At 44.8% G+C, this 65,476-nt stretch overlaps 1 protein-coding gene and 2 long non-coding RNA genes across 5 annotated transcripts; 1 reads left to right on the forward strand and 2 right to left on the reverse strand.

Annotated features, from left to right (window-relative positions):
• Positions 1–32,397: 32,397 nt before the first annotated feature.
• Positions 32,398–36,716, reverse strand: LOC136505621 (cellulose synthase-like protein D4). The gene is made up of 3 exons (XM_066500787.1): positions 35,422–36,716; positions 34,500–35,325; positions 32,398–34,410 (listed from the first exon to the last, which is right to left on the reverse strand). The coding sequence occupies exons 1-3, from the start codon at positions 36,444–36,446 to the stop codon at positions 32,599–32,601; spliced, it is 3,663 nt and encodes a 1,220-aa protein (XP_066356884.1). The 5' UTR covers positions 36,447–36,716; the 3' UTR covers positions 32,398–32,598.
• A 7,721-nt stretch (positions 36,717–44,437) lies between these two features.
• Positions 44,438–46,985, reverse strand: LOC136505303 (uncharacterized). Its single transcript, XR_010771166.1, has 3 exons — positions 46,467–46,985; positions 46,200–46,262; positions 44,438–46,089 (listed from the first exon to the last, which is right to left on the reverse strand). It is a non-coding gene; the product is annotated as an uncharacterized lncRNA (long non-coding RNA).
• Positions 46,986–50,827: 3,842 nt separating this feature from the next.
• Positions 50,828–52,879, forward strand: LOC136502599 (uncharacterized). Of its 3 annotated transcripts, none has more exons than XR_010770638.1 (4): positions 50,828–51,755; positions 52,356–52,481; positions 52,567–52,638; positions 52,720–52,879. It is a non-coding gene; the product is annotated as an uncharacterized lncRNA (long non-coding RNA). The 3 variants fall into 3 exon arrangements; XR_010770639.1 differs by having other exon boundaries at positions 50,828–51,513; positions 51,934–52,481; XR_010770637.1 differs by having other exon boundaries at positions 50,828–51,513.
• Positions 52,880–65,476: the final 12,597 nt, after the last annotated feature.

The following is a 65,476-nucleotide window of genomic DNA, read 5'->3' on the forward strand; positions in this document are numbered from 1 at the left end:
CCGATCAGGCTCAGATTTCATGACCTTGCGCATCCGATTCAAACTCAAGCTCCGCTTCCAAGACGGAGTCTTATCCGAGTTCTTTCGGAAAACCAAGTTCTTTTCTGACAAGGCTCCGAGGCACGATGTCAACCTATCGAGGATACAACTCGGAGTACACTCAGAGTACTTTAAAGAAGTCGGGTCCTCTTCCGTTTGGACTCCACAACATGGCAACATCTTATCAGACATGGCCCAAAGGATCCACCAATCTAGTGCTTAGAATGCCACTGAAAGGAGCTCAGGAAGGTCTCGTGCTAACTATAACATCTCAAGACTGCATTGTCCACTGGCTAGGTTCTGTTCCTGAGGATAGCAGTACTCGACTGGTCGGCATGACGACAATAGCAATTCTACCCTACCAAGAAGGACACTCAATCTGTGACCTTGAAGCCTCTACTAAAGTCATCAGCAACTCTAACAATGTGGAAACCAACGCCAATAACAGAACAGTTCACGCACAAGAAGTACTCATGGTTCACCATCCTCGATCGCCATTGATCCCTCCAGAAGCACCCGATGTCAGGTCATCGGATGAGTCTGAGTCCAACATATCACCCTTTGCCCAAGGCTACGATGGTGAGACTGAGAATCAGAGACAAGCCAGAGAAAGAAGAAACAAATTGAAACAAGGACGCCAGCGATGTGCTAAGCAACGCAAGGAAGCTTGGATCAAATATGAGTCAGATCTGGCTGAGTACAATAGAAGAAAATCAGAACAAGAAGTCGAAGAAAGGCGTGCGGCGAACACACCCTATAACAGGATCCGAGAAGCACTTGAAGAACTCGAAACGACCTCGCATCCCAGTGAGCAACAGGAATAGCTCCGGGAACTTCTCTGGACAGCAGCCCTAAAGACACACGATGGAAGAACCCGTTCAAAACTACCCGCCAGGTCAACATCTCATAGGAAGGAAGATCAAAATCAAAGGAAGTCCGCATTCGAGAGACTTGGGCCAAGTAGAAGTCACAACAGAGAAAGTAGAAGGGACCACAGTCAAAACTACCGAGCCAAACAACCAAGGCAGATCAGAAGCGAAACACCCATTCGGATAGCCCCACAGAACTACTCTCACCAAAATGACAGTTGGCTGGAAGGAGGTGCCGAATCAGAATACAGAGAAGCTAGGACGCATGATAGATTCCCTTGTTTTGCAAGCAGACTTGCTTCAATACGACTACCTCACAAGTTCAAGCCGTCCAACCACTCTAAATACGATGGCAAGACTGAACCAAGGCAGTGGCTCAGAATCTACTCATAATCAATTGAACTAGCTGGAGGAGACAGTGATATCAAGACCTTGTTCTTTCCCATGGCCCTAGAAACCATGCCCCTCCAATGGTTCGATAAATTAAATCCAGGGTCAATCAGAAATTGGGAGGACTTGCAAAGGGCTTTCTGTGAAAATTTCACGAGTATCATTACGCACCTAATCACCCACGTAGAACTAAAGGGACTCAAGCAGAAAGGAGGTGAAAGTTTTAGAGATTACTATCGATGATTTGGCGAATTACGTGCCCAAGTACATGACATCACTAAACGAGAGGTAATCAAAGCTTTCTCTCATGGAATCATGGCTAGGTGGCAATTTCAGGACTTCTGCAAAGAAAACCCGAGAAATAATGAAGAATTTAGATGAATAGTAGAAAATATGATTACTGCAGAAGAGAAGACATGAGAAAGGTTCCCGGATAAAAACAACCGAGACAACCCGGACAAGCAAAATCATCGAAACAACAGACATCAGGAAAGAAAACGTGGACCAGACATCACAGTAGCGATGGCTAACAAATCAAAGAAGTTTTCAAAACCCAGAAGGTATGATGGCATTGAGAACATGCGTTGCATCTTGCACCCTAATGGAAAGCACACCATCGGAAATTGCTACACCTTCAACGAACGATATACAAGGAAAGATAGTAAGGGGAACAATAAAGAAGACGGTCAGAAAAAAGAAGAAGACAACCATGAAGACAAGGGATTCCAAAAATCCAGGGGGACGGTAGCAGTGATCTTCGCCGGGGCCCCAGATTCTAGAAGCAAGCATTAAGAAAAGTTAGCTCTATGAACCATCATGGCAGCGGAGCCGGCCACTCCAAGATATCTCAATTGGTCACAGTATCCGATCTAGTTTTCAAGAGAGGACCAATGGACTAGCGTAGAAAATGCAGGCCATTACCCACTGGTTCTAGATCCAACCATTGTCGGTATGACTATCACCAAAGTACTAATTGATGGGGGAGCTGGACTCAACATCATCTTTTCAGAAACACTAAGGAAGATGGGACTACAACTCGCTGGGATGATTACACCAACAAGTACACCTTTTTATGGCATAGTACCCGGCAAGGCAGCCATGCCACTTGGACAAATTACTCTGCGAGTTACTTTTGGGACTCCCTCGAACTACCGTACAGAGTTCATCAAGTTTGAAGTTGCAGACTTTGATTCATCATACCACGCAATCCTCGGGCGCCCAGCACTAGCAAAATTCATGGCAATACCGCATTATCTGTACCTATTGCTTAAGATGCTAGGACCTAATGGTATCCTTTCCCTTCGAAGTGATTTGAAGCGCGCTTTCGACTACGACGTTCAGGCAATCCAAATTGCAGCCAAAGCACAAGCCGACAATGATAGAAAAGAAATAGCCACAATTGCCACAGAAATAAGCCAAGAAGAACTAGAGATACCAGTTAAAAAGCCCAGCATCCTCGCACCACCAAAAGAAGCCGACGTCAAGCAAATCGACCTGGGCACTAGCAATCCCTCCAAAACAGCAACCATCAGCGCCCACCTCTCGGCAAAATAGGAACTCGCGCTCACCAACTTTCTTTGGGACAACAAAGATATCTTCGCTTGGAAGCCGGCCAACATGCCAGGTGTCCCAAGAAAGTTGGCTGAGCACAGAATTGATATCAATTGAGGCTCCAAGCCCGTAAAGCGATGGCTACGACGATTCTCACCCGACAAGAAGGCAACAATTAAAAAAGAAATCACGAAGCTATTGGCAGCCGGGTTCATCAGAGAGATTCTTCATCCAGATTAGCTAGCAAACCCAGTTCTAGTATAGAAAAAGAATACAAACGAGTGGCGCATGTGCGTCGACTACACAGATCTCAACAAACACTGCCCGAAAAATCCATTTGGGCTACCATGCATTGATCAGATAGTTGATTCAACGGCAGGATCCACCCTATTATCCTTTCTTGATTGTTATTCGGGATATCACCGGATCGCATTAAAAGAACAAGACCAGAGCAAGACATCTTTCATCACTCCATTCGGTGCCTACTGCTACAAGACCATGTCATTTGGCCTCAAGAATGCTAGAGCCACCTACCAAAGAGCTATTCAAACATGCCTTGATGATCAGATCAGCAAAAATGTAGAGGCATACATGGATGACGTAGTAGTAAAAACAAAGAATCCGAACACACTGATTGAAGACTTAAAGCAAACCTTCGAAAATTTAAAAAGGTGGAGATGGAAATTGAACCCAAAGAAGTGTGTATTCGGAGTTCCTTTAGGACAACTACTCGGATTCTTGGTCAGTCATCGTGGAATCAAAGCCAGCACCAAGCAGATTCGAGCTATAATAGAGATGGGCCCTCCCTGAAGTATCAAAGATGTGCAGAAGCTAACAGGCTGCATGGCGGCCCTCAATCGTTTCATATCAAGACTCGGCGAAAAAGGGTTACCTTTCTTTAAATTGCTAAAGAAGACAGACAAGTTCGAGTGGACAGAGGAAGCCAACGAAGCTTTTAAAAGACTTAAAGCATACCTCATATCCTCACCTATTCTCACACCTCCAAAAAGATACATAGACATGATGCTATACATTACGACGACTTCTACTGTGATCAGTACAACGATAGTCATGGAAAGAGAAGAAGAAGGGCGCACATATAAAGCACAATGTCCCGTATACTACATCAGTGAAGTCCTATCAGAATAAAAAATCTGGTACCCGCATGTGCAAAAACTACTCTACGCCCTCTTGATCACTTCACGCAAACTTCGCCACTATTTTGAAAGCCACAAGATCATTGTGGTGACAGATTTCCCACTCGAAGACATTCTACACAATAGAGATGCAACAGGGCGCATATCCAAATGGGCGGTTGAACTTGGTGCTCTCAACATCGATTTCACCCCACGAAAAGCAATTAAATCTCAGGCCCTGGCCGATTTTGTGGCCGAGTGGACAGAAATTCAACAGCCCATGTCAAATGCCATCCTTGACCATTGGAAGATGTACTTTGATGGATCGCTCAAGCTAGGCGGAGCCGGGGCAGGCTTTCTCCTCATTTCTCTAGAAGGAAAACAACTAAAGTATGTTCTTTAGATATTATGGCAAGCTACAAACAATGAAGTAGAATACGAAGCCCTCATCCATGGGCTCCGAGTAGCAATTACCCTCGGAATCAAGCGGTTACTCGTATACAGCGATTCGGCGGTAGTCATCAACCAGGTCAACAAAGATTGGGACTGCACAAAAGAAAACATGGGCGCCTACTGTGCTGAAATACGAAAACTCGAAAAACATTTTCAAGGATTGGAAATTCTACATGTCCTGCGCAATTCTAATATTGTAGTAGACGTCCTTGCCAAGCTCGGATCAGATAGGGCGAAGGTTCCACCCGGCATATTCATAGAGGAGTTATCAGCTCCCTCTATCAAACAACCCGGTGAGACAGCCCCTGAGCTCCCAGCTAAGAACAACTAGATTTTGGTAATCAACACCTCATGGACCTAGGTCTTTATTGATTACATCAAAGAGAACAAGTTGCCAGCGGATAAAGAGGAGGCTACCAGAGTTGTTCGCAGAGGCAAGAACTACGTCCTAGTGGGGCACAAACTATACAGAAGAGCCGCATCATCAGGAGTACTCCTAAAATGTGTCTCGTTTGAAGAAGGCAAAGAGATCTTAGATGAAATACACTCAGGTTGCTATGGAAATCATGTCGCTTCAAGAACACTAGTTGGCAAAGCATTTCACACCAGATTCTACTGGCCAACCACCTTGAAAGATGCAGAAGAACTTGTTAGAAAATGCAAAGGTTGTCAAATATTCGCAAGACAAGCTCATGTGCCAGCTCATAATCTCATCTGCATCCCACCTGCTTGGCCTTTCTCTTGCTGGGGGCTGGATCAAGTTGGACCTCTCAAGAAAGCAAAGGGCGGTTTCGAGTATATCTTTGTAGCAATTGACAAGTTCACCAAGTGGATTGAATACAAACCACTCGCAAAATACAGCGTAGCCAAAGCAATCGAGTTCATCCAAGACATTATGCACAGATTCGGCATGCCCAATCGAATAATCATAGATTTGGGCTCTCCCTTCACATCTATAGAATTCAAAAGTTGGGCACAGGACTGTGGCTTCAGCATAGATTACGCATCAGTCGCACATCCAGAAGCCAACAGACAGGTAGAAAGGGCTAATGGACTCATACTAGCTGGACTAAAGCCAAGACTGTATGAAGAACTAGTAGACTATAGATCCAAATGGATTGAAGAACTACCAAAAGTAGTATGGGGGCTACGAACTCAAATAAGGGTAGTACTTTTGGTAGTTCTTCAATCCATGCTTGAGCCCACCGATGAGGGTAGCTAATAAGCTAACACCCGAACAAAAAAGCAAAATGGCTGAAAAGATGCCTGAGCATACCGGCCGAGAGCAAAAGAACTGAAAACATGCTTGAGCCTGCCGATGAGGGTAGCTAATAAGCTAACACCCGAACCAAAAAGCAAAATGGCTGAAAAGACACCTGAGCATACTGGCCGAGAGCAAAAGAGCTAAAAACATGCTTGAGCCCACCGATGAGGGTAGCTAACAAGCTAACACCCGAACCAAAAAGTAAAATGGCTGAAAAGATGCCTGAGCATACCGGCCAAGAGCAAAAGAGCTGAAAACACGCTTGAGCCCACCGATGAGGGTAGCTAACAAGCTAACACCCGAACCAAAAAGCAAAATTGCTGAAAAGACGCCAAAGCATACCAGCCGAGAGCAAAAGAGCTGAAATGATGCTTGAGCCCGCCGATGAGGGTAGCTAATAAGCTAACACCCAAACCAAAAAGCAAAATGACTGAAACTAAGCCTGAACATAAATCAGAGCAATTTCAAGACAAGACCCTCCAGCTCCTTGTTCCAAATAGCAAGAGGCCTGGGGGCAACACTCAGAAGATCCCAAGAAGCGCTACATGGTTTCACTTAGAAAAGCACTTGGACAACGCTTGTACCTGCTCGGCAAGACCTGAAGGAACAAGGCGAGGCTTCCAGAGCTCATCCATGAAATGCTCAGGGGCTACACTAGATGCTGATCACATCTTGAGTTAAGCGAAAAAACTAAGATCGCCAGTCCTAAGTCTTTTTGGTGCTAACAAGAACACAAAGTTTGTCAAGACAACGATCTACATCGAGTTGTTTTACACGGCGCAGACAAAAGCCAGACAAGTACTCGACAAATCAAGAAAATTTGTCAAATGCAACGATCTACATATGCCGAGTGGTTTATACAACACAGATGAAAGTCAGAAAAAATAACTACTCGGAGAAAATTCTGATCACTTGGACAACACATTTAAAGAATAAGCAAGGATTAGCCATCTAGACAAAGAAGACATCAACAAAGATAAAGGATCTTCATTCAAGAAGTATAAGTATTCTGTTACAAAAGCAAGAGTACTGTAACACCTCGAGTGTTAGCCTTGCATAACTTGACTACATAACATGAGCATGATCATCAAGCATTCATAAACAAGCATTTACAACTGAAACATTAGATTGAAACATCTGCAACATTTGCTTGTTATCGCATGTTCTTAAACATATGCAACTTTTCTCGTTATTTCATGTCTCCATGTACCTATGCATATGATCATGAGTGGACACATGTACTTGGTGGATGTGAGTCACACAAACATGTAGCAACACCTAGGTTAGCAAATAGGACTTAGTTCATGATCACATTTCATGAACCAACACTTAAGCTTTCATGTGATTACACTAACTAGCTCTATGAGTGACTAATGCATGAAATGATTGAATGACCTTGCTAATTGCTTAAACATGTTTAGAGTATCATTATGAACAACTTTGATATTCATGGTTAAGGGTAATTAGGTCATTAAGCCATGCTTTGAAGTGTATCATCATTTAAATATGACATGTTTGACCAAATTTGAACTAGGTGTTAGAGACCTTGCATGGAGGAGATCACTAAAGCAAAGTTGTAGTATTTGCTATAAGGAACAACTTTTATTTTTGGGTCATTAACTGATTCAGCTCCTAACATGTGTGAAATTGGATCACAAAAATTAGAAAAAAAATCAACCTTTGCAACACTTAGTAAATTTTTGCTAAGTCATGAACCTTGACTGACTGACAGCCGATATTTGGGATGATTTTACTCCATTCCTGTTGCAAATTAGCATGAGGTCTTTGAATAATAGTTGTAGCTAGTACGTTGAGCTACAACTTTGCTTTAGGCTATGTATGATGATTTGTCACGGTTACGCAGGTATAGCTTCACGAAAACTCGTCGTCAGGCTCGGCTTTGCTTAACTAACGAACTGAATCGTAGTTCTTCAGTGGCCGACACCGGCAGAACCCGCGTGCCGTGTGGTGGCCGTGATGGCCGCGCGTCACCAGCGCCCTACCCACCGCGGCTAGGCCGGCCAGAGCGAGCCTTTAACACCGCCAACGACCGCCCGATCCATCCCGTGCCCTGTTTTTCATTTCCTCAGCTCCTCCTTCGTCCTTGCGCGCAACCGCAGCAGTCGTCGAGCTCCCGCCTCCGCTGTCGCCATAGCCTACGTAGGCTCACGACGAGCCGTCCATTCATCACCACAGCAGCACCACCAGCTCCCCAGCAACCCACTGCCTCCTCCCGTGCCCGCTGATAGCACTTGGTAAGCGACAGCGCCATGCGCAAGCTCGCCAGAGCCCCGCCGCCAACTCTATCGTCGTGGCCATGCCGCCACAGTCCACCTCTCGCTACGCTAGTTGGTGCGCTAGGTTCGCCTGAGTCCGTAGAAGCTTGTTTGCGCCTGTGCTTGCTTCGCCGTGGCCTCCACCGGCATACTACTGTTGTCCCGCCTTGCCAAGCCACCATGGCCGCCACCGTCGTCACTAGCGTTGACGATAGGGCCGGCCAAGTGGTGCGATAGATGCGCTAGGTCGAGTAGGTCACTGGGTGATGATGTCACCGCCGGCAACCTCACCGTCGGTGAGCTTTGGCCATGCCACCGTCTCGCAGCGCCGCTGCTCTGTTTGTGTCTCACTGGCGTGTGGGGTTCTCTGTCAGGCGGGTCCCATCGGTCAGCGACACGAGTAGAATAGGCTAGTTCATTTAAATCCAGATCTGGTGTTGTTTTGTAATTTTTGTATCTCTAGTTTGGTAGCTTTCAAAATTGTGCAATAAATTGTGTAGTGTTCCTTAGGAAGTGTAGTATTTAGGAAAAATATATTATTGACATTTACAGTAGAAATTTTTGGAGATTGAAATAGAGATTTGAAATGTGTTTTTGAATGCATGCAAATTTGTTTATTTTATATCTCGAGTTCCTATGCTCCAAAAATTATGAAATTTTTGTGGTAAGCTATTCTTGTCATGTATGAACTTTGGTAAAAATTTGAGGATCAGTGCATGTGTAAATTTATAGTTGTAAATTTTTCTTTTATAACTAGTTAATCCTTGTATGAATTTTTATAAATTAATTATGAATCCAAAATTCATGAAATTTGTTGGGGGTAATCCTAGTACCATAAATATGCTAAGAAAAATAGGAAATCTATTGCTTGACACTTTTCAATAGGGTTTTCCATTTATGCTATTTCAAGCCTTGCTGCCTTGCCATTTTTGTATAGGATGTTCTACTTGGCAAAATGGCATGAAACTTTTACAGTAGTCCTTTGAGATCATTAGTAAGGCACTGTTAATGTTTGAGAATTTATGAAGTACATCTGTATATGTTTATTATTTAACCTATGTATCCAAATAAAATAATAAAGGCATATAAAGAAATAGTTTGGGCTTCACTATTATATTATCTTAAATGTATTTGGTATTCTTAAACTGTTGGTAGACTTTATGTTGTCAAATTTTGAGTGATTACATGAAGTAGAAGTATCGTTGCTTTAAAATGCAAATTTAAAAGGATTCCAGACAGATTCTGTAGTTTGATAAGTTGCATGATAGGGATGATGGTTGCTATTAAAATGGTTAATAATAAGGTTGTAGATAATTTGATAAGCTTTCCAGAAAGTCTAGGATCACTGCATTTGGATTAGTAGAACTCTAGTTATGAGTAAAACAAGTAGCTACTATTTTGTGGTATAGTCGATGCATTGTGGAAGTACATAATTAAATAATCGAGAAGAGATATGCACCTACTCAATAAATATGATGCACTTGTTAACATATATGCATTCGTCATACTTATGCCATATTCATGCATCTAGGATCGGAGGAAGAGATAACGTTGCTGGAATTCGAAGAAGCAGAGGAAAGGGACCAGCAAGAGAATCCGCAAGCCGCAGCTTCCGAAGGCGCGGAGCAGAATCCTGAAGAGCTTCTAGAGTGTCCTGACCACCGCCCTACTTCCTTTCTACAAGGCAAGCCCCGGAGCATTCTAAGTCTCCCAATATTTTACAAATGTTACTTAAGTACTTATGATTGATGCATTAGGTTATAAGAGTTGAATGGAACCACTTGATGCATATAAATTCCTTGTCCAGATATTACACCTTTAATCGGTATAGATCCAGGATCGAATATATCCTTAGCCATGCTTAGACCGGTAGAAGTCGGGTGATGTCCTATCACCTGCAAGATATAGGTGGATACCAGAGCACGGTTGGCTATATTTGCTCTCGTGGAACAGAACCATGGGGTAAAAGAAAATCGAGACCGGATGGGAAGTCGATAGAGAAGGAACAAGACATGGAGATCTTGGGTATGGATCTATCCCCATCTATGTCGATTAAGGACCGTACCATTGTTGGCGCTTCTGACAAGATTGAACGCATGCCTCTCACTTAGCTGGCCGGATAACTCGTTCCGACCGTGAAGCCAAGTAATTCAACTCAGGCCGGGACCCGTTCTATTGTGCGCTCCTTCTGGGGAACGATCAGACTGAGCCCAAGGGTAGGCTAGGCCTGAACGTCCTGGCATCTGGTGTTCTAGACTGTGCGGCATGGTACGGACCCACGAAATGTGTACCTAAGTTGTACCAAAGGTGACCTAAGGCTATCGTGGCTGGTAGACCTGGGTTTGTGTTAGGAATAAATTCCCAACTGGTTGAAATCGATTCGAATCACCGTCTCTCCCGGATAGTGAGAAACTTGGCTAGTCCTAATATCGTAGTAACTATATTATGAAACATGATGGTTCGGATGAATCTGGAATTACAATACCTGCTATGGTTACTATTGTATGCTTTTAAATTGATATACCACATGTTTGGCACAAGATAGTTGCTAATCTAGAAATGGATAGTTATAATTAACTTGATAAAGGAATCGTAATTGTACAATGAGTCAATTGCCTTTTCGCAAAATGTTATCAAGTTACGTCCACTTATATAGCCTTGCATAATCCTTGGAGTCATTTTATTTCTGGTTCATGACGGGTAAGTCTAGCTGAGTACCTTCTCGTACTCAGGGTTTTATTTCCCATTATTGCAGATTGCACTGTGTATCATGGTTATTGCAAGAGTTGCTTCTATCCCGCCGTGGATGAGGAGTAAGCCTTGGGCAGGCTTCTTTATTAATTTCTATCTTTGCTTTTGTGGACCGTGATCCTACTTGGCACTGTATCAAACTATGTTGGAAACTTTATTTTCAAACTTAATTGCTTTCGCTTTATCTATCAAACTCGGTTTGTAATAACTTTTATTCGTACTCTGATGGAGAAATGTATCTGTGAAATTTATGTACTATGCGGCATGTATGTTGAATCATGTATGATCTTGGTTGTTGTAAATCGTTTATCGAGACCCGTCATGGTACTCAACGGACTACCAGGTTTATATGGGTTCAAGTATGACAGTGCGACCGCTTGCGGGCTACCATTGTACTTGTACTCTTATAAATTGGTCGGTTATGCGACAACAACGTTAATTGTCACATGTGTATTTAAAACAAAAGTTTTTGTTTTCCAAAAACCCTTCTCTAGCAACTAATAGTTATATTAATAGGTATTTGAAATCTAAAGTGTGCCAATGATCACTTTCCTTATGCCCAAATTAAGGACTATTAGGTGGCTATTTAAGTACTAACATGGGGGGTTTTACTTCGTCGTCCATACGGCATGCTATTGTATGGATGCCATTCACTTGAGTGGTAATGTATGGATCAAATGCCTCTACGCCAAGGTAAGATGATGAGTGTATGACCACAAGAGGTGAGCATGCGATCGGGAAGAGTTAGCTTTGGTACGGCTATGTATGCATGCTTGCATGTGTATATAGTACGTATTTAATTGTGGGTTTAAATTATTGTCGGGTAGATTGATACGGAAGTATATGTATGGGTATACATATATAGAAGTATTTACAATTACATTCTGCACATTTCATTATGGGTTTAGGGCTGAAATGGAATTTTATACAGGTACACTGACAACAAAACGTGTAGCTCAACTAGTTACGCTATATATGAGAGAACGTATGTATGCCACCGTGTCTACCATTAGAAACAATTTTTTTCTAAGTTTGTGAGGACGTACGGAACGAGCATACATCATGATAATTACCATTCACATAATTACATTGTTCCTCCCCTTATAAATTTCTTACTCGGATATGTAACTCTTCTCCATTATGGCCTAGTCTCTCACCAAGTGGTACATGTTAATGGTGTAGATGGCACACACAAAGCAGACCGCTCACAAGTCCACCGGAGGTAGAGCTCCCAGCCGTCAGCTTGCTCCACGTACCCGTCAACATCATATGTTTCTTGGAGAGTTTGGGATGCCTACACTCTTGTGGAGAGTGCTCAGCAATGTAGGCTATCCTGATGGAATGGAGCCCTGCTACTTCTGGGCGAATGAGCAGTTAGGAGAAGGTCTCTTGGTTACTGTGGAGGCCATTGTTCGTCCCTAAGGTGACGATTCTGAGTGGACAGGTTGGTGTTATGAGTCAACTAGCAGGACTGCTGAAGAAGCAGCTGGTAGGGCAGCCTTTGGGATCCTGAGGGATATCATGGATCGTTTTCCTTAGGAGCTAGCAACCGCTTTGGTTGGAGTCTTTCTGAGGGGCAACCCCTCCACTGACTCATGGCAGCAGGCAAGAGGAAGATCTTTGGAGATTGGTGCAGCAGAAGGGCAGAACAGTGATAACTCTGCCATGAGCGCCATGTTCGTAGTGATGAAGGTGTTAGATGGAGTAGAAGGTAGCCTCAGACGTGTGTCAGGTGCTCTTGGTCATGCCCGCGAGGACTGACGTCAGCTTCAGAGGGAGCACGATGCCGAGATTGAGAGGCTCAATGTAGAGATGGCTCAGTTAACTCATCAAAGGAATGCAGCCTGGTCCAGAGAAGATGTTCTGAGAGCTCGACAGTTTGAGCTAGAGCAGCAGCTGGCCAATGCGGAAGAATACAATGATAACCTACATGAGGAGGTTCATCTGCTGAATAATCAGCTCCACCCTTATGTTCCGCCTAGAGCCGCAGAGATGGATCTAGAAGAGGACGAGGAAGAAGAAGTGGAGCCTGAAGAAGAAGTGGAGCCTGAAGAAGGGGATGATCCTACGTCTAACCTCGATAGTGATCATGATGAGGATTAGATCGCTTAGTACTTAGTGGAAGGACCAATGTGTCACCTTTATTCATGTAATGGACCTGTAGCTCGAATTTGGTAATAGTAATCCGACTATCATGTAATGTTGTTAATCGCATGACTATCGCACGTTTGGTTGAACATCAATGCAATTCCAGTCCTTTGTTGGTAATCATGATTTAAATTTGCATGCGTTATGAGCACGATAAGTGGTCAAATTGGGGATGTCATGTTGCGAGAATGAATTGTTATGCCTCTGTTTTTATTGTGATTTTGAGAATTTTCTCCAGTAATTTCAGTTTGGCATGAGTACATAATTCATCTGCAATCTCTTGACATCAACCAATAATCGCTTATTGTTGCAACTTCGCAGATGACGCGCACCCGTGCTAGAGCTGGTGGCAGCCAGGATGGCAACCATGATGACTTGCCACCCCCACCGCCGCCGTCCACTCAGAAGTTCTTTACCCAGTTCCTGGGGAGCCAAAGGACAATGGAGGAAGCTTTGCACCTCATCGCGCAAAACACCGCTCGGGGCCACCCACATCAACCAGGGGCCGAGCCAAATCAGCACAGTACATTCAAGGAGTTTCTGGATACGAAGCCTCCAATCTTCAAGGTGGTTGAGGAACCACTGTAGGCTAACGATAGGCTAAATACCATTGAGCAGAAATTTCGTCTGCTGAGGGTCACAGAGCATCTGAAAGCTGAGTATGCTTCTCATCAATTGCAAGGACCAGTAGGGATCTGGTGGACACATTTCCTGTCGTCTTTGCCTGCTAACGCGTGAGTGACCTAGGAATAGTTCAAGCTGGCTTTTAGGGGACACCATATTTCCCTAGGCCAGATGCGCATGAAAGTGGCCGAATTTATGAGGCTCACTCAGGGAACGAAGACACTCACAGAATATATGCACGCATTCAACAACCTGTCCAGATATGCTCTAGGTTTTGTGGATACTGAAGAAAAAAAGATAGAGAGTTTCAAGCGAGGTCTGGGTACCAAACTGATGAAGACCATGGCAAATTCTAGGTGTGCCACATACAATGAGTTTATTAGTGATGCCTTGACCCAAGAAAACCACAACAACATGCATGCCATTGCTAAGGGTTGCAAGAGGGCATATGAGGCTAGTGCCTCCGGATCTTTCCAGTCAAAAGCGCCTATCATAGCTAGGCCACAATTTCGTCCACCTGCACCCAAGTTTAGGCCTCCACCACCTAAAGCTCAGAACAACAAGCCACAGAAACCATTCCGTAAGGCGTTCACTATTGCCTTACCAAAAGGAAATGGCAATCAGGACAGCTCCACAGGATTTAGAAATAATCAACCATGTTTCAACTGCAACCAACTGGGTCATTGGTCCAAGGAATGCCCCCACCCTAAGAGGAATGGCAACCAAAATTAGAACAATCCGAGGCAGGTGAATGCCAGGACATGTCAGGGACACGTGCATTATACCGCTATGGAGGAAGTGCCCGTTGGAGAAGTTGTCACGGCTGGTATGTTTCTCGTCAACAAGCATCCCGCTATTGTTTTATTTGATTCGGGAGCTTCTCATTCATTTATGAGTCAAGCATTTGCATCTAGACATGATCAAGAAATAATTGAAGTAAGTAAAGGGGGTTATAACATAAGTTCAGCAGGGGATATTGTTACTACCAAAAAGATAGTAAAAAATGTACTCATCTTTATACAAGGGAGGGAGTACACAACGGATTTGATAATATTGCCCGGGTTATCGATAAGTGTAATCTTAGGCATGAATTGGATGAAGGATCATGGTGTTCTTATTAACACTAGCACCCACACTATTATGTTGAGGGAACCCATGGTAGGAAATACTTTTCTAGTACCACTCTCCCACAATTTTGAACTCCAACATTTAGCTTGCGCTATCCAAACCACCACACTTTGTGATATCCTAGTGGTTTGTGAGTTTCTGGATGTATTTTTAGAAGAATTACTAGGTCTACCACCGGATAGGGACGTGGAATTTAAGATTGAGTTAGTGCTAGGTATGGCACCCATATCAAGAAGGCCCTATAGAATGCCACCCAATGAGTTAGCGGAACTTAAGGTTCAATTGCAAGATCTATTGGACAAGGGTCTTATCCAACCTAGCTCATCTCCATGGGGATGTCCAACCTTGTTTGTGAAAAAGAAGGACAAGTCACTGAGAATGTGTGTAGATTACAGACCACCCAATGTTGTGACCATCAAGAACAAATATCCGTTGCCCCGCATCGACATTTTGTTCAATCAGCTAGCGAAGGCAAAGGTATTCTCCAAAATTGACTTGAGATCAGGCTACCATCAGATAAAGATTAGATCGGAGGATATACCTAAAACTGCTTTCTCTACTAGGTATGGCTTATACGAGTATTTGGTTATGTCTTTCGGACTAACAAATGCTCCAGCCTACTTCATGTACCTGATGAACTCGGTATTCATGCCCAAACTTGACAAGTTTGTGGTCGTGTTTATTGATGATATATTGATTTATTCAGAAAATGAGTCAGATCATGAAGAGCATCTGAGGATTGTCCTATCCAGACTAAGGGAGCATAAGCTATATGCAAAGTTTAGCAAATGTGAATTTTGGTTGAGCAAAGTACCTTTCTTAGGTCACATCTTATCGAGAGATGGAATCTCTATAGACCCATCAAAAGTACAAGAAGTCATGGATTGGAAAGCCCCAACTTCGGTTCATGAAGTTCGGAGTTTTCTAGGGTTAGCAGGGTACTATCGTCGTTTCATTCCAGATTTCTCAAAGATAGCTAAGCCTATGACCAGACTACTTCAGAAGGATGAGAAGTACAATTGGACACCAGAATGTGAAGCAGCTTTTCACACCCTCAGAACTTTGTTGACTACAGCACCTGTGCTAGCACAATCGGACATTGAAAAGCCTTTTGATGTATTTTGTGATGCATCGGGAATAGGTTTTGGATGTGTGCTTATGCAAGAAGGAAGGGTTATTGCGTATGCTTCTTGGCAATTGAGGAAACATAAAGTCAACTACCCTACACATGATTTAGAACTAGCAGCAGTTGTGCACGCATTAAAGATATGGAGACATTATTTGTTGGGTAATGTATGTCATATATATACTGACCACAAAAGTCTCAAGTATATCTTTACCCAGCCAGAACTGAATATGAGACAACGAAGATGGTTAGAATTGATTAAGGACTACAATTTAGAAGTGCATTACCATCCGGGTAAAGCTAATGTAGTAGCAGATGCACTCAGTCAAAAGTCTCATTGCAACACTACAGGAGCATTATTGGAAGATGGATTCAACTTGTTACATCCTACTGTACTACACAATATCACAATCAGTTATTCACTTGAGAGCAAAATCATAGAGCTACAGTAGACGGATGTAGGAATAAGTCACATCAAGAGAAAAATGCAAGAGCAAGAAACCAAACAATTTAGATTGGACGAAAGAGGTGTATTATAGTTTGAGAACCGACTTGTGGTACCAAAAGACTGTGAGCTAAGGAATCAAATTTTAGATGAAGCTCACTCATCCAAATTGTCCATCCATCCGGGTAGTAGTAAAATGTATCAAGATTTGAAAACCCATTTTTGGTGGACTAAGATAAAGAAAGAAATCGCAGCCTATGTTGCTAAGTGTGATAATTGCAGTAGAGTAAAAGCTGTCCATATGAAATCTGCCGGACTACTTCAGCCATTGCCTATTCCAGGATGGAAATGGGAGGAAATCAGCATGGACTTTATCACAGGCCTTCCAATGACGCCACAAGGTCACGATTTAATATGGGTTATTGTTGATCGTCTCACCAAGTCAGCACACTTTATACCCATGAACACCCGGTATATAGTTGGAAAATACGCTGAGATATATGTCTCCCAGATCATGAGACTACATGGAGTACCCAGGACTATAATCTCAGATCGAGGACCACAGTTCATAACTTGTTTCTAGGAGCACTTACACCAGGCTTTGGGAACCAAGCTAATCAGAAGTTCGGCATACCATCCGCAAACTTCAGGATAGACAGAGCGAGTGAACCAAATCCTAGAAGATTTACTTAGAGCTTGTGTTATATCTTCAAAAGGTTCATGGGAGAAATGGTTACCTTTAACTGAATTCTCCTATAACAACAGTTATCAAGTGAGTATCAAAATGGCTCCGTTTGAAGCCTTGTATGGCAGAAAATGTAGAACTCCATTGAATTGGATTGAGCCCGGTGAAAGGAGATACTTTGGTATTAACTTTGTCAATGAAGCCAAAGAGCAAGTATGTATCATCCAACAACATATGAAGGCAGCTCAATCAAGACAAAAGAGTTATGCCAACAGAAGAAGAAGAAGACCACTGACTTTTGAAGTGGGTGACTATGTATACTTGAGAGTATCACCCATGAAAGGCGTGAAGAGATTTGGGATGAAAAAGAAGCTTTCACCAAGATATGTAGGGCCATACAAAATTTTGGAATGAAAAGGAAATGTTGCGTATAAGTTACAACTTCCACCAGAGATGAGTGCAATATTTGATGTGTTCCATGTTTCTCAGTTGAAGAAATGTCTTCGGGTACCTGAAGAAGCTATTGCACCCACCAACGTGCAGCTTCAATCGGATTTGACCTATGAAGAAAAGCCAATTCGAGTATTAGAGGAGATGGAGAGAGTAATATGGAGTAAGATTATTAAGTTCTATAAGGTGGTGTGGAACAATCATAGTGAACAAGATGCTACATGGGAAAGAGAAGATTATCTACGAGAAGTTTATCCCGCCTTTTTTCAAGAATGGTAGGTCTTGCAAATCTTGGGACGAGATTTTTATAAGGGGGAGGGGCTGTAACACCTCGGGTGTTAGCCTTGCATAACTTGACTGCATAACATGAGCATGATCATCAAGCATTCATAAACAAGCATTTACAACTGAAACATTGGATTGAAACATCTGCAACGTTTGCTTGTTATCGCATGTTTCTTAAACATATGCAACTTTTCTCGTTATTTCATGTCTCCATGTACCTATGCATATGATCATGAGTGGACACATGTACTTGGTGGATGTGAGTCACACAAACATGTAGCAACACCTAGGTTAGCAAATAGGACTTAGTTCATGATCACATTTCATGAACCAACACTTAAGCTTTCATGTGATTACACTAACTAGCTCTATGAGTGACTAATGCATGAAATGATTGAATGACCTTGCTAATTGCTTAAACATGTTTAGAGTATCATTATGAACAACTTTGATATTCATGGCTAAGGGTAATTAGGTCATTAAGCCATGCTTTGAAGTGTATCATCATTTAAATATGACATGTTTGACCAAATTTGAACTAGGTGTTAGAGACCTTGCATGGAGGAGATCACTAAAGCAAAGTTGTAGTATTTGCTATAAGGAACAACTTTTATTTTTGGGTCATTAACTGATTTAGCCCCTAACATGTGTGAAATTGGATCACAAAAATCAGAAAAAAATCAACCTTTGCAACACTTAGCAAATTTTTGCTAAGTCGTGAACCTTGACTGACTGACAGCCGATATTTGGGATGATTTTACTCCGTTCTTGTTGCGAATTAGCACAAGGTCTTTGAACAATAGTTGTAGCTGGTACGTTGAGCTATAACTTTGCTTCAGGCTATGTACGATGATTTGTCACGGTTACGCAGGTATAGCTTCATGAAAACTCATCGTCAGGCTCGGCTTTGCTTAACTAACGAACTGAATCACAGTTCTTCAGTGGCCGACACCGGCAGAACCCGCGCGCCGCGTGGTGGCCACGATGGCCGCGTGTCACCAGCGCCCTGCGCACCGTGGCCAGGCTAGCCAGAGTGAGCCTTTAACACCGCCAGCGACCGCCCGATCCATCTCGCGCCCCATTTTTCATTTCCTCAGCTCCTCCTTCGTCCTTGTGCGCAACCGCAGCAGTCATCGAGCTCCCGCCTCTGCCGTCGCCATAGCCTGCGTAGGCTCATGACGAGCCATCCATTCATCACCACAGCAGCACCACCAGCTCCCCAGCAACCCACTACCTCCTCCCGTGCCCGCTGATAGCACTTGGTAAGCGACAGCGCCATGCGCAAGCTCGCCGGAGCCCCACCGCCAACTCTGTCGTCGTGGCCACGCCGCCACAGTCCACCTCTCGCTATGCTAGTTGGTGCGCTAGGTTTGCCTGAGTCCGTAGAAGCTTGTCTGCGCCTGTGCTTGCTTCGCCGTGGCCTCCACCGGTGTACCACCATTGTCCCACCTCGCCAAGCTACCATGGCCACCGCCGTCGTCACTAGCGTCGACGATAGGGCCGGCCAAGTGGTGCGATAGATGCGCTAGGTCGAGTAGGTCACTGGGTGATGATGTCACAGCCGGCAACCTCGCCGTCGACGAGCTTTGGCCATGCCACCGTCTCGCAGCGCCGCTGCTCTGTTCGTGTCTCACTAGCGTGTGGGGTTCTCTATCAGGCGGGTCCCACCGGTCAGCGACAGGAGTAGAATAGGCTAGTTCATTTAAATCCAGATCTGGTGTTGTTTTGTAATTTTTGCATCTCCAGTTTGGTAGCTTTCAAAATTGTGCAATAAATTGTGTAGTGTTCCTTAGGAAGTGTAGTATTTAGGAAAATTATATTATTGACATTTACAGTAGAAATTTTTGGAGATTGAAATAGAGATTTGAAATGTGTTTTTGAATGCATGTAAATTTGTTTATTTTATATCTAGAGTTCCTATGCTCCAAAAATTATGAAATTTTTGTGGTAAGCTATTCTTGTCATGTATGAACTCTGGTAAAAATTTGAGGATCAGTGCATGTGTAAATTTATAGTTATAGATTTTTCTTTATAAATAGCTAATCTTTGTATGAATTTTTATAAATTAATTATGAATCCAAAATTCATGAAATTTGTTGGGGGTAATCCTAGTACCATAAATATGCTAAAAAATAGGAAATCTATTGCTTGACACTTTTCAATAGGGTTTTCCATTTATGCTATTTCAAGCCTTGCTGCCTTGCCATTTTTGTACAGGATGTTCTACTTGGCAAAATGGCATGAAACTTTTACAGTAGTCCTTTGAGATCATTAGTAAGGCACTGTAAATTTTTGAGAATTTATGAAGTACATCTGTATATGTTTATTATTTAACCTATGTATCCAAATAAAATAATAAAGGCATATAAAGAAATAGTTTGGGCTTCACCATTATATTATCTTAAATGTATTTGGTATGCTTAAACTGTTGGTAGACTTTATGTTGTCAAATTTTGAGTGATTACATGAAGTAGAAGTATCGTTGCTTTAAAATGCAAATTTAAAAGGATTCCGGACAGATTCTGTAGTTTGATAAGTTGCATGATAGGGATGATGTTTACTATAAAAATGGTTAATAACAAGGTTGTAGATAATTTGATAAGCTTTCCAGAAAGTCTAGGATCACTGCATTTGGATTAGTAGAACTCCAGTTATGAGTAAAACAAGTAGCTACTGTTTTATGGTATAGTCGATGCATTGTGGAAGTAGATAATTAAATAATCGAGAAGAGATATGCACCTACTCAATAAACATGATGCACTTGTTAACATATATGCATTCATAATACTTATGCCATATTCATGCATCTAGGATCGGAGGAAGAGATAACGTTGCTGGAATTCGAAGAAGCAGAGGAAAGGGACCAGTAGGAGAATCCGCAAGCCGTAGCTTCCGAAGGCGCGGAGCAGAATCCTGAAGAGCTTCCGGAGTGTCCTGACCACCGCCCTACTTCCTTTCTATGAGGCAAGCCCCGGAGCATTCTAAGTCTCCCAGTATTTTACAAATGTTACTTAAGTACTTATGATTGATGCATTAGGTTATAAGAGTTGAATGGAACCACTTGATGCATATAAATTCCTTGTCCAGATATTACACCTTTAACCAGTATAGGTCCAGGATCGAATATATGCTTTGCCATGCTTAGACCGGTAGAAGTCGGGTGATGTCCTATCACCTGCGAGATATAGGTGGATACCGGAGCATGGTTGGCTATATTTGCTATCGTGGAACAGAACCATGGGGTAAAAGAAAATCGAGACCAGACGGGAAGTCGATAGAGAAGCAACAAGACATGGAGGTCTTGGGTGTGGATCTATCCCCGTCTGTGTTGATTAAGGACCGTACCGTTGTTGGCGCTTTTGACAAGATTGAACGCATGCCTCTCACTTAGCTGGCTAGATAACTCGTTTCGACCGCGAAGCCGAGTAATTCAACTCAGGTCGGGACCCGTTCTGTTGTGCGCTCCTTCTAGGGAACGATTAGACTGAGCCCAAGTGCAGGCTAGGCCTGAACATCCTGGCATTTGGTGTTCCAGACTATGTGGCACAGTACGGATCCGCGAAATGTGTACCTGAGTTGTACCAAAGGTGACCTAAGGCTATCGTGGCTGGTAGACCTGGGTTTGTGTTAGGAATAAATTCCCAGCTGGTTGAAATCGATTCGAATCGCCGTCTCTCCCGGATAGTGAGAAACTTGGCTAGTCCCAACATCGTAGTAACTATGTTATGAAACATGATGGTTTGGATGAATATGGAATTACAATACCTGCTATGGTTACTATTGTATGCTTTTAAATTGATATACCACATGTTTGGCACAGGATAGTTGCTAATCTAGAAATAGATAGTTATAATTAACTTGATAAAGGAATCATAATTGTACAATGAGTCAATTGCCTTTTTCACAAAATATTGTCAAGTTACGTCCACTTATACAGCCTTGCATAATCCTTGGAGTCATTTTATTTCTGGTTCATGACGGGTAAGTCTAGCTGAGTACCTTCTCGTACTCAGGGTTTTATTTCCCATTATTGCAGATGGCACTGTGTATCATGGTTATTGCAAGAGTTGCTTCTATCCCGCCATGGATGAGGAGTAAGCCTTGGGCAGGCTTCTTTATTAATTCCTATCTTTGCTTTTGTGGACCGTGATCCTACTTGGCACTGTATCAAACTATGTTGGAAACTTTATTTTTAAACTTAATTGCTTCCGCTTTATCTATCAAACTCGATTTGTAATAACTTTTATTTGTACTCTGATGGAGAAATGTATCTGTAAACTTTATGTACTATGTGGCATGTATGTTGAATCATGTACGATCTTGGTTGTTGTAAATCATTTATCGAGACCCATCGTGGTACTCGACGGACTACTGGGTTTTTATGGGTTCAAGTATGACAGTGTGACCGCTTGCGGGCTGCCATTGTACTTGTACTCTTATAAATTGGTCGGTTCTGTGACAAGTACAAAAGTTGATTACATTCAAGCATTGTCATCAAGAGTAGAAATATCGATATTAAGGTTATCAACAATCCTACTGGCTAAGTCTTTGACCTCAGGCTCCAACTTCTCAACAGCGTCCAGATACTCTTGACTCTCGGCCTCATTAGCAACCTTGGACAAGGGAAACTCAAGAGAAAGAACCCAGACCTGGGCAAGAACATTCCTAGTACACAGATGGGTGCACCTCTTCATGAACTCCTAGAAACGAGTCAGCACTTGGGGAATAAATTGAGCCCAAGATTGACCATCATCTGCTGGAGTCCGGAGAAGGTCGGCTACTGACCGAAAAGACTTCCACAAAGCATTCTAGTTGTCAGTAGCCATCGCCAACTTACCAGTCAAGTCTTGAACTATTTTTTGGGCCTGCACAAGATCCTTGTCAGCTCCACGCATAATCAACTTAGCAAGCACGAGTTCTTCTTCAGCTCGAGTAATTACCTCCTCAGCCCTATTGTGGTTAGTGCGGACGAGTGTCTTCATCTCCTTGAGACCCTCTGAGAGCTTCTGCTTTTCAACTCAGAGAGCTAGGCCAGGAAACAAAAACAAGTCAGCGAAAAAGAAAAATCAGAGCACAAAAGAAAAACAAGTCAGCAGAAAGGGAAGTCAAAATACAAAAGGAAACAAACAGAACCCGCAATACCTTTGCACTCGTTCTTCATGGACTCCACCGCAGCATCCTTCTGCTTCTCCACCTTTACCACCTAGGCATGAAGAGCCTTCTCCTCCTTTTGGTGCGTTTGGCGCTCAGTCTCCATCTCAGCTCAGCAGAGATCAAGCTCTGCCTTCAAGGCGCTCACCTCAGAAGACAACTTTTTCTCGTTTTTAGACGAGAAAAAGAAGCCAGTATGATCATGAGAGAAAGACTGAGCAAAAAGAGACAAAGAAAAACAAGACATAAGGACAGAAGAAAAATGAACATCAAAAGAAAGAACTACAGAAAAACTTACCTGGAGCCTTTCCCCAAAAGAAGTCGCAAGGGTCGATAAGCTTCCCCAGGCGGCGGTTAGCTCCGATAATCGATGAGTGGCATCAAACTACTGCACCACGTCATCAACCAAAGGCAGACCACCGAAAGCAAGAAGAGGAGAGGGAGAAGCCGACCAAGGCGAAGAAGGCATGACCAGGGCAATCTCCTAGGAAGCCATGGCCAATCCCTCAGATGAACCCGCCGCCATGGCCATGGTCACCTCAGGAGTCGGCAAATCAGCAGTTGCAGCCTCTATCCCCCTCACAGCCACCTCAGCGACCATGCGTTCCGAGTCCCAAGACTTAGTATGCAAGGGCACGCTAGAGGTTTGACAAGAAGTCAACTAGAGGCTCAGGGAAGAAGAAGGCCTGAAAGTTGATAAGGAAACCCATCAAAAAGAATAAGAAAAAAAGGAGAACAGAAGCAGAGAAATAAAACTAGATTTCACTCACTCAGCTATCTTCTTCTTCAGAAGACCAACAGAAGACCTCATAGGGGGAACCATAGCGGCAAAAACATCCCCGCCACCCTGTGACAGAAGCAGCATAGCCGGTACCAGAGCCCCAGAAGAACTCGGTACCGAAGCTACAAAGGAACTCGATACCGGAGCTACAAAAGAACTCGGTGCCGGAGCCCCAGAAGAACTGGTACCCGATGACCGCTTACTACAAAGAAAACAAGACCAAAGTCAAAACAAAAAGAGGAGTTCAACAACAGGAAAACAAGAAAAGAACTCACCGATGAGTAACGAGGGCGGCATCATCATCCTCTTCCTCCTCACTCTTGACCAAGGCCACCATAGATCCAGCTAAAAAAAGGACAAAAGTACTCGGTCAAAGATAAAAACAATCAGCAAAAAGGACAGAGCATATTAATATGCTCACCTAAGAGCATGCTGGCTACAACTGGAGTACCTAGACGAGTTCTTGACTGGCGAGACTTCTTGACAGCAGATGGAGTAGAAGAAGAACTATCCGCTCGCCCCCTCTTTCCAAAAGTACGAGGAGCTCGAGGAACTGGACAAGGAACATACTCTTCATATACATCAGAAAATGCGGAAGAAACACCAGGAAGCATCATGGTAGTCTGAAATTTACTGGTCAAGGACACCCCAGCAAGACTACCCCCAGCCTCCACATTTGAAGGGAGATCATCAAGGGGAATTGGATCAGCGAAATTATGCCCCAATTCCTATAAAAGAGTAAAACAACAAAGACGCGGAAGATTAGGCAAAAGTGGATACAACGAAAGAGAATCAAAAGTACCCGCATAAAGAAAAGAACAACTCACAGCCGGGGGCGGGTTCTTAGCGCTGTACTCAAGGACAGCAAGCGGAACGACGCTTACTCCTTTCAGCATCTTCTAGAGACGCTCGAGCACCTCCTCGTCAGTCAACTCAAGGGCAAGGACCATACAAGAAGGGTCCTCTGCCCCAGAGTACTCAAAACCGTAATGTTCACGCTCCTTCAAAGGTTGAACTTGGCGGCAAAGAAAACTTGAAATAATCCTGAAGCCGGTCAAGCCTTGCTGTTTCAGAGTGCAAATCCTCTCAAGAAAAGGCTTGATCATCTGGAACTCAGCAGTCGTCACAGGGTTCTTTTCCCATTGGTCATTAACCAAGGGACTAGATTCAAAGTGAATGGAAAGAGGAGGAATCAAGTTGGCAGCATAAAACCAGTCAGCACGCCAATCCCTCACAGAATCAACCAGGTCATAGTCAAAGAATTTGCTCTTAAGACCCTGGCGAAACTAGACACCATAGCCACCAAGAACACTGGTGTCATCGTGGCGGGGTTGTGGCTTCAGGCAAAAGAAGTAACGAAAAAGAGAAAGAGAAGGAGGAATTCCAAGGAAGGTTTCGCAAGGATGAACGAAAATGAAAAGATGAAGGACATCATTAGGAGCAAGGTGGTTCAGGCTAATCCCAGAATAGTTAAGAAATTGATGAAGGAAGGCGGAAGCAGGAAGGCAAAGTCCAGCATGGATAAAGGAGACGAAGAGAATAATCTCACCAGGGCCTGGAGCAGGGACCCGATGCTCTCCTAGAGCTCTCCATTTAGCAATGTCCTTGCTCTAGATTAGACCATCGCTAACAAGCTCACAAAGCTAGTCTTCAGTCATTGTCAAAGCCGGCCAAGTCTTCTGGGCAGCCCTCATGGCCACGAACTCTTGGTTCTCGATCACGGAAAGTGATGACTCCTCGTCCACGAAGGCTGCCTGGGACTTGCTCGTGGTTTTCTTCCTACTCATGTACTAGTGGAAGCAAAAAGGCACTAGGGAAAGATGAGGCTAAGATGGAGGCACTCAGATGATGGCGACAATGGCAGCGGTGGATTTTTGAAAACTAGGGTTTCAAGGCAAAGGCAGAGCAGTAAAGAAGAAGAAGATGAAAGGCCTTTAAATAGATTTTACAGCAATAAAAAGCGGCTCACTGGGCCTGTTAAAACACGGTGTGAGAACGCAATGGTCCATTTTCTGACACAACTAAAATGACGGACAGCACAAATCCACACAACGGTACAGTTCAACGGGCATATTTCAGACTTATCCATCCAGCACCACGGCGGAGTTATCATATTGCTATGAAAAGAACTCATCAACCATGAAGCAATGAAGGGTTACCCATAAGGAACATAAAAACCTAGTCCTAACATAAAGAACTTGGGAATCTCATGGACAACCAGGACATCAGCAAAATAAAGAATGACAACTCAAAAGACAAGATTCTCTCTATTACAAATAACTTCAAAAGATACAAGATTACACATCTTACAAGACCCAATGAACTCGAAACTACGACAGGCAAGTAGCAAAAAGGAACCCGGAAACAACTAGGCTCTGGAATGACTACGTGTTCCAAATCGCTACTCGGTAGAACAAACCGCACTCAGCTACACTGTTTTCTTCAAAGGATGGACGCAGTGTATCCAAGGCAGAAATCAGCAGAACGGCGAGACAACATAGAGCAGAGAAGGCCGGCAGGCATCTGTCTACCCAAGTCTGATGTGATGCTGGATATGGTGTTGATCTGCACCGGACAGTCTCAAGACAAGCGGTGAGGATCAACCTAGAACTGCCAGATGAAGGAACGAAGCCCACATCACAAGACTTCCTCCAACTACCGCCACGTACTTCCTGGTACGTTGCTTCTGTGGGATTAGTCTACCTCTAATCCCTATTACAAGACTTCCTCTAGCTACGACAAGATATACAAGAACTACAAAATGCGCCCAGAGACTGCTCTACTTCACAAACTACCATATTCATGACTACAGAGACTTCAGAACAAGCAACAGAATGCTCAATGAATCAAAATAGCACTCCAGGGGGCTATTTATAGACCAAATGAACGGTGCACATGGACCAAGAGTACCAATGGAACAAGCCTAATAAAGGACACAGTGAAAAGACAGAACTCAATAATGAAAGGGAACTCAGGCGTGAAGGAACAGTACTCAACAACAAGCATATTTAGGAGAATATACCAACACTGTACAACCCATGAACAAAAGGCATTTACACTCAACCACCACCATACAACTACACCTGACAATAGTAGACTCTACATCTGAAAGCAGCAGACTCTACATCTAAAAGCAGTAGACTCTATATCTGACAACAGCAGACTACCAGAGAATATGCCAAGATTCTACATCCGAGTTCTTTTTAAAGAACGCTGGGGGCTACAACAGGGGAAGTTTTCAGTCCTTTGAACAACTCAAATTCAAGACCCTCCAACTTTTTGTTCCAAATAGCAAGAGCCTCGGGGGCTACACTCAGTGAGTGCACTTTTTTCTTCAAAAAAAGCACACATCACTCAGAAGACTTCTTCAGAACAAAAATTTTCAAACAGCATAAAGATTCAAGACCCTCCAACTTTTTGTTCCAAATAGCAAGAGGCTCGGGGGCTACACTCAATGAGTGCACTCTTTCTTAAAAGCGCACGTCACAGAAAAGACTTATTCAGGACAGACCACTTCAAGACCTTATGACAAAAAAAACCCGGACCGAGCAATATCCGAGTTCTCCTTGTTCCAAATAGCAAGAGGCTCGGGGGCTACACCCAGATGGATGAACTTTTTTCAAAAAAGCACACACCACTCGAAGATCCAAAGAAGCACTACATGGTTTCACTCAAGAAAGTACTCGGACAACCCTTGTTCCTACTCGACAAGAGGAACAAGACGAGGCTTCCATATTTCAACCATGAAGTGCTCGGGGGCTTGTCAATGCGGGACCCACAGGATACCCCGCAAGGAAGAGAGAAGGTCTAGTCTAACTAGGATTCTTCCCATGTAATCTTAGTAGTAGTATTATTCTGTAATCCTACTAGGAACTCTCATTGTAAACCGACTAGGATTCTGACCTCCCGACTATATAAGGGAGGGCAGGGTTCCTAGAGATGGGACTTTTATGACACAACACTTGATGATCAATCCAACGCAAAGGCTAAGGCCGACTGAACGTAGGGCTATTACTCGATCACAATCGAGGGCCCGAACCAGGATAAATCGACTGTCTCTTGCGTTCACCATCGAGTTCCGCATACGCTGAAGCCCGAACATACTGCCCCGAGGACCCCCGTGGCAGGCTATCGGTGGTCAAACATCGATAGTCTTGCTCTGGTCTTGTTCCTTTAATGCGATCTAGTGGTATCCTGAATAGCAATCAAGAAAGGGTAATAGGGCAGATCCTGCTGTTGAATCAACTATCTGATCAATGCGTGGTAGCCTGAATGGATCTTTCGGGTAGTGTTTGTTGAGATCTGTGTAGTCGACGCACATGCGCCACTCATCCGTATTCTTTTTTTGTACTAGAACTGGGTTTGCTAGCCAATCTAGATGAAGGATTTCTCTGATGAATCCGGCTACCATTAGCTTGGTGATTTCTTTTTTTATCGCTGCCTTCTTGTCGGGTGAGAACCGTCGCAGCCATTGCTTCACAGGTTTGGAGCCTTTATTGATATCGATTCCATGCTTAGCCAACTCTCTTGGGATACCTAGCATGTCGGCCGGCTTCCAAGCGAAGATGTCTTTGTTGTCCCGAAGAAAGTTGGTGAGCGTGAGTTTCTATTTTGCCGAAAGGTGGGCGCTGATGGTTGCCGTTTTGGAGGGATCACCGGTGCCCAGGTCGATTTGCTTGACGTCAGCTTCTTTTGGTGGTGCGAGGATGCTGGGCTTTTTAGTCGGTATCTCTAGTTCTTCTGGGCTCATTTCTGCGGTGATAGTGGCTATTTCTTTTCTACCATCGGTGGCTTGTGCTTTGGCTGCAATTTGAATTGCCTGAACGTCGCAGTCAAAAGTGCGCTTCAAATTACTTCGAAGGAAAAGGACACCATTAGGCCCTGGCATCTTAAGCAATAGGTACGGATAATGGGGAATCGCCATGAATTTTGCTAGTGCCGGGCACCCGAGGATTGCGTGATATGATGAATCGAAGTCTACAACTTCAAACTTGATGAACTCTGTTTGGTAGTTTGAGGGAGTGCCAAAAGTAACCGGTAGAGTGATTTGTCTAAGTGGCATGGCTGCCTTGCCGGGTACTATCCCATAAAAGGGGTGCTCGTTAGTGTAATCATCCCGGCAAGTTGTAGTCCCATCTTCCTTAGCATTTCTAAAAAGATGATGTTGAGTCCGGCTCCTCCATTGATTAGAACTTTTGTGACAGTCATACCGGCGATAGTTGGATCTAGAACCAGTGGGTAATGACCTGTGTTTCCTACGCTAGTCCATTAGTCTTCCCTTGAAAACTGGATTGGATACTATGACCAATTGAGATATCTTGGAGTAGCCGGTTCTGCTGCCATGATGGTTTATAGAGCTAGCTTTTCTTGATGTTTGCTTCTAGAATCTGGAGCCTCGGTGAAGATTACTGCTACTGTCCCCCTGGATTTTTGGAATCCCTTGTCTTTGTGGTTGTCTTCATCTTTTTCTGATTGTCTTCTTTAGTGTTCCCCTTACTATCTTTTCTTGTGTAACGATCTTTGAAGGTGTAGCACTCTCTGATGGTATGATTTGCTTTAGGGTGCCAGATGCAATGCATGTTTTCAATGTCATCATAACTTCTGGGTTTGGAAAACTTCCTTGATTAGTCAGTCACCGCTACGATGTTTTCTGGTCCATGTTTTCTTTCCTAATGTTTGTTGTTTTGATGATTTTGCTTGTCTGGGTTGTCTCGGTTGTTTCTATCCGAGAACCTTTCTCGTGTCTTTTCTTCTACAGTAATCATCCTTTCTACTGTGCGTCTGAATTCTTCATTGTTTCTTGGGTTTTCTTTGCAGAAGTCCTGAAATTGCCACCTAGCCATGATTCCATGAGAGAAAGCTTCGATTACTTCTTGTTCGGTGATGTCATGTACTTGAGCACGTAGTTCGCCAAATCGTCGATAGTAATTTCTAAGACTTTTGCCTCCTTTCTGCTTGAGTCCTTTTAATTCTGCGTGGGTGATGGGGTGCATAATGATACCCATGAAATTTTCATAGAAAACTCTTTGCAAGTCCTCCCAATTTTTGATTGACCCTGGATTTAGTTTGTCAAACCATTGGAGGGGCATGGTTTCTAGGGCCATGGGAAAGAATAGAGTCTTGATATCGTCGTCTCCTCTAGCTAGTTCAATCGATTGCGAGTAAATCCTGAGCCACTGCCTCGGTTCGGGCTTGTCATCATATTTAGAGTGGTTGGACGGCTTGAACTTGTGAGGTAGTTGTATTGAAGCAAGTCTGTTTGCAAAACAGGAGAATCTATCGTGCATTCCGGCTTCTGTGTATTCTGATTCAGCACCCCCTTCTAGCCAACTATTGTTTTGGTGAGAGTAGTTCTTCGTGGCTGTCTGAATAGGTGCTTTGCTTCTGGTCTTTCTTGGTTGTTCAACTCGGTAGTTTTGACTATGGTCCCTTCTACTTTCTCTGTTGTGACTTCCACTTGGTCCAAGTCTCTCAAAAGCGGACTTCCTTTGATTTTGATCTTTCTGCCCATGAGATGTTGACCTGGCAGGTAGTCTTGAGCGGGTCCATCCGTCGTGTGTCCTTAGGGTTGTTGACCGCAGAAAATCCTGTAGATGTTCCTGTTTTTCACTGGGATGTGAGGTCGCTTCGAGTTCTTCTATTTCTTCTCGGATCCTGTTGTAGGGTGTATTCGCCGCGCGTCTTTCTTTGACTTCTTGTTTTGATTTTCTTCTATTGTACTAAGTCAGATCTGATTCATATCTGATCCAAGTTTCCTTGCGCTGCCTAGCACGGCGTTGGCATCCTTGTTTCAACTTGTTTCTTCTTTCTCTGGCTTGCTTCTGATTCTTAGTCTCACCATCACGGCCCTGGATAAAGGGTGATATGTTGGACTCAGACTCATCCGATGACCTGATGTCGGGTGCTTCTAGGGGGACTAATGGTGATCGAGGACGGTGAACCATGAATACTTCTTGCGGGTGAATTGTTCTGTTATCGGCGTCGGTTTCCACGCTGTCATAGTCGTTGATAACTTTAGTAGAGGCTTCAAGGTCGCAGATCGATTCTCCTCCTTGGTAGGGTAGAATTTCTGTTGTCGTCGTGTCGACTAGTCGGGTACCGCTATCTTTAGAAACAGAACCTGGCCAGTGGACGATGCAGTCTTGAGATGTTATAGTTAGTACGAGACCTTCTTGAGCTCCTTTCAGTGACATTCTGAACACCGGATCAAAGGATCCTTTGAGCTGTGCCTGATAAGATGTTGCCATGTTGTGGAGTCCGAACGGAAAAGGATCTGACTTCTTGAAGGAACTCTGAATATTCTCCGAGTTGTATTCCTGATAGGTTGATGCCGCGTTCCGGAGCCCTATCGGAAAAGAACTCGGACTATTCTTGAAAGAACTTGGATAGGACTCCTTCTCGGAAGTGGAGCCTGAGTTTGAGTCGGATGCACAAAGCCACGAAATCTGAGTTGAATTGGACATCACGAGCTGCGCGGATCTTCCAGCGAGCTGATCAGTCGTAGTCGCCGAAATAGAAAGGTCTTCATGGTGATCCAAATCTTCGAGGAGACAGCCTTGAAGCTTGCCGTTGTCGTCCGCCTCGTAGATCCATGAACCGAAGATGAAGGTTGATCCCATCGAGAAGATCATGTTGATGAGGTCCGTCGAGCTCTCGGATGCAAATTCGCCGAAAGCCCCTACCTGGCGCGCCAGCTGTCGATGTTTTACCACCGATAGCCTACCACGGGGGTACCCGAGGCAGTATGTTCGGGCTTCAGCGTATGCAGAACTCGACGGTAAATGCAAGAGACAATCGATTTATCCTGGTTCGGACCCTCGATCTTTGATCGAGTAATAGCCCTACGTCCAGTCGGCGTTAGCCTTTGCGTTGGATTGATTGTCAAGTGTTGTTGTGTTATGTTGTTCTTCACTCCCTTCTAAGGAGCCCTGCCCTCCTTTATATAGTTAGGAGGCTAGAGTCCTAGTCTATTTACAATGAGGGTTCCTAATAGGATTACTGAATAATACTACTATTAAGATTACATAGGAAAAATCCTAGTTAGACTAGATCTTATCTCTTCCTTACGGGGTATCCTATAGGTCCTGTATCGACATGGACCTAGATGACACACCACCACAAGTTAATAGACCTACTGCATTTAACTCAAGAAATATTAAGTCCTTTATTTTATCTAGTGTTTTTTATTCACAACCTAAAATGAAAATTTTGGGGTTTGCTGGAGGGAGTTTCCGACTCAACATACTCAAACATTAGGGGCACAATTTTTGCAAATTTTGACATTGATTTGTTAGCTGAAAAGTATCATAATTCCATATCCAAAGTAATGCTCAAAGTCCGAATCACTCAAAGTTCAATCGATCCTCACATCTAATTTCTGACAAGTTTTGCATTTGTAGCATTCCAGGGGGTCGAAGTTTATGTACTATCAGTAGAGTACATTGAATGTACAGAAATGGCTATAACAGAGTTTCTATTATTGGTATTAACAGCTACTCTAGGGGGAATGCCGTGCTAACGATTTAACAACTATCTTTGTAGCTCCAGTGTTTCAGTCTAGCTATTGGATATACCAGTCGGTTGTCAGCATTGATGGTTTCCTCTTACCTCAACATTCTTTTCTTGACTAGATTAAGCAGCATTCAAAATCATGCTGACTTCTAGAATTAACATGACTAGGTCTTGCAAAACATTTTGTTCAATTCTGACGGCCCCAGAACCAGAATTTTCTCATCGAATTGCTACTAAAAAACATGAACCTGAAATATGACATTAGCAACTGAGTGATAACATTACGAAAATGTGACATTACATCAGTCACAATATACAGTTACAAACAATTTAAACATCTAAAAGCAAGTCTACAATTTTGATACAAAGGCAGTAGCTCGTCAGCTACTGAAGAATCACAGTCCACCACCACAGCTAATTGCTAACAAGTAACAGCACCCCATGAAGCAAGCACACCTTCATGTGGGTTTTCTCCAGATAGTTCAGACATTGAACAAATGCTAACATAACACTACTGCTGGTATCCATCTCCCTACTACGGGAAGCTGAATCCGCCGCCACCGATGAGCTCCCTGGCGCCTGCAGGAGGGCTGATGTAGACCCAGAGCAGCGAGATGGTCATGGAGATGAGCCCGGACCAGACGAACACGATGGTCGGCACACGGCCGCGGCGGCCCAGGAGTCCCTTGGCGAACGGGTAGAGGTGGCACAGCACCCAGAAGCTGAAGAAGGCGCCGCCCAACAGCTTGCTCCACTGCGGGAACTCGCTGTACAGCGTGCGCGCCGACGCCACGGCCACGGCCACCGCGTTCACCATCATGATCGTCACGGGTGGCACCATCAGGAAGCTCCACCGCACCTCGTACAGCTCCGCGAACGCGTCCTCCTCGCCGTCGTCGCCAGCACCGCCAGGCTTCGACGTCAGCGTGAAGGAGATGTCCACGCCGGCGATCACCTTGAGGAGGCCCTGCAGCACGGCCGCCGGGTGTGCGCTGGTCCCGCCGATCACCCAGAACTGCTCGTTGCGCCACCACTCGTTCAGCGTGATCCCGGACCACTTGATCTCTAGCAGCGCCAGCAGGCAGAGCGTGATGGTGATGATGAGCAGCAGCGCCAGGAACGTGGCGTTGAGCGACTGCACGATGAATTTGCCGGAGAAGAGGGAGACGGCCGGGAGCACGCAGTAGACGAGGAGGAAGACGGAGGTGAACGGGTACATGCCGACGTTGAAGTAGGCCACGCGCTGGAGGAACTTCATCCGCGGGGACGCGAACAGGGCGTTGTTGCGGGAGAAGAAGATCTCCACGGACCCCGTCGCCCATCGGAGCACCTGGTGCAGGCGGTCCGTGAGGTTGATGGGCGCCGTGCCGCGGAACGCGTCGCGCCGCGTCACGCAGTACACGGACCGCCACCCGCGGTTGTGCATCCGGTACCCCGTCACCACGTCCTCCGTCACCGACCCGTAGATCCACCCGATGCGCCGCCCCCACTCCGTCTTGTCCTCGTAGAAGCACGAGATGACGCTGATGGCCTCGGCGACGGTGGCCGCGTCGAGCGGCTCGCGGGGCACGGCCAGGGCGCCGGCGGGGCGGCCCTGGTGCGCGCCCGGCGTGTCCTGCAGCAGCCGCCCCTGGTAGTCCGCCACGGGTATGGACGCCACGAACGTTGCCGAGCTGCCGAACCGCCGCGGGAGCAGCGCGGACGACTCGATGTCGTCGAGCTGCTGGAAGGCGTCGTCTTCGATCGGCGGCAGCATCATCTCCCTGTCGCTGTTGTTCTCCCTGTCCGTCTTCTTCCCCATGGTGGGCTTCCTCAGGAACAGCTTGATCTTCTTCCTCCCGAGCCAGCCGTGGTGCTCCGTGGCGCGCGGCGGGCTGAACCCGTACAGCGCGGTGCGGCGGAACACGCAGCCGGTGCCGACGTACATGGGGCCCTGCAGCCCGTCCATGGCGCGCATGGCCACGTCGAAGAAGACAAGGTTGTGGTTGGCGTACCGGTCGTTGGGGTCGATGCCCTCGAACCGCTGTGGGAACTGGACGTAGCAGACGCGGTCGCCGCCGCGGTCCAGCATGAAGCACATCCCTTCCCGGAGCGCCGCCGAGTTGTGCACGTAGTGGTCGCAGTCGAGGTTGAGGATGAAGGGCCCGTTCGACATGATGGCGCTCGTACGCACCAGCGCGTTCATGGCGCCGGCCTTCTTGTTGTGGTCGTACCCCGGGCGCTTCTCGCGGGACACGTACACCAGCATCGGCAGCCGGATGTCCACGCCCGTTGTGTCGATCAGCCCGCCGGACTCCGCCGGCTCCGCGCCCAGCACAGGCTCTGAGGTCGGAGGCGCAAGCATTGCCTTCAATTCAATTTCAGGGATACATCAGCATCTTGAATCAACAACTGAAGAAATTTGTAAATTTTTCTATCAATCGAGCAATCAATCACCTGAATGATGCCGGCGTGGTCACCACGGGAGTGGTCTGGCGCAGAGGTGAGCCAGGTGCCAGGCCACTGCGAGCCGTCGGACATCCATGTCGCCTTCACGGCCGCCGCTGCCTCAGGCAATGCTCCAGGAAGAGTGCCGGCCGCCATGGCCTCCTCCTGCTGCCTTCTCCTGGCGCGCAGCTCCTCGCCGGCGTTGTACGCGTCGGAGCGCCGGCGGATGGCCTCTGGCAGCGAGTTCACCCTCACCTTGAACTCGTCGTACTCCCGCTTCACCTTCCGCCGCTCCCGGACGAAATCGACGCGCACCTTGTTCCTGAGGAAGTCCCTCTTCTGGCCGAAGTAGGCCTCCGGGCTGCGCGGCTCGATGCCGTGTTTGCGGCAGAACGGCACCCAGGTGCTAGCGAAGCTTGCGGTCTCGGCAAGCGCCTCGAAGGTGAGCAGCGCGCCGCCGTCGTCGGAGAGGTAGCAGGCGATCTTCTCGACCGGGTAGTCGGCGGCGAGGATCGAGAGGATGGTGTTGGCGGTGACGAGCGGCGGCTCCTTCTCCGGGTCGGCAGTGGAGACGAAGACGTCGATGCCGGGCAGGTCGGAGTGGCCCTTGGGGTTGCGCGCGGTGGGCAGCTCGAAGCGCTCGGCGAGGACGTCCAGGTCCGCGGCCCGGTGGATGGGGCAGAGCTTGGGGAGGCTGTCAAGAAGCCACGAGAAGGCGAACCAGACCTCGCACGTCACCGAGAGTGCCCACAGCCACACGGCCTCTGGGTTCGGGTGCCGAATGCGCCATGTCAGGAAGAACCCCAACGCCACCAGACGGATTGCGATCAGCAGCCTGCACCGGAGCAGAGCAACGAGCAGAGTAAGGCTACCATAAAAATTAGTGATTTTCAGAGGGAATTTTCTAAATCTCTTGCCACTGATTTGGTACCTGTAAGGACTGAGGATGGCCTGAGAGACGCTGGTCTTCCTGGTGAGCGGCCGGCGGCAGCGGGAGCCGAAGTTCGGCGGCTCCTCGAACCCAGCGAAGCCGCCACCGCCACCGCCGCCGTGCCCGTCCTTGGGCCAGAGCGCGTTGCCGTAGCCGTAGGTGCCCTTGGTCTCGAAGAGCCAGCGCGCGTGGTCGAACTCGGCCGGCTTGCCGCCGCCACCGTTGTTGCTGGGAATCTTCATAGAATGCATGATGGAGAAGCGCTTCGCCATGGACGTGAGCGGCAGCTGGTCCCGCTCCTCGGACGAGGAGACGGCCTCGTCATCCTCGCCATCGTCGTCGGTGTCGCTCCCCGCAGAGTAGGGCTCCTTGCACCCGGGGCAGTTCCCCGCGGCCGCGACGCACTCGGCGTAGCACTCGCGGCAGATCATAAAGCCGCAGTCGCACGGCCCGCCGGCGCCGGCGCCGGAGGCCAGGACGAAGGCCGGCATGTCGCAGCCGCGCATCTTGCACGACATGTTGGCAGAGGCCGCGGCCGCGGCGGCGCTGCTGCTGGCGGCGGAGGTGTTGAGCACGTGGCCACGCGTGGCCTGGTTGAGGCCGCCCGTGAAGATGGTCCCGGAGATGTAGCTCCTCTGCGGCGGCCGCACCTCCGCCGCGCCGCCGTCCTCGTAGGCAGTCGGCGCCGGCGCGTCGATGGACTCAGCGGACGCCGCCACCGTCCGCTCCGGCGTGGGCGGGATGTGCACGGTGTAGTGCACGAACTCGGCGCTGTCACCCAAGGCACCGCCGTCAAGCGACGCGTAGCGGTTCCCCCCGCTCCGGCGCACGGGCGAGAGCTGCAGCGTGGCGACGGTGGACGACGCCGCGCCCCCGAGCGAGTGCCTCGGCGCCGGGCTCGTGAGCCCGATCCCACCGCCGCTCCTCTTGATCACCCCGTCCCCGGGGCTCTCCGCCTTGCCCCTCGTCGGTGACACCGTCACCGTGACCTGCGACCCCGCCGGCAGCGACAGCCGCCGCGACATCGCTCCCAGAAATCAAATCAACTCCCCACTAACCAACGAAGCTACCGATCCAGACCAGATCGACGGATGATCTCTCAAAGCTCAGCTCAGCTCAGATCCGCCCAGAAAAGGCCGGAGCTTGCCCCCACTCCTGGCGCTCCCATGAACCCGTGGGAATCTCGGAGAAGGTTTTCCCCCCCAAGGATCGGGGCGGGAATTATAGCGATGTGGAGGCTGGAGCTCGTGGGGGGGATTGCGTGAGCAATCGATGAGCTCGCGCACCGAGGAGGAGGAAGAGGAGGATCTGGTGGGGCGCAGGGCGTGGCAGCGCCTGTATTTATTCCGTCGGATTCTTCGCCGTCGCTTTTTGAAACGGCGAGCAGAGTTGCCGGCCGCCCCCAACGGTCGGGTCGCGCTGACGTGGCCGCGCAACGGTCAGGGGCGCGGGGCGGATCTGGCCGTCTGTGGGGGATCGGACGGTGCACGTTTGGTTGGGGGCGAGGCTGGTAGCCGTTTGGGGAGAGAGGGGAGGAAGGAAGCTATTGGGGCCCACTCGGGGGAGGGGACAAGAGAGAGAGCGGGGTGGGGGACCGCGCGTTACTGACGAGTGGGCCATATCAAAGGGGCTTGGGTTCGGCGGCAGCCGGCAAGTGTGTTGTGAGGGCGCTCGTGATTGGAATGAAATTGTTTGTCTTGTCTTTACTCCGTGGTGAATGGTGATTAACTGCACAATTATACAGAGAAGAAGTCACCTCGTACTAGTATTCGACTATTCGTACCATTGACTGTGAAAAAAGTTACCGTGGTTAGCCGTGAACTGAGGCCGCCATATAGCCCTTCTAACAGGAGAGCAGGATGGGAAGTAGGCAAGGATTTCCCCCCCCCCCCCCCCCCCCCCCTCCATTATGCCTTAGCACGTTTTTTCATTAATTCTAGTGAAGGATTAATGGGAGAATGATTTTTTAAGCTTCCAACTTGTAGTGATTATCGTGAACGCTCCACCAAAATCCATTTGTGTTTTAGTCATTGATAGAGTTTCACACAATTCGCTTTTAAATATGGAAACAAAACTTTACCAAATAGGGGATCAAGTCTTAGCTAGTTAGCTTCTAAGTTGTTTTGGTCTAGAAGCCAAGCCAAATTCAGACTAATTTAACCAATTTTAGCCATCATTTGATTGGGTGCCTAATTTTGGCTTGACACGCCCCTTTTATCCATCTTAGGCCTTGTTTTAGATGCACGCGTATTCATCTCAATCCATATGTGTCGAAGACTTGAAGTAGATTAGAGTGGAATTAAATTAAGTTCCAATCCACTCAAACACATGTGAATTGAAGTGGATACACATTTATCCAAATAAAGCCTTAGTTCATTCAAATTTGGCCAAATCTATGGCCACTAATTTGGTGACATAAGCCAAATTTTCACATGTGCTACAAACCAAACACTATCATAATGTGTATATAAACATTTATTGAATAAAAAGGTTCTTGCTTTCTTTTCTACTGTTGTTTTGGTATAGACGGGCCACCGCTAATTGTCATACTTCGGTAACCAAAACATATAGCCTGTTCGCTTGCTCGTATACGATCGTAGATTATAAGCTGGAATAGTATTTTTCTCTCACACCAAACCAGCCAGCAGTAAATAATCCACGATCGTTTACGGCCTATCGAACAGGCTGATAGAAAGTTCCGGATTTTCATATTACTTCTACTCATCATAGAGTTAATAAAAAAAAGTTCACCGCCGGCTTTACTTATTGGTTAATTTGCATGTGCTCAACGACAATCATTTGATCCTCGCGATTGCCGAATGATTGATCCTGACCGTTGATATCACGAGCAATTCAGACGGCTTCTGTGCCGTTAACCCGGGTCCCACCGACCGTGATGCTTGAGTGCGTTGTCAAGTGTGAAAGTCAACCCCTTTTGCCCCTCCATTTGACTGACCGTGCTCTGCTGCTAGTCTGGCTCTCGTGCTACTTTGCCGTTGGAGCGTTTATTTTGCCGACTCGTTTCAGCATCCAGAAAAATCAAACTATTTGGGCGCCAGCGTTTGAAATCGAACTCTCTCATGCTTAGCTTAGGATCCATTTTCTTATCTTGTCAGGTCTGACGGAGATTACCTAGAAACGGGTTGGCGGGTTTAGTTCCGTCTAAATTTGATGTGCTAATAGTTAGGGAGATTTTAACATCTTACTAGCTAATAGTAGCCCAATTAACAGTTTATTTTAACTATTTAGCTAATGAAAAGTAATTTGATGTGCTAATAGTTTAATAGTAGCCCAATTTGATGTGCTAATAGTTAGCGGTTCAAAATTCTAGTAAATAATATTCACATCTATGACTTCAAATTAATTTATTATGAAAATACATTTTGTAATTAATCTAATAATATTTGTTTTATATTATAAATATTTATATTTTTTTATCTATAATTGGTCGAACTTGATATACTAAAATATGACACTGTTTTAGAATTGCATTCTTTTGGGGGCAGGGTAGTAACAATTATCTCACCAGCTATCTCAACCTAATTGTTAGTGGCAAAAGTACTTCTATGTGAATTTGTAAGGGGATAAAATGGCAATTTTCATGAACTATATTGGTATATCAAACCGTAGTGCCATACCTGCTAGAACCTTATCAGTTATAAACATTAAATATTCATGCTTAATATATACAATTAATTAAAAAATATTGTTCTTAATTTGCATCCTTATGTGTTATACAATTAATTGCGTATGTATAGATATGATGTAATCTCTATCTAATTGTGACAAATTTATGAATACTCTATATATTTGTTTTCATCCATATCCGTAGTTTTTCTCCCAACCACCATAAAAAAGCTCTTTTTTAATATGCATTTAGTTAAAATGTTAGCTTAAGTTATGATGACTCTTATTGCACCCATGCCTAATAGTATCACCAATCTAGGTTTTGATTTTTAAATTTTCAACTTAGTAGTTGCTATAATTTTTTTACCCTCAAGTTAAGTTGAAACAAGCAAGAGGTTCTCAATTTGGGCAAGGGAGTGGTACGAGAAAGCAAAAGAGAGTGGGGTTCAAACAAGGGAAGATATATGGTTAGAAGAATGTCCTACAAAAAAAAATCATCCAAAAGCTATTAAAATCCTCAAAGAGTTGAATTTATCAGTGGTAGAGGCAGGAATATGTATAGTTGGAAATTTACATTCAAAAGAAGTCTTTGGAATATATGAGCTTATAGAATGGAACGAGCTAACATAAAAGGTACAGAGGGTGTTGAGTAAACTAATCTAGTACTCCTCCGTCCTAGAATATTTGAAATTTTAAGATATTATATATATATATATATATATATATATATATATATATATAATGATAAAATAAATGAAACATGTAATGTGTATAACCCTCCTCAATTCCAATATGTAGGTCGGTGATACACATTAATTGTTGGTATGAATATGATTTTTATCTTTTTATAAGACTAGTAGACATGCACACGCGGCATGTGCGTCTGTATAATAAAATATGATTTTTATCAAATTGAATTGCATTTATGATGTGGCATGTAAGCAAAATGAGTTTTTTTTTTAATCTTGCAAGCAATTTATATTTGAATGAATTTATACAAGTGTGCAACACTTGTGTTTAAGCCGTTTCTCATCGTGGTTTTTGGTAGGGCTTCGGTCCTATTTGACAGAGCTCTAACTCTAGAAAATCAAAAATCTATGTTGCCAAACAAAGCCTAATCTTGGATTGCAATGAAAGGTCCTCAGAAGGCATAGTCGATGAGTAGATTAGCCAAGCAAAATCTCCAAGTTGATTATTTGATTCAATCCATTGCAATGCTATATTATCAATTAAAAATTGTGTTGACTTTTCAAAGATGCACCAAAATAATCATTGCAGATATAACTGAATTTTGACATCAAATGTTGGCTTTGCTGGTTGAGCCGTTTCTCCAGATAGCATTTGGTAGGGCTTCACTTAGTGCCATAGAGTAGCTAGAGCTAAAGCCATTCAAAGGGTCTTGCCAGCGAATTGCAATGAAAGGTCCTCAAAAGCCATAGCCGATGAGTAGGTTAACCAAGCAAAATCTCCAATTTGATTTGATTCAATCTGTTGCAATGAAAGCTATATTTGTTAGGTACCAATTTTGTTGACTTTTGAATGCCATAATTTGCAAGACGCACTAAACAATCATTTTAGATACAACTGAATTTTTTAGATCACATTTTGCTAATCACAGGGAAACATAGTATGCTTTCTATTTTTGTCATAAAAAATATTTCATCGTATTTTATGAATCAATTGAATGATAGTGGGCAGTTGTTCCTCAGTCTATTGCTTACTAAAAAGTGAATGGTGGACTGATCATGTCTGATATGCAAAATGAAACTGAAACACTAACGAAACAACATGATATACCAACAGACTCACATTCGCTAGATGTTGATCACCTGGTGCCACCATCTGCACCATTCCTAGCAGGTATGTGCTGGTGACTCAATCATCAGGCGATGGACTCCTCCAGTCCTTTAACAAACAAAAACAACATCAAACTTAAAACAAGTGGAGCTAACGTGATGACAAGTGAGGCAATTCCAAATCTATATCCCTGCAAATATAACATCAATAACACGACTAAACTTTTCAAATAGAACCCACCAAATATTCTTATTTCAATGTAGATTGATCTGACATCCAGGAATAGGTAAAGGAACATGAGCAATATAGAAGATCCATTCTAATGAAGACTATTGAACAAAACTTATATATAAAAAAATCATTTGATCAGAGATCAAACACAGTCATCATTAAGATTCATTGTGCTCTATGTAGCCATTCTGAAATTACTCGAAACAAAAGGCGGTAAGATAAAATAAAAAGCATAATTAAGTATTACTGCTACTGATTATTTTTTATTTTTTAGCCCTTATTTTGAAAAATATTCATAATTAGACCCCTAAAGATTTGAATTCTGTTTTTAGACCAGAGGGTCGGCGCCGTGAACCACGTCTTGGCACCATGAGCGATGGCACCGAGGTTCAAGGCCAGTTGTGACGTGGCAACGGATGTGGCACTGACGTAGCACGTCTCCACATCAGAACGCATGGCGCCGACCTCAGCACCGTAGATCTTGGCGCCGAGGTCTGGCATATGCGTTGTCTAGGAGACATGGCCTGCATCGCTGTGTGATCGTTTCTGTGGCTTATAAGCCGACTGATGTTATTTTGTTGTGAGAGAAAAACACTGTATCATAACTGATAAGCATGGCTGATACGCAGCCTGTTCGGAAGGCCGTATCGTATCGTGGATTATTTACTGCTGGCTGGTTTGGTATAAGAGAAAAACACTGTTCCCGGCTGGAAATTTACGATCGTTTACGAGCAGGCGAACAGGCTGCTGATCAAGCAAACCGGTAGCGGCACAGTGCGCCAGCGAGAGGAGAGGCCGACTGCTGCCTTGGTGATCCTCTATGCAGCGGCACAGTGTGAATCAGTGACTCATGTTGGTGGACCAATTGTATGCATGCATGCTCCAACTACATAGTGCATTTACTCCTACAACATGCACTCATGTTTCCATTATTTAGAGTATTATTTATTTACATTGCAAAAATAAAATATGCTATCTCCATCCGAAATAAATATATAATTTAGTCTTACAAGTTTAACCAAATCTACAAAAAAAAAAAAAGATAATAACTAGGTAGGTAGGCGCGCTCCGCCGCGCCTGTATACTATACATAGTCACGGTGATAATCCATTTGTTCCATGCTATTTGGTGTTGAGTATAAGAGCTTGAGCGGCACATAGACCTTGGCATAGTTTATTTCACTATTGCCTTGTACGTACAACTTTTAAGATTGTGACGAAAACTGCAAGAGGAAAATACAGCTATGCTAATCTATTCCACAAGGAGTATCAGGCATACTAACTAGGAAATACAGATGCATGATATAACTAATATATACATAGCAGTTAATGCCAACATTTGAGTACGATGGAAGGAGAGAATGACATTTATAGGATGGCTAAGGTTCGTGAGAGAAAGACACGGGACTTCAACCAAGTTAAGTGCATTAAGGATGAAAGGGAGCATCTCTTGGTAAAGGAGGATGAGATCCGACATCGATGGCAAGAGTATTTTGACAAATTGTTCAATGGTGAGAATATGGACACAACCTTTCAGTTAGATGACTCTTTTGATGACACCAATAGGCGCTTTGTGCGGAGAATCTAAGAATCTGAGGTCAGAAAGGCGTTGAAAAGGATGAAAGGAGGTAAGGCGATGGGACCGGATGGTATCCCAATCGAGGTGTGGAGATGCCTCGGGGACATAGTTGTAGTATGGTTAACCAAGCTGTTCAACCATATTTTTCGATCGAACAAGATGCCTGATGAGTGGAGGAAAAGTATATTGGTACCGATCTACAAGAATAAAGTGGATATTCAAAGTTGTACAAATTATCGGAAAATTAAGTTGATGAGCCATACTATGAAGCTATGGGAGAGTTATCGAGCATCGCTTGAGAGCAATAACGCGGGTCTCTATGAACCAATTTGGTTTCATGCCCGGAAGGTCAACCATGGAAGCCATTTTCTTAATAAGACAAGTTATGGAGCGGTATAGGGAGAAGAAGGACCTACACATGGTTTTTATTGACTTGGAGAAGGCTTATGATAAAATACCAAAGAATATTATGTGGTGGGCTTTGGACAAATATAAAGTCCCAACGAAGTACGTTGGGCTCATTAAGAACATGTACAGCAATGTTGTGACTAGAGTTCGAACAAGTGATGGAGACACGGATGACTTCTTGATTAGGATAGGACTACATCAAGGGTCAGCTTTGAGCCCTTATTTGTTTGCTTTAGTGATGGATGAGGTCACAAGAGACATACAAGGAGACATCCCTTGGTGTATGCTTTTCGCGGACGATGTAGTGCTAGTTGATGAAAGCCGGACAGAAGTGAATCAGAAACTGGAGTTATGGCGGGAGACTTTAGAGTCCAAAGGTTTTAGACTTAGTAGAACTAAAACTGAGTATATGAGATGTGACTTCGACACTACTACTCGGGAGGAGGAAGATGTTAGTTTGAAAGATCAAGTAGTGCCTAGGAAGGGTATATTTCGATATTTAGGATCAATGCTACAGAGGGACGGGGATATTGATGAAGATGTTAGCCATAGAATCAAAGCAGGGTGGATGAAGTGGCGGCAAGCGTCTGATGTCCTATGTGACAAAAGGGTACCACAGAAGCTAAAAGACAAGTTTTATAGGACGGCGATTAGACCTGCTTTGTTGTATGGTGCAGAATGTTGACCTACGAAAAGACGACATATTCAACAGCTAAGTGTCGCGGAAATGCGTATGTTGCGTTGGATTTGCGGTCATACAAGAAGGGATCGAGTTCGGAACGATGATATACGTGAGAGATTAGAGGTAGCGCCGATTGAAGAAAAGCTTGTCCAACACCGGTTGAGATGGTTTGGACATGTGCAACGGAGACCTCTAGATGCACCGGTGCGTAGTGGAATCCTAAGTCAGGATAGTAACGTGAAGAGAGGCAGAGGAAGACCGAAGTTGACTTAGGTAGAGGCAATAAAAGGAGACTTAAAAGGATGGAATATACCCAAAGACTTAGCCTTAGATAGGAGTGCTTGGAAGACAGCTATTCACGTGCCTGAACCTTGATTGCTTCTGTTGGGTTTCAACTCTAGCTAGCCCCAACTTGTTTGGGACTTTAAGGCTTTGTTGTTGTTGTTGTTGATACATAGCAGTTAATGCATTATATAACTAACATATAGTGCCTACTAATTGAGTCAAACCAACGCAAGAAATGGATGGCCTGAAGTCATCTGTGAAAAAGCAAGAAATGGATGGTCTCAAATCATCTGTGAAGCTTATGAGGAGTGATCGGTAACATTATTTGATCCTGTGGGAACCTTGCAAGCTATGCCGACTTAGCCATAGCAATGCTAGGTGCTATGTGCAGCGCGTTATACCTGCATGAATAAATCAGAAAATTTCATTTGTTTGATGACAAAGGAGTAGTAATATTAATTCAAGAAAAAAAAACTTAATATAGCTTGGCAGGCCAAACCACGTGGCTCACAGGGGCTGGACCCACCGTACATGAACAGAAAATACGATTGCTATAAGATCTCTTGAGTTGAGTCTGTCATTTGGAGGCATATAATGTAAATGAACCATCTATAAGAACCATCTTCTGTATAGTAGAGCCCCCATATTGGAATCTAGACTACACCAACAATGGGTCAATGGGTGATAAGTTTACTTCAGTAATTAGGCAAGACCAGTGAGTTCTCACTGGTGCACTGGATGGCATAAATATGATGCATGTTCCTACACTTATTTGATTTGAAGGAACAAATATATATATGTTGAGTGAATGGACCATAACAAAACTAAACAGGAACTGCACTTTCCTATCAACTTCCCCACTTCCTCCAATTTGGATGCAACTTATCTTATACACATTGTAAACAGGTAACGATTTTTGCAAACCGTGAAAAGAACATCGTCATTGCCATCAAATCCAAAAGGATAAGAGGGTGCTATAGCAAAGAATATGAAACTTTAGGATGCATTTGTGTCTTGAGGTGTACATGTAGCTAGTACGGATATCTATTTTTCGAACAAAGGAAAAGACTGATAGTAAACGGAAAAGGGTCCTATAAGAACTTATGTAAAAATATAGAATCTGTTTCCTAAGAAAAGGTACCCCTACACTGCGGAAGGCTAACACCATAATCTCAGCATATCATGATAAGGATACTAAATTAAATAGAAGGAATGAGCTCTGCAGTGAATAGAAAAACATATATTTATACAGGCGATTAGAAGCAGAGGTCACACTAAAACACTCCATGCTACTGTATGTCCCACAGCAAACATAAGAAAAGAACAAAGTCAGCAATGTTGGTTGTTTGATAAAAAAAAGTACAGGTCTACAACATAGGTATTAGTAGGCACAAAATGGATGGCCCAAAATGAGAATAGAGATTTATACAGGCAGAACTGACCTTCAAATTTGGAGGGAATAGGCAGCACAACAAAAACAGTTTGGTTCATGGAAACAAAGTAAAATAAAATGAGGTTTGCAGTTCCAAATCTAGAAGTAGGCAAACTGTAACAAACCAAATGCTCTCTGCATTAAGGGAATGAAGTGCAACTTCTGAATGTACTGGTACAAAATTACTGGTGAATCTATAAACTATTGGCATCTAATCTAACCATAAAAAAATTAATACAAACAGAAATGACAGGATGAGTACCTGAAATTCTAAAAACACTATTAATCTCACATTCTCATTATTGAAAGAAGAAAACTGGAGACCATACCCAGCATGAGGCTCCATTGTGAATCAAGATCTTGCAAATCTCCATTGGCATATAACTGTAAAAATAAAGTGATTTTTAGCATAAATCAACAATAGGGAAATGCTATAAGCTGCATTTGTGTACATATAAAGATGGCACGTACATACATTGACACATAAATAAGTACGGAACCATAGTATGAGATAATCCCGGTCAAATTGGTATGCAGCAAACTAACTATCATAGATCAATGTTTTCTGAAAAATAAAATGAATTGGTTTGGACACTGCCACCGCTGCTCCACCAACGGACCTGGCTGCCTGGAAGAGAGGACATCGAATCAGGGAAAAAAAATGAAATCATCATGTAGCATATTTACATAGTTGCTCAGGTTTTTTCCTGACCATATCGGGCTTGCATCTGAACTTACAACTGCATAAACAACGACTGGCTATATGTGCATCCTCCGCTCGCACCATGATCTGCTCGAACCCTAGTATGAAGAACTAACCAGTCTAGGTAAATTTGAGAGAGAGGAGCGATGAAGGGGTGTGGCACATAGAGAGACGGTGATGTTCAGCCTGGAGCACTTCTCGGACTTGGAAATCACACAAACGCAGGTAGGTAAGACCTACCCAAACAGCAAGCAAATGAAGATCGGAAAACAGATTGAGATGAAAGAGGAGGGGGCGTGAACCTCAGTGTTAGGACGGCGGCGAGGTACACTTGGGAGCCCATGCTTGCTGGCGGAGATGAGGATGAGGACGGACTCTTATCGTCACTCCTGCCTCATGGATGCCGACGGCCCAAGCGCCGTCGCTGTCGCCGCCTCTCCGTCTGGTGCGGCGCGCAACCCTAGGCAAGGCTGGCCGCCGCTCCTGCCGGTGGAGAGGAAGAAGCGATGAATGAAGCGGTCCATGCCCGCAGGCTCCATCAAGCAAGGACGCCGTATCAGTGTCCGCCGCCGCCTCTCCGTCCTGGTGCGGCGCGCAACCCTAGGCAAGGCTGGCCGCCGCCGCCGCCGGTGGAGAGGAAGAGGCGATGAATGAAGCGGTCCATGCGCGCAGGATCCGTCAAGCAAGGACGCCGCATCGGCATCCGCCGCCGCTGGGGGAGAGGAAGCGTCGCATCTACGGGAGAGGGAGAGGGAGAGGAAGAGGAAGAAACATGGACGGAGGCGGCGAGGCACGCTGCTGGCTGAGGATCTTTTTTATATTACTTTGACGGAGAGAGCGAGGGCGAGAGCGGCGAAGCCTGTTTGGAACGAACGAATGGAAAACATTGGAATGGAAAAAAATACAGGAAAAAAAGATGAGTGTAGTGGCAAAACTAAGAAAAGGAAAAACACAGGAAAGAAATAGAAGGAGGTATTTGGAAGAATTTGTAACACAGGAATTCCAAAGTATATGACCGATAAAAGGCACTTAACACATAATGATAAATCTTTGTAAAAACGTACAATGATAAACTAATACCCATGTATGATTGATTATTTTTATTCTTATTTAATGGGTGGGAGAAGCTACCCTGAGGTACAACATATGGCAGCATATGACCTTAAAAAAATGACCTCCAAAACGTATGGCAGCATATGCCGGCCTGGAGTAATCTCGCATTGATGTGCTCATGCTAATCACGCTGCACGCCTCGGGCTTCCGCGAAGAGAAGAAAAACCAGAGCACAAAGTGGATTTTTTCATTCATGTGAAATCTTGAAGAGACTACAGTATTCCATAGGAATGGAAAGGATATTTTCCTATGTTCCAAACAGCATATTTCCTTTCCGTTCCTTCATTTTAGTTTCCTGTAAATTTCCTACGAAAAAACTACAATCCAAACAGGCCCTTAATCCGGAGAGGCGAAACCGATGCCTACACACGCACGAGTCCACGTGGTTGCGGGCGATTGATAAACAGTACCTAAACAGTACTCGAATCGCTCTCAGCGCGCGAATTCTAGGAGCTTTATGGAGTTGTATATATGTTAAATGGTAATACTCTTTTCTAAATGTTTGGCCAAACTTAAAATGATTTTATTTAGGATAACTTAAAATCCCATATCTAAGTACTTGGCGTCTGGCGTGCTATATTGTTTATTTCTCCATTAATTCCTCAGCCAGGACAACCAGCAATAAGGACATGAACGGTTTTTGCAACTTTCTTATTTTCAGTAGCTTGGATGACTTGAGATATGCCCAGATCTATGATATCAAAATGAACGGTTTTTGTAACTTTCTTATTTTCAATAGCTTGTATAGCATGAGATATGTCTAGATCTACGATATCAAAATGAACGGTTTTTTACAACTTTCTTATTTTCTGGTGGTAAGTTCAAATCCAAACCAGCAAACGCTTCATTGTCATCTATTAGAGTGCACATGAGCATGTACACTTAGACTTCAGATGTAGGGAGTATGCTAAATGTTGTTCAAAACAACTTTATTTTTAAATATGAAGGGAGTATGTAATAAACCTTTTGATGCCAATAATCAATTTTTTTAATTTTTTATCAATGATTTGACCAATATTTTTTAACTAAATAAACCTTTTGATGCAACTGTATTCATGTTGATCAATTGTATACCAACACTAGATGAATTGAATTGCACACATATAGATGGATGTGAAAGATTTATACTCAGCCTTGGCTTGAAGAAGCATGCACTTCTTTTTAAGGACGGAGGCAGGAGACAGCATGCTGCCTGCTAGTGTCAGGTTGCGTGCATGAGTATAGCTGCCAAAAATGTCAGTGTCTGCTGCATGGCTACTAGTGAAATTTTTGCATTTTGGTTTTTTTTGAAAATATTTTTTACAAAAAGACCTATGCCAAAACGTTTGCTGAAAATAGACCATTTTTAGGCGTCTTAGAACATGACACTAATGTATGAGGGTCGACGTCGACTGACACGACACCGATGTCTTGCCACGTCACGGACGACCCCGGTCGACGGCGACACGGTGGCGCATGGGGTCCGACACGTCGGCGTTGTGTCAGCCAACGCCACAGGCCCAACCTCGGCGCTGTGGGACTACACGCCGAGCTATTAGCACCATCCGGCGCGCGGCCCAGGCGGCCCAACAACACTTCGTGGCCCAATAGCTCGGCGCGGGGGCAAAAAAAATTCACAACTTTCCTTTTTTTGGAAAATTTTCCATTTTTGGCAAAAAAAATTCTGCAAGTTTTTTTTTTTGGAAGTTACAAAATTATACTCGTAACTTTTACGTATAACTTGTTGAACAAACTTCAACGTCTAACTTATACATATAACTTATACACATGACTTCAACATATACCTTCAACGTTACAAAGTTATCGGCAAAGTTACACTCATAACTCATACATATAACTAACTACGTGACAAAGTTATATACATAACTTTTATGTGTAATATTTTGCGGAACAAAATTTAATCAAATAGACTAGAAGCTTCCTTATTAGCTTCCCATGCACAAATACAAGTTAGTACTATATATACCTACGTTGTGATTGTGATGTGATGTGATGATGCCATCTCTCTCTACGAGTCTTACGTACATATATAATACAATGCATACATATAGTATACAACATATGCATGCGGATATGCCCCATGCATGCATGCACACATGCACTGAGTGTTAAGCTAGCGATGTGCACACGTACGAGCTACGTCGTATACGTACGTAGGTCAGTAGGTGTGGTGCGGCATGCATGCATGTGCACCACACCACACCAGAGCAGAGGCAACCGTATGTATATGTACTGCATGCATGCATACCGTACGTGATGTGTATACTAGTGTACTCTAGCATGTCCTTAAACTATTTTGTTTGGCCATGTTCGCTTGAACTTATCAGCCGTACCGTTTCAGCGAAATAACGATATTTTTCTCTCACAACAAATCAACATCAGCATCAGCCGTTTTTCCAGCCAGCCAAACATGGCCTTTATTCTTATATATAGTTTTCATGTTTTAACTAATATGTTATGATATTAATTTATACATTTAAGTTTTTGAATATAACTTATGCGTCCAACTTTACTTTAAATCATTCATCAAGTTATATATCTAAGTTATACATAAAAGTTTTGTGTATAACTTTGTAGTTTTCTATGAAATTATGTTGATAAGTTTGTTCCGCAAAAGATTACACATAAAATTAAGCATATAACTTTGTCACGTAGTTAGTTATATGTATGAGTTATGAGTGTAACTTTGCCGATAACTTTGTAACGTTGAAGGTATATGTTGAAGTCATGTGTATAAGTTATATGTATAAGTTAGACGTTGAAGTTTGTTCAACAAGTTATACGTAAAAGTTATGAGTATAACTTTGTAACTTCCAAAAAAAACTTGCAGAATTTTTTTTGCTAAAAATGGAAAATTTTCCAAAAAAAGGAAAGTTGTGAATTTTTTTTTGCCCCCGCGCCGAGCTATTGGGCCACGAAGCGTTGTTGGGCCGCCTGGGCCGTGCGCCGAATGGTGCCAATAGCTCGGCGTGTAGTCCCACGGCGCCGAGGTTGGGCCTGTGGCGTTGGCTGACACAACGCCGACGTGTCGGACCCCGTGCGACACCGTGTCACCGTCGACCGGGGTCGTCCGTGACGTGGCAAGACCTCGGCGTCGTGTCAGTCGACGCCGACCCTCATACCTTGGCGTCATGTTCTAAGACGCCTAAAAATGGTCTATTTTCAGTAAACGTTTTGGCATAGGCTTTTTATAAAAAATGTTTTCAAAAGGAACTAAAATGCAAAAATTTCACCAGCTACTACGCCAGGACATGCACGGGGTATAGGGCCTGAGCTACTCCAGAAACTATGGCGTTGAGACTAGGCCACCTCGGCACCACGTCACATATCCATGTTGACAGTGGCTCCAACCTCGACATCATGGCCTATGACGTTAAGACATATTAGCTCGGCGCCCTAGGCTGTGGCGTCGAGGCTTAGGTCCAAAACAAAAATATAACGTCTAAGGGTTTAAATGTGAATATTTATCAGTAAAAATGGCTAAAAAATAAAAAATTCGGTCGGCGCCACTAGCGGCGGTTCCGCCCCTGGTGGCGGCGTGGCTCTCGCGGAACGGTGCCCGCGACAGCGGCGACCCCAGGCCTGAGCCCCCTACTGCCCCCGGCGGCGCTGCTTGCGAGGGTGTTGTGGAGGTATCAAGCGACCCCTCGCCGGCAGGCGGGGTGGGTATGGTGCCCGTGCCTGTGCCTGCCTCCACCTCCTCTCCTCCTCAACCGCGCCTCCCTCTCTTCCGGTGACCCCGTCGTTGTCCCGCCTAGGCCCACCGCCCTGCACCGCCTGCGGCGTCTCTGTCGTCCTTCCTCCTCAAGCAGGTGTAGCGCATCCACCTCTAGATCCAGGCGTTGGAGCTCTTCATCTGTGCTTCCCTCCTTCATCCTTGCTTGGCCGTGTGCTAGCCTCCTCAGCTCCACACGACGGCCACTGGGCTCCCCAGCACCTCACGGGATGCCGTGCCTCGTGCATACCGCACGACGATGATGGAGCAGAAGCAGAGGACAGCGATGATAGAGCGGAAACAGAGGACGGAGCTGGTGTGGTACTGCCCCTGCATCGCTCGCACAATCAAATCGCAACCTGCCATGGTAGGTGATTTCAAACTGCTTGTCATCTCAGGTCTTTGCCTGTTTTTGTTGCCATCCACATGCTGTCCGTTCAAGAGGCACGAGGACCCTGACCACCTATCCTCTCCCTGTCGAATGTGGTGCCATACTCTTCGTCTTCACCACGCCTATAACAGTAAGTAATCCTGATATGCTTCATCTCCTCTTCTTGATAGCCAATGTAATGTGTTCGACAAAATGCCAAAGCCACAATATGATGTATATTTTGACTGTAGGTTCATACATGGCCACGTCATGCATATCTATCACCAAGCTATGAATAAAAATCAGGATATTTCAGATAACTTAATTTAGGCAATGTGCAGGTGCAGGTCACACACAAGTATTTTAGCTCATAGTAGCTTTTTCAAATTGGAGGTATTAGCACTACTATGCCTGTTACTGGTATTTCTGAAATTAATTTTAAGAAGCTTGTGGATCTGTATTTTTTTGCTTTATTAATTATAAGATAAGATACAATACCTATTTATATGGTCCTATGTTGTACGCTTACTCTGCTTGGTGTCTGGCTTCCCCGGCTTGATGGAAGCATCAGCAACATTAGAAGGTGGCGAACTCGCTGCCACGTTGAGCAGCCCGGCGGCTATGCAGGCCACCAACAATGACAATACCACCAACAAATTGTTATCCCCTCCCCATCCTTTTCCTGCCTCTCCAAGCTATGCGATGCGCGCCACCAACGACGATGTCACGTCTATGTTTGTAATATAATATTAATAAGGAATTTTTTATTGGTAAATATGATCTAAAAAATTAGATGTATCAGCAATACTCAATTATGCTTCAAATTATAGCTTGATTTTTTTTTCTATTTCTTGATTTGATTTTAAATTCAGAACTCTGTAACCACGATCAGGACATGGACATCCCTGGTTGTTTGTTCTTTCTTTATTCTTACCAATATGACTGAGTTCATCAGTAATCATTTTAGTTTGATGTTGTTTTTATTTGTTCAAGGAGTGTGGATTCCATTGCTTGGCGATTGAATCAACAACTCTTGACTGCTAGGAATGATGCAGATGACAGTGCCAGGCGATCCAAACACTGCCACCTGACTGCCAAGAATGTTGACGTTTGCATCAGGTTTGTTGCATCCATTGTTGAAGTTGCCCATGTACCGTTGTTCCTCTTTCTTAAGTCCTCACCATTGTTGCACGCATACATGTAGGCATGGAGTCAGAAGACGCGGGGAAGTGCAGCACATACAGATCGTATTCGTTGAGCATCACATCAAGGGAAGGTGAGTCTATTGACATACAAAGTCGTTTCTTTAGTCTTTCATTTTAATCCTCTATATCCAACAACATCCCATGTCATTCAGTTTGAAGCAAGAGGTGGACTGAGACAAGTACCCTGCAGGAGTGCAGGCAGACCTTTTCAGTTTATGTTTTCTTTAGTCTCAGTTTAATAGTGACAAGCACATTTTTGGTTTTGTTTTTTTCCTCTATGTAGATTGAGAGAAATAGCATATAGAAATATTGTCTGACAACAGCCCCACTATCATTCATCTGGTTGGAAAATAGGATCATATTTTTCATGTCACATAGAAAACATTAATGCATTTATCCGATCATGTTGTTCATCTCTCTGATTAGTAAAATCCAATAGAAAAAAATTAATTAGCTGTAGCTGCAAGTGAATTTTTTCTATTTTAGCCCTTTTTATAAACTATTTCTACAACTAGACCCCTAGCATAACTATTTGCAGACATAGACCGAAAGTTCGGCGTACTCAGGCATCACGCCAAGGTATGCGACTCAGCGTTCCTTGATCAATCGCTGACCATGCCACGTCGTTGCCAGCGTGGCAAACGCGACAAAGCTCGGCGTGAAGTTCTTTAACGCTGAGGTTGGCTAGCTCGGCGTTGCACAAATTCACGCAAGATAAAGAGTGCACATGCATGTCTGTACTTTATGCGTTTAATATTTTGTGAATTTCATAGAAAATTAAATATTGACGTGAGATCAGCTTTATTTAGATTCATGATGTGGTTATCTATTATATCTGAAAATAATAAACTAGTAAACTCTAGAAATTTTGTGAAACTTATAGAAAGATAAATATAAATCCAATTGACATGAGGAATTTCATTAGAACCATAATGTTATTCTCTACGTAGGGGTGCAAATGATATAAATATTTTCCGACAGTATCCGAGTCCAAATCCATTTAGAGGAGTTCAAATCCGTCCGTATCAGAGTCCGGATATTCAAAACATCTCTGGATATTCAAAACATCTGATACCGTATCCATATTCAAATACCCAAATCGCATACTTACGATGTCAACATCCATTCGTATTCTATTCGACGTAGCTGAGTAGCTGAGCCTATCTGTATTCATATCGAATCCGAATAGAAATAAGAAAATAAATGTAATATCAGTCTTATCTGTCCGTATCCGATTCTTTTGCACCCCAATCTCTACATGATAAAAAAATATGCATTGACAAAATATTTGCCAAAAATTCTAGAAATAATTTTGGGAAGAAGCTAGTTACCTTGTGCATGAACTATCACGTACGCGCATATATATAAGCTAATAATGGTGAACAGACATGCCCATCCTGACCGATTGATGCGCTCGCAATTTTTTAGAAAGGCCGGTATGCAAGGTTCCACAGCCATTTCGAGGCATACGCGACGCTCGGATTTCGAACGGCCAACACTGAGTATGCTAGAACTGATAATCACTGTCGGGTTAGAAGTCCCCATCACTATCGAATGGTTTATGGCAGATGATAGCGTGTTCTGGCGTTATGAGTGATAATAATTAATACCGCACTATTTGTTGTTGCATGCAATGTTTCTATTGTGAGAGTGCCTAAGAAATGGGTCCAGAGGAAATATTCGTTAAGTGCAACTCCCCGCACGAGAGGATATTAATTAGCAGCTCAATTGGATTTATAGCTAATGCGAACATATAGTTAAAATGTGCCCATGTGTGTTGTGATGATGAGTAATTGTCAAGAGATGATCAGACTGCTAGGCCAGCTAGGAAGACGGCTAAGCTAGCCTCAGGCTCTTGTGCCAGGCAGATAAGGGCCAAAGCTAGCTGTTGGGATACAGATACCTTGGCCGCGAAGACTAACTCGCCTTTCTATAACTCCTTTGCCATGCACCTGGATGGAATTGCAAATCATTACCATAGTTCTCATTTTTAGACAGGGATTCGACAGAAACCTTCGCTCGCGACAGCTTGGCCATGCGAAGGCTCTAGACTGGCGGAGACCCGCCGACGAAGACCCATGGCTAAACCCGAGGCCAAGCACGGGAAAGCATGGCGAAGGCCGCTGGACGGAAGACGGAGAGGCGAGCTGAAAGACGGGAAGAACCGGCGGAGGCTCACAGCCTCCGCCCATCACATGTGTGGCTCCAAGGAAGGTCACAAGATACGAGGCTAATGGGCGGCATCCACTAAGCTCATGGCTAAAGCCCATGAAGGCAAGGCAGTGTGGGGAAAGAAGACTCAAGATGCCCCTAGAGGCTAGACCTAGTACGGGCATATCCCGGGAATATACCCGGTAGGTTGTAGGGTAAAGTTGTATACTAACTCCCTTGTGTACAATAACCTATAAAAGGGAGAAGCAAACCCCATGTAAAAGAAAGGGAGACCTTAGTGTTCTCACTTGAGTTCAACCTTCGCTCATGCGAAGGCCCTCTGGAGTCTTACCTTGCTGGGAACCGTTTTCCCAACACCAGCTCTATAGTCGGCTAAGCTGACTTGGGTGTGAAGAGTCGGCTAAGCCGGGTGGGGAACCAGCCTAGCCGGCTTGCCTACTGCTAGGTGTTCCTTTGTTGCGGTTTTGTGTGTTCCACCGTGTTTCTCACTGCCGTGCCTTAGTGTGCATTCCGCTACATTCTCTAGAGTTTTCTAAGGACATTCAGCCACCAGTTGACTCGTGTGCACTTCACATTGATGTTTTGCAGTTTATGTGGGCGGTATTGGGACAACGGCCAATTTCACCCGAAATCTAAATCGGCTCTCATTTAAACTCCTCTAGTCGCCTTTTCTCCTGTTTCTAATTTTATATTACAATAATATGTTTTGGGGGGGGGAAAAATGGGAACCTTACGAATTTGTATCAAGCATAATACACTACTGGAAACTCGAATACTCCTGTGCGTGCAAAAACCCACAGAAAAATGCGAATACCCACAGAAAAATATTTTTCTGGTGGTGTACCGTCAGAAAATAACACACAGAAATAGAATGACAATTTTTCTATCAGTTCGCGGTCAGAAATAGTTTTTCTGTCGGTCTTACACGCACAGAAAAATCACGTTCACCCAGATTAAAACTAATTTTTCTACGTGGATATCCACACAGAAAAAAGAAACAAACACACACAAAAAACATGTATTTTTTCTGTTGGTTAGGCTAACTCATAGAAAAATTCCTTTCGCCCAGACTAAAAATAATGGTTCTGTATAGCCATCCTCACAGAAAAAAGAGCAGTAGACCTTTAATATATATCTCTCATAGAAAATGGTATATTTAATATAATTTTCACAGAAGCATATAGCATTCAAATAATACATAGAAATCAATAGTTCAGCATAAATGAAGTCAACACTTGATGTCAAAAATGGAATCAGTGTCTATTATCACATATATCATATATACAAATATGATATGTAGTTATCTACTTGTTTAACATGAATAATACAATGAATTCACAAATATGGATATGGAAAAAGAAACGACTATTTTTTTTTGTTCAACCAATAGTAAACTGCTTCATCTTCCACTCCATCTCTACCTGTTAAGCAAAGACATATTTTTAGTCAACAAAAAACACTAGTATTGTAAGAAGTTTGCCTTTTTATTGAGCATAGTGGGGACTGCTCAGTACCTTTCATCTCTGGTCATAAGCCAATTTGATTTGCACCGAATGCCATCTACTGAAAAACAAGGAAAATAGAACGCACTGCAGAAAATAGTACAGGAAATTGTATCATATAGCCACCAAAGTTTAGAGTAGTCCTTATGACAAAAGGTAATTGAAGAAAGGAAGCTTCACTCATCCTAGTTAAGCAGCAAACAGAACAAAATATCACAAGTACCAGCTCATAAGGTGCTAAAGTGTAGAAGTTCTCTAATGGAAACTTCATCACAACCACTCAAGAGTAGTACAAAAAAAAAAAGTCCCAAGACATCGTTAGGGAAGGGGAGAGTAGCGCGGCACAAGACTGGGGTTCCATATCATCTCAGCTCCGCAAATATCACATATCAAAATGATTGATTAGGTTGATATATGCAAGATATTCAAGATACTGTTTTCATAGCATCTCCAAGCTGCAGGACGCACCCCCAATTTCAGTTCCCTAAAGCTGAAATATTTTTGAATGTGTCACCTCAGTTTTCCCATCTGAAACAATGTAACAAAAAAAACCTGAGAGACTCACTTGGAACAAAGCGGCATGTCTATTTTACATTTTACATGGTATTAAATCTACACCTTTGGATGGTCCTCACGTCCCCTGAACAAGGCAATTGGTTGTACCATGAAATCTGCGACATGGAACAAATAAACAATCTAATCATGTAGAGATGGTTGTAAAATATTGTTCAAATAGTAGAGCATGAAAATAATAACCTATATGGAAGCAGATCAATGAGGTAACAGAAACAGCTATTTACACGGCGAAACTATTTATCGTACAAGCTGCCAAGGAAGAACTCTAAGTAGGAAACCAGGTAGGCAATTCATGTGTGCTTACAAATATTTGTTTTTTGTTATGTTCCTCGCCATTCATGTGTGCTTACAAATATTTGTTTTAAGTTGGTAAGCATGTACATTGGTAAACCAGGTAGGCAATTTGTGAATAGCGAGAACTGAAAATAAAATTGCAATCTAAGAATGCAGGCTGCGAAGATAGCACTCATAGAGAAACAACTAACTAATAAGATCATGGTAGGTTACTAAAGTCTAGAGCGGATCTTTTAGGAGTCCACTAACACAGTCAGTGAACTATCTGGAACAAGGCAAACTGTCAAATTGAAATTGGCCGCTGAACATATAATATCTACATGAAGCGAGCTAACAAACTGATTTAATTAGAGGAAAAGATAATCATAACCCACATCAGAGCATCTTAAATTGCTATATCTACCTAAATGAAAATGAAAACTCACAAAATATTCCATCAATATTGGACTAAATCATTGCTTATATGCAATTCTAGAGACACATCAGGAAAAGTATCCATGAATTAGTTCTTCCAAAATCTAAGAACAACCGGCACTACATGGAGCTATTGAACACTGCAAGGTTTTATCAAAGAACTCATTTTGACAATAGACTGGGCCACCAGCACCGTGCTAGCACGTAGCCCCGTCGGACGCCTGCAAGAGGAAACAGCGAAGATCGCACCTAGGCAAAACTGACGGGCTAGGGTTTCGTGGAACGCCGCTGCACAGTCCAGGCCCTCTAGGATGAGGACCAGCAGTATACCCGCCCGATGAGCCGCCAAATCTAGAGAGAGGGAGCCAGGGTCCTGGAGCACAGGTGCTAGGGTTTCGTGGAGCACAAGAACCGATGCAGACTGACGGGAGGAGGCAGCACCGGTGAGCAGGCACGGCGCCGGCCACCGACGGAGCCCAGCCACGCTGTGCTCTAGCGGGGACGACCACCATGGGTGGATCCGGGGCGGCGCGGGGCAAGGAGGGGAGGGGCTGGGCCAGCCACCAGCGGGAGGAGAGGAGGGGAGGGGCCAGCCACCGGCGGGAGGAGAGGGGGTGCCGGATACGGGGCGGCGCGATGAATCCAGGGTGGCACAGGGCAAGGAGGGGTGGGGCCGGGGCCGGCCGTTGGTAGGAGGAGAGGAGGAGAGGGGCCGGCCGCCGGTGGAAGGAGAGGAGGCGGCGGATCCAGGGTGGCGCGGGGCAAGGAGGGGAGGGGACGGGGCTGGCCGTCGGTGGGAGGAGAGGAGGGGAGGGGCCGGCCACCGGTGGGAGGAGAGGAGGCATCGGGTCTGGGGCGGCGCAGTGGATCTGGGGTGGATCCGGGCGGCGTGGGGCAAGGAGGGGAGGGGCCGGGGCCGGCCGCCGGCAGGAGGAGAGGAGGGGAGGGGCCGACCGCCGGCGGGAGGAGAGGAGGCGGCGGATCCGAGGCAACGCGGCGGATTCGGGGCGGCGCAGGGCAAGGAGGGGAGGGGCCGGGGCCGGCCACCGATGGGAGGCAGTGAGAGGGAGCGGGGGCAGGGAGAGGAGGGCCGAGCAGGCGAGTATGTGCGTGCGAGGGTGTTTGGGGGCGGTGGCCGGCAGGTTAGGGTTAGGACTTGTTTGTTTTTTATTTATCCTATGCGCGCATATATTTTTCTGTGCGTGCATATATTTTTTCTGTGTGTTTTTAAATAATCGACAGAATAAATTGTATTTTTCTGTGAGTGCTGATTTTTACGTGTGTGTATTGTCACGCACAGAAAAATCATACATTTATTCTGCGGGTTTTCGTATTTTTCTGTCGGGATATTTTGAAACCGATAGAATAATCGTAATTTTTCTGTGCGTACCGAAAAAACGCACAGAAAAATTCGTCACCCACAGGGCAATTCGAGTTTTCAGTAGTGATAGATGACATTATCAATCTAAATAAAGCTGATCTCACGTTAATATTTAATTTTCTATGAAATTCACAAAATATTAAAAGCATAAAGTACAAACATGCATGTGCACTAGTAGCTTTCACAAGTTCTTTAGCTAGGCGTGAATTTGTGCAACGCCGAGCTAGCCAACCTCAACGTTAAAGAACTCCACGCCGAGCTTTGCCGTGTTTGCCACGCTGGTAGCGACATGACATGGTCAGCATTAGATCAAGGAATGCAGAGTCAGCATACCTTGGCGTGGTGCCTGCGTACGCCGAGCTTTCGCTCTATTTCTGCAAATAGGTATGCCAGGGGTCTATTTGTAGAAATAATTTATAAAAAGGGCTAAAATAGAAAAAATTCACTGAGGGAGAGGTGGCGCACACGAGGGAAGGCGTGAGCCGTGGGCCCGTGAGGGAATATGAGAGAGCATGTAGCAGAGATTGCCGTGCGGCCGTGCGGGTACTTGTGGCAGAACTGCCCAAAATAGCACGCTTCTGGATGTGCTCGTCTTTCACTAGACGCTAAACACCCCAAAAGTAAGCTACATCGGACGGTTCCGTCGAGCACACCCCAAGAGAGAACTCGAACAATCCACGTTTTTCATCCAAGATCTAATAATGAGAACGAGTTTACAATACTTAGTCCATTTCATACAATAAGAGTTCTCGGAAATACATTATTACAATATCAAGTTCAGAGTGCGGAATTTAATACAGCGGAATTGAAATAAACATCTAACGATAAAATACAAGTATCCGTCTGTGCCCACCAGAAGAATCATCCACACAACAGTCACTCCTCAAGCTGCACCTACAACAGGGGTAAATAAATCCTAAATACACAATATACTCGCAAGACTTACCTGACTAGTGAAAATAATTTCCCGACTCCAAAAGATATGATAAGCTTTATGTTTTGCTGGGTTTCCTTTTTGTTTGCGAAAAGCATTACTAGTAGTGAATCCTTATGTATGTGTTTTATTAGCAGTCATGATTAGTTCATTAGCTAACCATTTTATGTAAGCACATGTTCTACTTTCAAGCAAGAGTGGAGTCATCAGATCCATTTACTCTCTTTCATCTTCCAGTTCTTACTACAGTGCTAGATCATAGCCAAGTCGTATCATATCACACGGCGATTCACGAACCAATGTATCACAACTGGGTACCCCAAAACACACGCCCCGCTTGTACTCTAGGCACAAGCAAGACCAACCTGCCACTCTCCTGTCAAGGGGTCCATGTCCCCGTCCAAACTTGGACTCCAAGCCCCCACTCCTGAGTCCCGGACTCAGTGTGGTGCTTAGACCTTCACCATCCCCATCTCCAATCAGTTAGTACAGAAAGAGTCTTCCCATTCCCATAAGCAAGTATGTGCTCAGGATAATAAGTCTGTGACCTGACTAGAATCCACAGCAACAGATGGTCCTTAACCAACATAGACAGGGAAACAGTGTAACCAAGCTATGCCCCGTTGGCCGCGGGACACAACCTATTACACCCACCAATACCCGTACCATATCCTTGCTCGGTCTCTATTTCCTTTCACCATTTTATCATGAGAGTAATAATAATCACCTATTGTGAGTAATGGCAGGTTACTCATGCTACCGATAGCCTAAGCATAGCAGCTACTCAACCTATGCTAGTAGAACTCATGGGTAGGTTTATCTAAGCATGAGTTTCAATATAAATCATGTAACTTAAATGCACATCACACATATATATCCAGTGATTATTTAAAATAAGAGATACATCAGGGCTTGCCTTGGGTAGGCGGGGTGTCAGCTAAGTCAATCGGTGACACCTTCGGGACCTCCACCTGCACAAGGACCACCTCCTCGTATTCCTCGATCACCTCCTCGTACTCCTGCTCTCCGACAGTCACGAATTCCACCAACTCATTCTTTACATGCATACAACGATGATGCAACACTTAGTATTTTGGCAACAACAATTCTTAATATAAGAAAACACATGCTAAGCTACTAAGCTAGCTCTAATGACTAAGTTACTAAGCTAATCATTATCTCTACCAAATAGATTCCAAGCTCGCCCTACAAGTGCTTAATTTTTTTATAAACCAATATCATGCCATTATTTATTTAGCCTTAATGGGTATTTAGCTACCATATTAAATAGTCTAGTTTAGGGCTACAAAAATTACAGTGAGCACTTAATAATACATTGAAGATACTATAAAAATTTTAGGGTTTTTGGTATCACCAATCTACCACAAAAATTCCTACAATAATTAACTTAATAATATTAAGCACTCTCAAATGATTTAATAGCTCCTGGTATCAACCAGCATATATATGAACTAAATACACTAACAGATAGAGCACAATTTTAGGAACCTAACAAAATTAGTTTCATAATTTTTTGGATATCTACATTATTTTATATTAATTACCAAAGTTTAGCTCAAAATTAAAATAAAAAGCTATTTCTATTTTCCACGAAAAAGATAAACCGATTTCGACCCAACGTAGCCCACGCGCGGAGGTGACCCGCGGTAGGGAGCCCTCACGCGCGCAGGCACACTTGCAAAAATGCCCTTGCGTTATCAGACAATAGCGCGAACACTACACGTACTATTTCTATAGACAACGACTTTGCAACAGAGCCCTCATATCTTTTCACCTTCGCGCCGGAGAGGTCCCCGAGACGCCCCGCGCTTGCCGGTGCGGCGTGCGGTGGCACTAGGTGGTACGCCGGCCACCCAAGACCCTTGCAAACCTAGCTAGGGGACCGATGCTCACCTATGGGCCTACGCGTGACGATGTGCGGTGGTTGCACGAACAGGGTGAAGCAGAGCGGGCTCTCCCCAGCGGTGGGCGACCTACGGCGGCGGCAATCGCGTTCTAGTGAGCCACATTGTACAATAGAAAATAGAAGTGATGGGTAAGCATCAGTGATGCACCACGATCCTACCTGTGGCGGTGTCCTGGCTGGAGACGCCCTGAGCAAGCCTGGCCGCGTGCGCGCGGCGAGCTCGACGGCGAACCACAGCGACACGGTCGTGTCAGCGATGTGGAGGCGGCACTAGGGTTGCGACTAGTGTGCGCACGATGAAGAGGGGTTCTAGGGGAGGCTAGTGGTGTGGTCAATTCGGCGCGAGATGGCGAGGTTGGAGCTGGCCACGATGAGGCGGTTGGGCCTTAATGGCGCGGCGGCGGGAGCAAAGCTCCAAAATTGGAGCTCAGCCTAGCTGTAATTAAGGCAGGGTGGGGGCAGTCGACAAGGGGACGTAAAAGGCGGAGACTCAGGCACGAGGAATTGATGAAAGGTGCTTGCTCTCTGACGCACCGTGATCGTGACTTGATGGGGGCGGAAAGCAGAGAGAGAGACGGGGTGCAGCAGGTGGGCTCGGCTTGTCCACGCCTTGGCGGGATGCAGCCGACTAGACCTAAGGCGGCGTTTGCGCACTTGCTACACAACAATGCGACCAAACCACGTACGCACGTGCGGAGGCAGGTGGAGGCGTGGCATGCGCATCCACAGTGCCATTAAGGCGAGGCGACGGCGCGGGGCAGCCGGGACAGCCCACACACGTGCTAGGACAAGGCGAGCGGCAGCGCAGCATAGCGTAGCAGTGGCGTCGATAGTGACAACACGAGGCAGGGCAGTAGTGTGGATGCGACGGCGAGTTGATGGCGTCGGCAGCGGCTCCGTCGCGACACAGGAGGGGCAGGCGGCAGAAGCGGCGGCTCCACGTGGCGGGGCTGGCGGTAGCCGAACCATAGCCAGGCCAGAGGCGGCCACGGACGGCCGCACGCGGCAGCCCACACATGCGCGACCAACGTGCGACGCCGAGCGCCCAAGTGCGGTGATCACGGCCACGTGGCCAACCAGCCTGAAAATGTGTCGTGCACGAATTTTAAAGCGTCCATAAAAGCTAAACGGTTGCTTCAGGACCTAAACCATCTTCACCATGCTCAAGATGGCACATGAGACTACCAAATTGAGCTATAACACTACACCACCCTTTAACCCAATCTCTCACAATAAATTGCTAATCATAGCAATGTCTAGCTGTTGGCAGACTTGAAAATTTCTAAGTTTTTGTGCTGAATTTGATTTTCAATTTGTGATTTCTAAGCTAGTAGAAATATTAGCTAGTAATATCATTTTTCGACCGCAAGTATTTCACTGTCATCTACAAAGTTTGCACTTCCAACTTTATTTAAGTATCACACACACGTTCTATAGTATTTTTGTTCAATAAAAATTAGTTTCAAAACCTACTTGATATGCATAAACTATCGAATCAACTTCCGTTTAGCATTTTTATTGATCATTTTGAGTTACGGAAATTGATCTACACACTTTATCACATGCATTATCACAAAAACATGATGCTCATGACATAGTTTAGCAAGTTGTTTAAGCAGTAACACCGAGGGTGTTACAGTACTATAGGCGGGTAACAATGCGGCTGGTGAAAAAAAAACAGAGCTATGGAGACAAAAGTTGGGATTTTGAATGGCAGGAACGCGTAAAGGTATATTAGAGCAACTCCAATAGAAGAGTCATTCATGTTGTGTAATCTATATTTGACTATTTTGGGAAGAGAAGAGAGTCCAACAGCTATTGTATCTGGCTTTCTAAAATAGCAAGTCATCTATCCCAAAATTCTTGCATGGTAAATATAGCTTGCATGTGCCACTGGCATCTACCTCGCCGTACTAGAAAGACTGTTGGAGTTTTCTATTTTTTGCAGGCATTTCTATTTTAGAAATTGGCTAGCCATCTATTTTTACCAACTCTCCTGGAGTTGCTCTCACGGTCAGCGTAAGATTGATGTGTACCGTGAAGACAATAGATCATCGAGGGGTGCTAATAGTGGTGGGTAGAAATTTTTTAGGTAACAGGCATTTTTCAATTCTTTCGCTCTTTTATAGTCGGCTCGTTTGGTTAGGGGTAATTGAAAGCAGGGAATGGGAGTTTAGATATAAGAGTTTAGAAATCTTTTGTTTGTTTTATGAGAATGGGAGTTTTGGTGGGAAGGGAAATGGGAGTTTAGAGGACCAACTTCCACTAATTAATTCCCTAGGGGAGGAGTGGGAATTTGGGGGGAGTTGTGTTGTTAATAAAAGAAAAGTAGATCCTCACCGTTCATCATGATTTGTCTTTTAATTTCCCCCTCAAAACCCCTACACCAAACAGGGGATATGAATTCCCTCTTCAATTCCCTTTCTTATTTCTCTCCACGAACCAAATAAGGGATTAGGACTAAAATCAATTTTCCACCTTAATTCCCTCTATCAACTCCCACCACTAATTCCCATGCCTCTTCTCACGTAGTTGCCAAACACACCCAATATATATAGATGAGTTGGAGTGTAAGTCCACCTAGAACTCTTTATAATTTAGGATACATTTTAAATTCTTGGAAATCTTATTGTATTTTAGTATAGTGGGAGTAGTAGATAAGGTGGTGTGGAAACTAGAAGTATCCCGTGGATTTTCTACTAGAGCTCTATATAGGTTTATCACTTTTTAGTGGAGTGGAAACCGCAGATCATTTATTCCTCAAATGTCATGTGGTAGTGGTTATGAGGAGTCCTTTTCCTCCGCATGCCATTATTATATAAAAGTTCTAAATTCCATATGAGCTACTAAAAATATTAGTCTTTGGTGGTCAAAACTTTTTTTGCTCTACGTACCGCTGTCGTTCACTTCGGTCACATAATGGCCCTATTCGGCAGGACTTATTGTTGCTGCGGCTAATTTGTAGGGCTGATTTGTTGTGAGAAAAACACAGTTCTCATAGCTGAAAAGTAGGGTTGATTCAAGCGAACAAGGCCAATAACGATCTCACAGCTCTGTCACATGGCACATCCCATAGAAAATGTCTTAATTATCCTTTGTTGCTAGGAACTTCTCCCTTTTACGTGGGGACTTAGCCGTGTCACGTGATACCAGCCGTGGGAGTCGTGAGGCAGAGGGTGGACGTAGATCGACCAATGACGCCGAGCACAAGGCTGCGACACAGACGACACCCGTGACACATGGGTTGGACGGAGCCGAGCCAGCCAGCTGCAGCGGCGGCGGCCGGGGCCAACGAGGCATGGCACGAGAGCAGGTGGGTCCATTGGAGCAGGTTGAGAGGATGAGCGCCATTACGGTTTCGGCGACCTCCTCGGCATAGTTGGCATCGAAGTAGACGAGGCAAAAGCCCAGGTCAGCGGTGACCACGCGGTTCGTGGAGCCGAGGCAGGTCAGCAACTGCCAGGGTCGCAGACGGCGCTTTGTGGCGCACGGGTGGAAAGCGAGGGAGGGAAGCAGCACCCCGGAGGTGGCCTTGATGCGACCGGAGGCGGCGGCGAAGAGCGGCATGTGCTCCACCGCGGCCACGGCCACCGGCCCTCCTGCTGCAGCGAGGGGTCATCGATACAGTTGAGCGACACCACCAGTAGTTGATATCCTAAACCAGGGACGGATCTAGCGACACCACCAGTAGTTGATATCCTAAACCAGG

The sequence above is a fragment of the Miscanthus floridulus genome, chromosome 14 (assembly GCF_019320115.1).
Source record: "Miscanthus floridulus cultivar M001 chromosome 14, ASM1932011v1, whole genome shotgun sequence".
In the NCBI taxonomy this organism is placed as follows: domain Eukaryota; kingdom Viridiplantae; phylum Streptophyta; class Magnoliopsida; order Poales; family Poaceae; genus Miscanthus; species Miscanthus floridulus.

What these genes read in the sequence shown, in the direction of transcription:
- LOC136505621 (XM_066500787.1), bottom strand. Translation starts at nt 36,446, where the DNA reads ATGTCGCGGCGGCTGTCGCTGCCGGCGGGGTCGCAGGTCACGGTGACG. An exon ending in GCCATCCTCAGTCCTTACAG is followed by an intron (nt 35,326 to 35,421) that starts GTACCAAATCAG and finishes GCTCCGGTGCAG; the next exon opens with GCTGCTGATCGCAATCCGTC. An exon ending in ACCACGCCGGCATCATTCAG is followed by an intron (nt 34,411 to 34,499) that starts GTGATTGATTGC and finishes ATTGAATTGAAG; the next exon opens with GCAATGCTTGCGCCTCCGAC.